At 44.3% G+C, this 72,089-nt stretch overlaps 2 protein-coding genes across 2 annotated transcripts in view; both read left to right on the top strand.

The window, feature by feature from the left end:
• The window catches only part of CCL25 (C-C motif chemokine ligand 25), a 16,256-nt gene extending 14,626 nt beyond the window's left edge, over positions 1–1,630 (top strand). Inside the window, exon 4 of the mRNA XM_030219939.1 lies at positions 1,513–1,630. Within this exon, the coding sequence (XP_030075799.1) occupies positions 1,513–1,630 (118 nt within the window). The remainder of the gene's footprint in view (positions 1–1,512) is intronic.
• Positions 1,631–14,729: 13,099 nt separating this feature from the next.
• Positions 14,730–71,852, top strand: LOC115480887. The gene is made up of 9 exons (XM_030219857.1): positions 14,730–15,215; positions 28,104–28,188; positions 30,188–30,229; positions 44,765–44,860; positions 54,914–55,056; positions 62,185–62,452; positions 63,231–63,409; positions 63,796–63,854; positions 71,478–71,852. The coding sequence occupies exons 1-9, from the start codon at positions 14,970–14,972 to the stop codon at positions 71,626–71,628; spliced, it is 1,269 nt and encodes a 422-aa protein (XP_030075717.1). The 5' UTR covers positions 14,730–14,969; the 3' UTR covers positions 71,629–71,852.
• The last annotated feature ends 237 nt before the right edge of the window (positions 71,853–72,089 follow it).

The following is a 72,089-nucleotide window of genomic DNA, read 5'->3' as shown; positions in this document are numbered from 1 at the left end:
AGAATGCCCATCATCTTCTGTAGTTAAACTGATAAATATCGGCCATGTACAGACTTGTACAGACATCATTTATCCATTCACCTCACAGAAACAATTTTTTTAAAAACATTTATGTGGTTCGCACATGATGCTGTCAGCTGTCCACATAAGTGCTTTTGAATCTCAGCCTGATACATTTTTTGCAAATCTCAAAAACAGCAAGAATTGCATTCAATGTACCAAAGTGCAAAGTGCCTTCACAAAAGCACAGTTCACAGGAAAAATAGCATATATGCCGGAAGATGTTCAAAAAAGCCCGATTTCAGGCATTTTGTACTATTTTAGCTACGAAGCTTACTTTTTCAAAAGGAGACATCACCATAAGGAGATGGGACTTAGGAAGATTGGGGGTGGTTTGAAGATTTTAGCCTTGTGTCAGGTCTGGGGGGGTTTAGGCAGGGCCACTAGAGCACCAGGTTCTTAAGGTTCCCTTAAAGGAACAGGGTTCAGCAGGATTTTTTTAAACATTTATACTATCCAAAATGGGGTTATGGGGGAATGTTGGGGGGGAGCCATTCGTCCACAAGGGATCAGAGGACTCCTGGGGAGGAGTGCAAAGGGCCTCCAATTCGGGCCATATGAGCTCTTTAAATCCTGCCATTGCCATATGAAGGGGTCAACACTTTTTTTTAAAAATATGGACAAATGTTGCCACAACCAGACACCTGCAAAGTACCCAACCATGGCAGTGCATGAAACCATTTTTGCAAAATTTAGCTGCAAATGAACCTGGAGCTCGTTTCCATCCTAAAATTTCACTAAGGGGGAAAGTTATCGACCTGCATTAGGGCAATAACCTGGGTTATTTGCCCTTTAATATGACTTCAAGGGCACTAACGCAGGTTGTCTTGCCATAATGCATTGCTATTTTAAGTCAACACTTAATACATAGAAATGAGATACAAAACATGCAAATGCACATAAAGCAGCTCATTACTATTTAAAAACTATACTATCGGAAGGCACGGTACAGCCAGTAAAATAACCCCAGCTTAAAGCTCCTGGTCCACATTTTAAAGGGGCCTATACCCTTTAGTCAAAGTAATGGGCACCTCCACACACACACACACTCCATAGCAAAAGCCCTTTTGAGACAACCATACCCCTCTCCAATCCAAAGGACACTCCCCCACACCCAGAACTTCCCTTCCTCTGAAGTGGGACCTCCAACCCCCACCCCCACCCTCCCAAAGAATGCCCTGATCCTCAGTCACTCCTGCCGTGCCAGTGCCTTCACCCAAAATCCTGCCTGCCTGCAACCCCTAACATTAGTCTAGGGTTCATGTTTCCATATAAGGGCATCAAATCCCAGATTAACAGCTTTAAGTCTAGCAGAAATGGAATATATTCTATCCCTGTTGTCCATAATCTCTGTCATTAGCCATATCCTTGTGGCATATAATCTTAATCAATTTTACCCCAAGAACTATGCTGCCATTGAGTGAAAGATGTATTACTTTTTTTTTCCCTCAGATTTTATTTACCAAAACGAAATCGTGTGATTTGTGGAGACCCTCAGGAAAGCTGGGTAAAATCTCTGAAGCATAAGATCGATAGAATGAGGTATCAGAGCCCCAAAAACAAAATATGATAGGAATTTCCAGTCCCCTTTCTTCGGGGCACAAGGTAGGTTATGGAGTAGATGTGATAAGCAATTGTTTCTCTTTCATACATGATATTTCATGATAATTCCTGCATTAGTCACTGGTTCTGCAAGCCCAGGGTCATACACACTATCTAAACCAGGGGTGAGCAACTTGTGGCCCACAGGTTAAAAGTGTCCCGCCGTTGAATTTATGCAGCCCACAAGACTATGGGAACTATACACATAAAATATCATTAACGAGAGTGTTGGCAATTCTAAATTCTGTATTTCACAAATATTTTAAGACTAGCCACTCTAGCAGTTTGTTTCCATTGTTTTTAGTTAAATTTTTACTTTATTTATCACAGAAGGTCTGTGGAGCCTTGTGCATTTCCGGTCCCAACATTATGTAATGTTGTCACTCATCAGGGATAGTACTAACATTCATGTGGCCCTCTGTGTATAAAGGTTGCCCACCCAGATCAACAAGTCCAGTCTTCAGGGTCTCAGGAACACTCAAATTAATATTATACCACAGAGCTCATTTTAGAAGGGTTAGGTACCATTTGCACATGTGAAAAGCTGATTTCTACATGTAAATGGCTATATAGGAGCAATTCAATAAAATAGGCACTGGCTTTTATCTGTACATCATGTATGTAAAGGTTTAGAACAAGGCTCGACAAATCCCAGGCACCATGTTGCCATGGCACCTAGAAATTGTACACTGGTGATCAAAATCTCTTCCCCACCCCCTCACCCCAAAAAATTTCTATTTACTTATTTTTGTTCTGCCGGAGAAAACATTTCATACTTGCCTGCAGTGGTTCAGCTCACTGTTGTAAGCTTGAGCCACACAGTGCAGGAACCTTGGGCACTCTCATGGTTTCAAGCCTCCTTGAACTGCTAGGCAAATAGGAACGTAGAAAGCTGAACAATGGTAAGATGAGAGAGAGAGAGAGAGAGAGAGAGAGATTGTAAGAAGTCTAGGGGGAAGATATGAAAAAGAGACTGCATGAAGGCTATGGGGGCTTTGAGAAAGAGACTGCATGAAGGCTGGAGGGTTATATGAGAGAAAGTTTGTATGAAGGCTGGGGGGTTTTATGAGAGAGGCTACATAAAGACTGGGGGGGGGGGGGGTTATGTGAGAGAGAGACTGCATAAAGGCTGGGGGGTTGTATGAGAGAGAAAGAGACATACTGAATGAAGATGGGGGTTATATGAGAGAACGTCTGCATGAAGGCTGAGGATATATGAGACAGAGAAAGACTGCATGAAGGCTGGGGGGGGGGGGTTATATGAGATAGAGAAAGAGTGCATGAAGGTGGGGGGTTATATGAGAGAGAGACTGGATGAAGCCGAGTGGAGGAGTGGCCTAGTGGTTAGGGTGGTGGACTTTGGTCTTGGGGAACTGAGGAACTGAGTTCGATTCCCGGCACAAGCAGCTCCTTGTGACTCTGGGCAAGTCACTTAACCCTCCATTGCCTGCCGCATTGAGCCTGCCATGAGTGGGAAAGCGCGGGGTACATATGTAACAAAAACAACAACAAAAAATATGACAGAGAGAGACTGCGTGAAGGCTGGGGGGCTTATATGAGAGACTGAATGAAGCCTGAGGGGGTTATGAGAGAGAAAAAGAGAGAGACTGCATGAAGACTGGGGATGAGGTTATATAACAGATTGACTGCATGAAGGCTGGGGGTTTATAAAGGAGAAAGAGAGACTGCAAGAAGGCTGGGGAGGGTTATATGAGAGAGAGACTGCATGAAGGCTGTGGGGTTATATGAAATAAAGAAAGACTACATGAAGGCTGGGAGGTTGTATGAGAGAGAAACCAGAGGAATGCTGGGGGGGAGGGGTTCGACAAGGCGGACAAGATTCCCGGGGCCCGGTCTCCAGAGGGGGCCCAGTGCCGGGGTCTGTCTCTCTCCTGCTCCTATGTGTCAGGACTCGGGTGAATGTGGTAACGCGATAACCCTGATTCCGGCACACAGGAGCAGAAGAGTGACAGACCGATGGAGGAGCAGACACAGGAAGGTAAGGGGGAGCAGGGGGCGGTCGCTGTCCAAGTGGCAGGGGAAGTGGTCATGGCTGCTCTGGAAGCCCTGCCCCGGGCCCAGTGGCGTACCAAGGGGGGGTGGTCCGCCCCAGGTGCATGCCGCTGGGGAGGGTGCGGCGCGCCTGTCGGCTCTTTGTTTTCATGCTCCCTTTGCCCTGGAACAGGTTACTTCCTGTTCCGGGGCAAAGGGAGCATGAAAACGAAGAGCTGGCAGGCGCACGGCACCCCCCCCCAGCGGCGTGCACCCGGGGGGGAGGTTCTTTCGCTGGGGGGGGGGGGGGGTGTCACGCTTTTTCGGGGGGCGCTGCACCCGGGGGGCGGGGCGCATCGGCGATCCGCCCCGGGTGTCAGCCCCCCTAGGAACGCCACTGCCCAGGCCCGGCTCTGTCTCATGGAGGCCCTGAGCTCCTGCCTCCTACTGCATACCTTCTGGGTGTCTAATTGTAGGCACCCTGGGGCTAATATTCAGACCATAGGAGGTAGCCCGGCTGCCTGCCGCAGTCAGTACTAAGCCCAGATATTTAATGCTGGGCCATTTCTAGTGACCAGCATTGAATATCCGGGTGTTTTTTGGCCAGTTCAACTTAAACAGCCAAGCCGATATTCAGACGCTGGCCAGTTTTCAACCGACCAAAGATAGGTCTGCTATTTCGACAGCCTAATTGGCCACCAAATTCAGCTGGCAATGCGCTGAAAATCGGTGGACTAGCTGGTTATGTCAAGCAATATAACCGGTTATCTGCTAAGCACTAACCGGCAATATTCAGCAGGAGATAACTGGCAATCTCCAGTTGAATATTGCCAGATAGCCAGCTAAGTACCATTTAACCGGTTAAATGGTTTTAAATATCAGCAGGCCTCTAACAGATTTGCCCTTTACATATGAAAGTAGTGATTTTAGAAAATTCACTACTTACACATGTATACCCACAACATGCACCGATATATCTTCTAGGTGGACCTGAAAAGTAGACGTCAATTTCTTATTTTGCAATAGAAATACACATTTACTTCAAAAAATGTAAACAGTTCCTCCCAGGCACCTAGAAGTGTGAGCTAGCTCCTCGTTTGGACCTGGGGTTTGTGCTAACCTCTCAACCACTTCTCCAACACCACTTCAAAAATCCAGTACTTATTATTTAAAAAAAAAAAAAAATCCAGTACTTTGAGATTTGCAGCTTGGCCCCTTAATTGTTCCTCCTTAAGGGGCCCCTTTACAAAGGCATGCTGAAAAATGGCCTGCGGTAGCGTAGACACGTGTTATGGGCGCGCGCAGAATCATTTTTCAGGGCACCTGTAAAAAATGCCTTTTTAAAAATGTTTTACAAAAATGGACCTGCAGCAAAATGAAAATTGCCGCGCGTCCATTTTGGGTCTGAGACCTTATCGCCAGCCATTGATCTAGTGGTAAAGTCTCATGCTGTAACCAGGCAGTAATGACCTACGCATGCCAAATGCCCCTTGGCGCACGCCCAATATGCATCGTCTGAACATTTTTGGCTGCGCATATCAGCCGCACAGCCAACAATGAAATTACCACAAGAGCCACACGGTAGCTGGGCAGTAACTCTATTTTGGCGCGCGTTGGGCACGTGTAGATGCTTACGCAGCTTAGTAAAAGGGCCCCTAAATGTTCAGTTGTGCAAAATCCAGCACATACTCATGCAGTTTTCAATATCCGGATATATGCAAAAGCAAATCCCACAGTCCTTGGTAAAAAATAACAATATGTACTATATGAAACCAAGATTTTATCTGCTATATGTAGTCCACGGCTAACAGCAATAAGGATTGAAAAAACTTTTTTGTATATATCTATGCTTAAACCCTATTGTATTGATCTCTTAAGTCCATATTCAAAGAGTGCCCTCAGAAACATCCACTCATTTTAAGGCAATGTCATTTCTTTTGCCAAGTGGCATAGCACCTCTTTCATCGGGGCCACTCTTGTGCATAAGTGTATGTGCTATTACCTCAATCAATAGTGCTATAAATAACATAGTGCTAAATCAAAAAACGTGTACTTTTCTTAAAGCGTTATTTTTTCAAAAATCTCAATTGCTCAACTTGCTCTTGTTTTGTGCTTCCCAGTCGCTCATTCTGACTGAATAAATGGCTTCCCCTGGAAACGCCCGACTCTGCGGGTTTCAGGAAACTTTCCTCAGGGACTTGGGTTAAAGCAGTCAAATGCTTCAATTACAGCCATTCTCTCAAGGCTGCACCATGTGTGCGGCTTTCACTGGATGCACTAACGCAGTTTATAAAGGCGCCCTTTATGTGGCTCACACCGGAAGTTTTTTCATCAGTATTGCTGTTAGCCGTGGTCTACGTATAGCAGATAAAGTCTTGGTTTCATATAGTACATGTTTTTCAATATCCAGCAGTTTCCGAGGTAAGTCTCAGCATTTATATATGCAAAGCCTCGAGTAAAGCCACTCTTTTTTTTTTTAATGAGTTTGTTTGTAAAATGATTATTCCCACTGTGCATGCCATCACATACACATATCTTTACCTCAGTGAGTCATTTGTAACATATTTGCAAATTGTAAATGACCCTGCTTGAACATGCCTTTTTCAACCTAGGCTTATGCAGAAACTGGACTTCAAATGATGCAGATATATCACATGGTGCACATCTAGAAAACCAGACCTGTTGGGTCTTCTCCAGGACTGGATTTTGAAAGCATCAACCTGGACTTTTAAATATTAAAACTGTGAACCAAACATGGCGTAGCCAGAAGTCAATTTTTGGGTGGGCCAACAGGTGGATGGGTGGGCACTAGACATGGTGTGCTGGTAAATGTTTATCAACAGGCTGCTCTCCCTCCCCGGTCCACCTCTGCGCCCCCCCCCCCCCACCCCCCCCCGTCCACCTCCCCTCAAAATGCAGAGCTGGATATAGCTGGGGAGAGAGCCTGGGGGGTGGGGGAGGCAATGCATTACTCTCCTCCAGGAAATAAAACATTAATGATCCCAGGTTCCAATCTAATTCTGTTTAATGTGGGATAAAATGCATAAATAAGTAAATAAATATATAACTTGTAATGTTGAGCACCTGACTCTCAAAGTGGACGTGTTCCAATCATTATAATGAAAATAAAATGGATTTTTTTTCTACCTTGCTGTCTGGTGACTTTGGTTTTTCTGATCATACTGCCCAGTATCTGATTTCTGCTGCTAATCTGTCCTCTTTACTCCGTTTCCAGGGCTTCCTTTCATTTATTTCTTTACTTTCCGCCTTTCTTCATTTCTTGCTCTGGGTCCTCCGTAGACTTACTGTCCAGTGGATCCAGCTTCTGCCTATTTTCTTCAATCCATGTGCAATTTTCTCCTCTCTTCCTTTTCCCTCATCTCATCTCCTCCTCACTCTTCCTTCCCCTCCATCCATGTCCAGCATTTCTTCTCTCTCTCTTCTCTCTCCTCCATCCATATCCAGCAGCCTCCTCTCTCCTGCCCTTCCCTCCCTCCATCATGTCCACAACCCTCCTCTGCCCCCTGCCCTCCCCTCCAGCCACCTGTCCAGCAACCTTCCTCTCTCCTCTTCCCTCCCCTCCATCCACCCATGTCCAGCAACTCTCCTCTCCCCTCCATCCATCCATACCCAGCAATTCTCTTCTCTCCCCTGCCCTATCCATCCATCCCAGCAATTCTGTTCTTGCCCCTGTCCCTCATCCATCCCAGCAATTCTCCTCTCTCCCCTGCCCCCACCTCCATCCATCCTCCCCAGCAATTTTCCTGTCTCCCCTGCCACCTCCATCCATCCATCATCCCAGCAATTCTCCTCTCTTCCTGAACCCCACCTCCATCCATCCATCCATCCCCACAATTTCCTCCCTCTCCCCTGCCCCCCACCTCCATCCATCCCAGCAATTCTCCTCTCCCTGCACCTCCATCCATCCATCATCCCAGCAATCCTCCTCTCTCCCCCTGAACCCCCACCTCCATCCATCCATCAGCCCCAGTAATTCTCCTCTCTCCCTGACCCCCACCTCCATCCATCCTACTCCCCAGCAATCTCCTCTCTCCCCTGCCCCCACCTTCATCCATCCATCATCCCCAGCAATTCTCCTCTCTCCCCTGACCCCCACCTCCCATCCATCCATCCCGTGACTCTCCTCTCTCCCCTCCAATCCATGTGTCCAGCGATTCTCTTCACCCCATGCATCCTTCCCTCCCATTGCACCTTCCCGCCCTCTCTCTGATGGCAGCGCTTCCAGAAGCTGCTACCCGCCGCCACGATCTACCTCCTCCCTCTGTCACTCTCAACAGCAGCGGTAGCGTCGCGATTCAACACGCTGCCTCCTGCTTCTAACCCGGAAGCGTCTCCTCTGCAGGAGGGACGCTTCCGGGTTAGAAGCAGGAGGTAGCGTGTTGAATCGCTACGCTGCTGTTGAGAGTGAGACAGAGGGAGGAGGTAGATCGTGGCGGCGGTAGGCAGCGTCTGGGAAGCGCTGCCGTCAGAGAGGAGGCAGATGCAGGATCAGCGCTGCCTGCTCCCTCCGCTGCGGGTGGGCCTGAAATTGGCACTAGGACCATCTAGGCCCACCCATGACTACACACCCTGGAACCAAATAAGCTAATAATTTTGCCATAAAAATATAATGGAAGAACGCCTTAGTACATTTCAGTCCATGAAGGAGTGTTCTGTTTAAGAAGCAAGCCAGAGATGTATTATGTCAGTTTTGCAGTTGAATAAATTGTGTTCAATCTATTTAGTTTCCATCTGCATACTTAGTCCATTAGGAGCCATTTTCAATCTGTCCTACAAAAGGCCAGAGACCACACCCCTTTTTTACATGGGTTCTTTGCACCAATATTCAAAGCAAAAGTGCCAGTGTACTTTTACTTTGAAATCTGCTATGGGTGAAGAAAGACATATTTTACTTTGCCTCCTTTTTCTCAGGTACAAAAACTTAGATTGTGAGCCCACTAGGGACAGAGAAAGTACCTGCATAAAATAAATATAAACTGGTTTGGTTGTGTCACAAGAAAGGTGGTATATCAAATCCATGATCCTTAGTCTTTAGCCTTACCCTCTCTATGGGGTACTTTTGCGAAGCGGTGATAAAAGGGGGCCTGCGCTGGCATCAGCACGTTTTTGATGCGCGCTGATGCCCCTTTACTGTAGCGGTAAAAGACAGCTCTTTGTTTTTTTCAAGAAATGGCCATGCGGCAAGTGAAGCACTTGCCGCATGGCCATTTTGGGGGAGAGCACTTACTTGAGGTGGCATTAAGGACTTCCTTGCTAACCTGCCTGGTAATCGGGCAGCATGCGGCACTGCCTGATTACTGCCTGGTACACACTGGTGCTACAAAAATTGAAATGTTTTTGCAACGCTGGAAATGGCGCTCGCTGGTGGGACGGAACTACCGCTGGGTTGCTGCGGTAGCCCAGTGGTACATCCCATTTAGCAGGCGGTAAGCCGTATTGGGCTTACCGCCACTTCGTAAAAGGGGCCCGAAATGTGCCACAGTGGCTCATCTCTAGTTATGCTTATGTCCCATATCACCAGGGTCATTATTGTGTGGTAGGTGCAAATTACAAGGCAACCTCTGAGGGAATTCCCAGCATTTACTGATAGAGGTCTATGTTAAATTTGCAGATAGTGCACAGTACTGTACTTGGAAGTAGCATAGAAGCACTATATATAGAATTATATATATATATATATATATATATATATATATATAGCACCCAGATTGGGGCACCGATATTTGGACACCATCCAAGATGTGCATCCAACTATACTGCTACCGAGCAAATTAGTGCTAATAATTGGGTGCTAATTGGCACCAATTTGGCTTTGGGTGCACATCTTGCTATGTGCTTTTCTAGAACAAAGTGCACCCAAATCCCATAGTGTGCAAACCCATGAGGGGGTGAGACCATGAAAGGTGCATGGGTGGGTCAGGGGAGTTCTTAAAATTTGCAGTGTTCTAGAATGCCGGGGATATGCATCTAAATTGGGTGCCAAGAATTACACCTGGCTTCAGCAGGCATAAGTCCTGACACCCAAATTGGGCGGCTGAAATTGGCCACTCAATGCCATTCTATAAATGAGTGCTCATCCTTGTGTGTCCATTATAGAATTAGCATTGAGCGCCAATTTGTTTTGGCGCCCATTTTTAAACATCATTTACTGAATCTAGCCCTAAGCATCTCCTATTTAGGAGATGGTAGTGGTCCCATGCTAACTGCAAAATTGCTGATTAGCATGTTTTATTTGAAGCACGCTAATCACAAAACAGCTTCCATATCCACTCTCTACCCATGACACAGTCCCTAACACTTAATACCCGTTAACTGTAAAAATACTGCAAAGCACCCTAATGCGATTCTGCACAACCATGCATTAAGGGCTAGATTCTATATATGGCGCCTGAAAAATCCACGTGGTAAAAAATACACCTAGGCGTATTCTCTAAAGTATGCCTAAATTTTATAGAATAGGCTTAAATTTCTGCGTGGTATATAGAATACACTGAGCGCCTCTCCATGCAACCAAATTTGGTCACATCCATTTAGGCCATGCTTTACTTGGTGTAAATCCCGGCACCAAAATTAGGCACAGAGTGGATGTATTCTATAATCGCATAGGTTTTACAAATGCCTATATCTCAGCCATAGCCACATCCCCTTTTCAACTGTGCAACATAGAATTTAGGTGCAGCATGTTATAGGATACACTTTGCGAGTTGTGCATGTAAATCTCAATTACTGCCAATTAGTGCTTATAATTGCTTGTTAACAATAGTGTTAATTAGCTAGTTAACCAATTAAAGTTATGCACATTGTTATAGAAAACACCTGGATTTTCAGGTGCCAACCCCCGGATTCTATAAAGCGTGCCTAGCATTCTACGCTGAAATCCAAGCAGACTCTATAACAGCGTGTGCAACTTAAAAACAAGCTAATCAGCGTTGAAAATAGCACTTAACAAGCAATAATGAGCACTAGTTGGCAATAATTAGAATTTACATGCACAACTCGCTAAGGATATTCTGTAATGCACTGCATCTAACTTCTGAAGCGCACAGGCAAAAAGGGGCATGGTATAGTCGTGGAAATGGGCTTTTCTTGAGCATTCTGAAATTCACATGTGTTATAGACTATGGCCCACTGCGCCTAAATCTACATGCCAGGATTTACGCCATGTTTTCATTGGCATAAATGGATGCACGTAGTTTTAAGTGCTGGGATATCAACTAAGTGTATTATATATACCGCACCTAAATCTTATAGCATAAGCTTAGGCAGAAATGTTTTCCGCGCAGAATTTTTAGGCACCCTATATAGAATCCCTCCCTCAAGTGCTTTAATATGGTTTGATAAAAGGATCCCTTTATTACAGCCATTCCCAAACTAGTCCTCGGAGCATATCTACTCCCATCTGGTTTTCAGGATATCAACGAGTATGCATGAGATAGACTTGCCTGCACTGCCTCAATTGCATGCAAACCTAACTCATGAATACTTATTGTGGATATCCTGAAAACCTGATGGGACTAGGTGTGCCCTGAGGACTGGGTTGGAAATGGCTGCTTTATTATTAAATAAAATCTCCCAGGTTTTGTAGCAGTTTTTAACTGATTTTCCCCTCAGACTCACCAAGCAGCAGGACTAACAAAGCATTTTTGTAAAGTTCAGCTAGGATTAAGAATAAATAAGATTGTTTGAATTCCCCCAACCACAGCTCACCCTTCATCATTATCATTTTGATTTAATTCTTCAGGCAATATTAGGTGCCCTTTTACTAAGCTGCGGTAGGGCTAACGCGGGGGTAGCATGTGCCAAATTGTCACTACCACCGGGGTAGCACGGGCGCCCGGCGGTAAATTTGAAGTTGGCACAAGCTGTTTCCCATGGTATAAAATATTTTTCTATTTTCTATCGTGGGGGCGTTCCGGTGGTAATCGGCAGCATGGCTACATTGGCGTGTGCTGTATGATTAACATGTGAGCGCGTGAGCCCTTACTGCTAGGTCAAAGGGGTGGTGGTAAGAGCTCAGGCAGTAAATAGCCGTGTGCTACTTTTAATTTCAGCTCACGGCCATTTACTTCCCTACTAAAAAGAAGCCCTTTTTCTGAGCCATGGTAAAAAATGGCCCAGCGCATGCCAATTTCATATGTCCAGACTACCACAGGCCACTTTTGACCGCAGCTTTGTAAAATGGCCACTTAGTGTTTTAAAGCATTTGTTTATTTTATTTATTCAGATGTATATACCACCACCATTAATACTGTAATGATTTTAATTATATTTTTGAAACTGATGTCTTCTCTTGTGAGCCATCCAGAGCTACTGATTCTGATGATATATAACTATATATAACTATATATGTATATATATTATATATATATATATATATATTATATATATTATATATATATATATATATATATATATATATTATATATATATCTCACTGCCTACCCCTTCCATAATTGAATTGGGCTGCTTGGCATGAATTTGTGATCATGTACATAATGAAAGGGGGGACTGATGATATTAAGGATGTATTATGAAAATAATAGGATCCCCCAGCTCAGAGGGAAATATCAAGAGATAAGCATTAAAAGAGCAGGACAGATGCGTTTAACTTAGTTACAGTTTGCTGACATTGCTGAGCTGACAATTTAAGCTTGCTTAAGTTATGAATCTCCTGTTCAGATGCTGGGAAGTGCCGCTAAGAACACGCATGTTTTATAAGAACAGGGAAACCAAAAATAATTTACCCTTGTAGCTTACATATTTGAACACACAGATGTATGCTGGATATATATATGCCTATTGCTTAAGAGTTCCTTGTTTCTAATGTGGTAATGATCTTTACTGAAATAGTATAGCAGCTGTCTGACCTTTGCCCTTGAATCCTTTCTAGAATGCTGATAGAAGCTGAATATAATCTAACCAATAAGTAGCTATTGTTTGTATCTTGTGATTTATGATGTAAACCTATAGCCATGTAACCATGACCTAATAATTTTTGACAATAAAACGGATCAAAAGACCTAGTGGTGTGTGTGGATTTCTTCACTTTGGCCTCCTAGAGATGGGAGTAAAGATCCAGGTAAGTAACCTGCTCTAGTGGGGTCATGGGTAATCAAAATTATTAAAATTACTATAGTGCAATAGTTGCTAGCATGGCAGTTTACATAAATCATAGAGAGGCTCATTTTCAAAGCACTTAGCCTCCCAAAGTTCCATAGAAACCTATGGAACTTAGCCTCCCAAAGTGCTTTGAAAATATGCCTCAGAATGTACTAACTGACCCATTAAAAATGCCCAATAAATGAAAAGCCATGAAACAAGAAGGGATGAATTGAGAACAACAAATATCAACCTGGACAATATGCAATAAACAGAGAAACTTAATGAAACATGCCCAAACACCTGCCTTCTAGTTAATCTAATTAATCAAGCTAATTAGTCAAGCTTTCCCACTGAACATCAATTGTGAGAGAATTCCACAAGGTTGGCATCAGAAAACTGACTGTATAGGCTATAGTCCAGTCTAAAGCAGTGGTTTTCAACTCAGTCCTCAGGACCACCTATCCAGTTGGATTTTCATGATATCCACAATGAATATGCATGAGATTGATTTGCATGCACTGCCTTCTTGGTATGCAAATTTCTTTCATGCCTATTCACTGCGAATCTCATAAAAACCCAACTAGTCAGGTGGTCCCTAAGGACGGGTTTGAAAATCAGTAGTCAAACTGAGGTGAAGGAGTGACTCTGGCAGTGGTTCCCAAATTTGGTCCTGGATGCACCCCAGCCAGTCAGGATTCAGTGCATGCAATCTCTCTCATGAATATTCATTGTCAATATCCTGAAAACCTGACTGGCTGGGGTGCCTTGGGTTGGGAACCACTGGACTAAGGTAACATTCTTTCAGTCGCTGATTGCAACATTTTGGGCTACTTTCCGGGGGGTTTTTGTGTGTGGCCCGCACCAATTGGTTCAATCTCTGCCTCTGTTTGCCTCCTTTTGGTCAAATTTGGAGCCTGGAATGAGTCTCAAATGTAACGGGGGTGAGGTGGAGGTGGGTGTCTCTGTCTGGGTGATGAGGTCATTATTAATTTATTCTACATGGGCCAATGGGCCCAGCCGAGCGGAGCATGTGCCGTTTGAGGAGGAGGAGCGCAGCACAGTCCAGCCCCACCCCACGTGTATTGCTATTTTTGGGCTACTTTAGAGAGTTGGGCTTGAAAGTTTCACCATCTGGCAACTCTACTACCAGTGTTGCCAGGTGGGCGGTTTTACCGCCCAATTGGGCGGTTTTCCGCGACCCGCCGCGGGAAATTTTTGCCCGCGGCGGGTTGCGGTTTTTTGGGCTCCTTTTTGGCTTCGGGGCGGTTTTTTCGCCGGCTTTTGCGGTTTTTTCGCCGGCTTTTTTCGGCCGCGGTGGGCGGGGTTAATGACGTTTCTGGGCGGGGTTAGTGACGTGGGAGGCGGGGGTAGTGACGGGGGGGGCGGGGTTAGTGACGGGGAGGCGGGGCGGATGACGGGGGAGGCGGGGCCGATGACGGCGGGGGCGGGGTTGATGACGGCGGGGGCGGGGGTGATGACGCGGGGGCGGGGGTGTCAGGGGCGGGGTTTGAGTTTGGGCGGGTTTTGGGCTGGATTTTGGGCTCCTTTAGGCTGGAAAAAAATTTTCCACCTGGCAACCCTGTCTACTACTACTTATCATTTCTATAGCGCTACAAGGCATACGCAGCCCTGTACACCATACACAAAAAGACAGTCCCTGCTCAAAGAGCTTACAATCCAGATAAGACAGGTAAACCAGACAGAACAATAAGGGTAGAACTAACTCCTGTCCCATCTGCCTTTCTTTTCATACAGTAAAGCAACAAGACTCTATGAAAGAGCCACAATTGCAAATACTTTCTCGCCCAAACACTTCTCCCTCTATTCAGGTCACACTGTACAGAGCCGCACAGTTCTGCTAATCTTCCCAAATCCCAACAATTCTGTAATTGTAGCCAGGCCCGGGAAGGCGAGACAATGGGGGAGTGGGACGCGATGATGAACACGTGACGTGTCTGTAGCCGAGGCACTGGCAGACATCTTTGAGTAGGGCGGAAAAGTGCGGTTAAACTCCAAGAGCTCGATATGATGATTATTGGGTGTAAGCAAAATCACAGTTGATGACTATTGGGTGTAAGCAAAATCACTAAGCGGCCCTGTGCTTGTCTCCTTCCCCACCTCAATGGTGGGACGAGAACGAGCAAATTTGCCCGGATCCAAGATGGCTGCCGAATTCGTTCTTTCCAGCATGGATGATGGTGGTACCCGCTAGTTCCACTCTGGGTATGGCGGCAGCGGGAGGTGAGCCGCAGCAGGACGCAGTATGTACTGAGCCAGAGGAGGACGCAGAAACCGGAGCAGGGCTGCAACCGCCCCCTCCACCTCCTCAACACCGCTTGGCGCGGCTGCCCCTCAGCCGCATAAAGGCGTTGATGAAAGCTGATCCCGACCTGACACTCACTGGCCTGGAGGCTGTGTTTGTCATAGCTAAAGCCACGGTAAGGGAGATTCGGGCTGGCGCAAGGGGGACTAGGCATATAGGCGAATCTTCATGGTAAAAGTACATATTGCTGATTTTTGGGTTCAGGTAGTGTTAGGAGTACCATTATTTACTTTGACATCGGTTGTTATATTCTCAACACTAGACGACTGCCTAGTCTGCTATGCATCAGCAATCTCTATAGCACTGGTCCTGACATATAGTAACATAACATAGTAATTGACGGCAGATAAAGACCTGTACGGTCCATACGTCTGGCCAACAAGATAAAACTCATTTACATGGTATGTGATACTTTATATGCATACCCGAGTTTGATTTGTCCTTGCCTTTTCTCAGGGCACAGACCTTAGAAGTCTGCCAAGTTAAGTACTGTGCTTGTACTAGTTCTGAAGCTAAATTTACACTCCAGCCCATCCTGGGCATAGACTGGGGGGGGGGGGGACGATTGCCCCCCAAACGACGACGGGGCACCGCAGCGCCAGTAGTTTAAAAAAAAAACAAGCAGGCACGCGCTCCTCTCCGTCCGCTTGACTTCCCTGCCCTCTCTGCGTCCCGCCCGAAAGGAAATGACGTCAGAGGAAGGACGGGACGCAGAGAGGGCAGGGAAAGTCAAGCTGGACGGAGAGGAGCGCGTGCCTGCTTGTTTTTTTTTTAAACTACTGGCGCTGCAGTGCCCCGTCGTCGTTTGGGGGGGCATTGCCCCCACTCGCCCCCCCCCCGCCGGAGGAGGGAGGAAGAGAGGGGGGTAGACTGACACTGTTCCTCTCCGTCCGCTGTGCTTCCCTGCTCTCTCTGTCTGCGTCCCGCCCGAAAGGAAATGACGTCAGAGGAAGGCGGGACGCAGACAGAGAGAGCAGGGAAGCCAAGCGGACGGAGAGGAACGTGTCAGTCTACCCCCCTCTCTTCCTCCCTCCCTCCGGCGGGGGGGGGGGCGAGTGGGGGCAATGCCCCCCCAAACGACGACGAGGCGCCACAGCGCCAGTAGTTTAAAAAAAAAAAAACCAAGCAGGCACGCGCTCCTCTCCGTCCGCTTGACTTCCCTGCCCTCTCTGTCTGCGTCCCGCCTTCCTCTGACGTCATTTTCTTTCGGGCGGGACGCAGACAGAGAGGGCAGGGAAGCCAAGCGGACGGAGAGGAGCGTGTCCATCTACCCCCCTCTCTTCCTCCCTCCGGCGCAGGCAGCAGTCTTTTTCAGCGTTCCTGGCAGCGGTAGCGACGTACACGCTGCCTTCGGCTCTGCCCCGAAGCCTTCTCTTCAAGTTCCTGTTCCCGCATAGGTGGGAACAGGAACTTGAAGAGAAGGCTTCCGGGGCAGACCGAAGGCAGCGTGTACATCGCTACCGCTGCCAGGAACACAGAAAAGCTGATGAAGACTGTTGCCTGCGCCAGAGGGAGGAAGAGAGGGGGGTAGACGGAGTCACGATCTTGGACCTCGCGGGGGGGGGGGGCAGCAGAAGGAAGATGGATGGGACGGGGGGGGGGGGGGAGCAGAGGGAAGGACCAGGAGATGGATGGGACTGGGAGGGGTGGGGAGCAGAGGGAAGGACCAGGAGATGGATGGGACTGGGAAGGAGCAAGAGATGGATGGGACTGGGAGCGTTGGGAGCAGAGGTAAGGACCAGGAGATGGATGGACTGGGAGCAGAGGAGGAGCGAGATGGATGGACTGGGAGAGGTGGGGAGCAGAGGGAAGGAGCAAGAGATGGATGGGACTGGGAGGGGTGGGGAGCAGAGGGTAGGAGCAAGAGATGGGTGGGACTGGGGGGGGTGGGGAGCAGAGGGAAGATGGATGGGACTGGGAGGGGTGGGGAGCAGAGGGATGGACCAGGAGATGGATGGGATTGGGAGAGGTCAGGCACAGCAGAGGGAAGGAGCAGAAGATGGATGGGATGGTGAGCAGAGGGAAGGAACAGAAGATGGATGGGACTGGGAGGGGTGGGGAGCAGAGGAAGGAAGCAAGAGATGGATGGGACTGGGAGGGTGGGGAGCAAGAGGGAAGCCTACTGGAAAGAAGACACATGCATAAAACAGAAGACACTGGGACCAAAACGAATAGAAAAACTAAATGATCAGACAACAAAGGTAGATAAAAGTATTTTATTCAGAATTTATTAATTGAAATATGTCAGCTTTTTGAAATGTGCATCTGTGATATTTTGCCTGTAAATTTCAATTCCTTCCTCCATATTAGCATATTCATTTGCATATGTATACATGCAAATGAATATGCTATATTTGCTTCCGCCCATCCTTTGCCCCCCCCCCCCAAATGAAACAGTCAAACTACGCCTATGAGCCCATCCCTATCTATTCAGTCACGATCAGGGCGTAGACCGTAGAAGTCTGCCCAGCTCCCGTTTTGTTTCCAATTACCGGCGTCGCCACCCAATCTCCGCTAAGATTCCACGGAACCATTCCTTCTAAATAGGATTCCTTTGTGTTTATCCCACGCATGTTTGAATTCCATTACCGTTTCATCTCCACCACCTCCCGCAGGAGGGCATTCCCCATATCCAGTCCACCACCCTTTCTGTGAAAAAAATACTTCCTGACATTAGTCCTGAGTCTGCCCCCCTTCAACCTTTATTCTTGTCCTCTAGTTGTACTGCCTTCCCGTCTCCGGAAAAGGTTCTTTTGCGGATTAATATCTTTCAAATATTTGAACGTCTGTATCATATCACCCCTGTTTCTCCTTTCCTCTAAGGTATACATATTCAGGTGAGCAAGTCTCTCGTACGGTTTGCAACGCAAATCCCATACCATTTTCGTAGCTTTTCTTTGCACCGCTTCCAGCCTTTTTACATCTTTAGCAAGATACGGCCTCCAAAACTCCAAGTGGGGCCTCACCAACGACTTGTAGAGAGGCATCAACACCTCCTTTCTTCTGCTGGTTATGCCCCTCTCTACACAGCCTAGCATCCTTCTGGCCACGGCGTCGCCTTGTCGCATTGTTTCTTCACCTTCAGATCCTCCGACACCAACACCCAAAGGTCTCTGTCCTGAGTCGGGTTTACTAATCTCTCCCCTTCTATCGGGTATCTGTCTTTGGGTTTCCGCACCCCAAGTGCATCATTCTACACTTCTTGGCATTAAATGTTAACGGTGAAAGGTATGGGTGGTCCCGCTTGGACATCTGTTTCATAGTCCTGAAGGATTTGGGAATTGCTCCTCCTGATGAAGGGCAATAAGAAATGCGGTCCCGCATAAAAGAGGAGCGCAAGCAGTGGCGTTCCTAGGGGGGCTGATACCCGGGGCGAATTGCCGATGCGCCCCGCTCCCGGCAGCAGCGCCCCCCCCCCCCCCCCCGGCTGCACGCCGCTGGGGGGGGGGGGGTGCCGCACGCCTGTCCGTTTCGTCCGTTTCCATGCTCCCTCTGCCCCGGAACAGGAAGTAACTTTTCCGGGGCAGAGGGAGCACAGAACGAACGTAGCGGACAGGCGTGCGGCACCCCCCCAGCGGCGTGCACCCAGGGCGGATCGCACCCACCGCCCCCCCCCCCTTGGTACGCCACTGAGCTCAAGCGAAATTAACTATTTGGCTTATGTGGAGTCTAACAGAAGCCTTCTTCAAGCCGCGCTGCAGCAGTTTAGTGATCCTTCGGTGACATTGATTAAATAAGGTATTTCCTCCAGTACAAGCTGTTTTTTGTCATGTTGCCTCGGGTCCTGTAACTCGTCGGCTTCTAGAAACTTAAACTATCCTTTCTTTCAGCAGCGACTCCAATTATTTTACCTTGCCACCCGACGTGAGACTGACCGGTCTGGAGTTTCCCACTTCTTCCCTGTCTCCACTTTTGTGAAGAGGGACCAGATCTTGCGGGAACCTCTCCCGTCTCTAAAGATCTATTAAATAACTCTTTAAGAGGTGCCCCGCCAGGACCTCTCTGAGCTCCTTCAGCATCCTGAGATGTATCCCATCCGGCCCCATAGCTTTGTTCACCTTCAGATTCTCTCAGCTGTTTATAACTGACCGCAGGTCAGGACTGGTTGTATATCTCTGCACATTAATTTACTTAGAACTTTGTCCTGTCTTTACATAAGGCCCAGTGGAATAACTACATAAAATATAAAACCACATACAGGGGGGGAAAATAAGTATTTGATCCATTGCTGATTTGGAAGTTTGCCCACTGACAAAGACATGAGCAGCCCTAATTGAAGGGTAGGTTATTGGTAACAGTGAGAGTCTAGCACATCACAAATAAATCCGGAAAATCAACATTGTGGAAAGTATATGAATTTATTTGCATTCTGCAGAGGGAAATCAGTATTTGATCCCCCACCAACCAGGTAAGAGATCTGGCCCCTACAGACCAGGTAGTATGCTCAAATCAACTCGTTACCTGCATGACAGACAGCTGTCGGCAATGGTCACCTGTATGAAAGACACCTGTCCAACAGACTCAGTGAATCAGTCAGACTCTACCTTACAAAATGGCCAAGAGCAAGGAGCTGTCTAAGGATGTCAGGGACAAGATCATACACCTGCACAAGGCTGGAAGGGCTACAAACCATCAGTAAGACGCTGGGCGAGAAGGAGACAACTGTTGGTGCCATAGTAAGAAATGGAAGAAGTACAAAATGACTGTCAATCGACAAAGATCGGGGCTCCACGCAAAATCTCACCTCGTGGGTTATCCTGATCATGAGGAAGGTTAGAAATCAGCCTACAACTACAAGGGGGAACTTGTCAATGATCTCAAGGCAGCTGGGACCACTGTCACACGAAAAACCATTGGTAACACATACGAATAACGGATTGCAATCCTGCAGTGCCACGCAGGTCCCCCTGCTCGGAAGGCACTGTGACCGGCCCGTCGAAGTTTGCCAGTGAACACTGGATGATGCCGAGAGTGATTGGGAGAAGGTGCTGTGGTCAGATGAGACAAAAATTGAGCTCTTTGGCATGAACTCAATCGCCGTGTTTGGAGAAGAGAAATGCTGCTATGACCCAAAGAACACCGTCCCCACTGTCAAGCATGGAGGTGGAAATGTTATGTTTTGGGGGTGTTTCTCTGCTAAGGGCACAGGACTACTTCACCGCATCAATGGGGGAATGGATGGGCCATGTACCGTACAATTCTGAGTGACAGCCTCCTTCCCTCCGCCAGGCCTTAAAAATGGGTCGTGGCTGGTCTTCCAGCACGACAATGACCCAAACATACAGCCAAGGCAACAAAGGAGTGGCTCAGGAAGAAGCACATTAGGGTCATGGAGTGGCCTAGCCAGTCACCAGACCTTAATCCCATTGAAAACTTATGGAGGGAGCTGAAGCTGCGAGTTGCCAAGCGACAGCTCAGAACTCTTAATGATTTAGAGATGATCTGCAAAGAGGAGTGGACCAAAATTCCTCCTGACATGTGTGCAAACCTCATCATCAACTACAGAAGACGTCTGACCGCTGTGCTTGCCAACAAGGGTTTTGCCACCAAGTATTAGGTCTTGTTTGCCAGAGGGATCAAATACTTATTTCCCTCTGCAGAATGCAAATAAATTCATATACTTTCCACAATGTGATTTTCCGGATTTAATTTGATGTGCTATCTCTCACTGTTACCAATAACCTACCCTTCAATTATGGCTGCTCATGTCTTTGTCAGTGGGCAAACTTACAAAATCAGCAAGGGATCAAATACTTATTTCCCCCACTGTATACAAGACCCCTCACCCGACTAAGACAGCCCTCAAATACAGCATAATTTGTCAAGTCCTAAACAAACTGTGATCCCAAACCAAACTGGTTACCTAGATATACTTTTATCTAGTGGCAGTTAAGTATATCTTCAGCTGTTTCCTAAAAGTGAAGAGTTTAGTGATCTGATGTGGAACAAGCATCCATTTAGGCTAGAATGCAGGTGCCCCAACAGAAAACATAGGTTCTTATGCAATCATTGACTGAGGTATACCAAGCCAGGAACCACCAACTGATACTCACAAAACAAAGATTCCACTGGCTTAGTTTAGCCAAAAGATATATTAGACCCAACCAATTCAAAAATCTTAAGGGTCAGTATTTAGCTGGCATTAACACTGGCATGGAATATCCAGGTTTATGCAGCTGGCTATTATCTTATGCAGTTAAGTGGCAATATTCAGCACATAACTACATAAACGACACCACATAAAGATAGGACGACTGACTTATGCAGTCTGATTTAACTGTTAACTTTGTCAGTTAAGTGCAGAATCCATACATGGACCACCCACAAAATAGGTTTTGAGTTCAGCAGTGTATGACAGTATTCAGCGGCACTAACCAGTTAAGTGTTGCTGAATATCAGTGGCTTGCCCCAAACAAGCGATTTATCCATCCAGAAGCATTTCTGGCTGGTTGAATAGCTTGAATATCAGCCTCTAATGTTAATGTCAACATGCTAAAGGAAAGTCTCTTGTATACAGGGAGTCAGTGCATCTCTGCCAACACTGGCAAGCTATACTCTGAAACTCCTAGCCACCAGAGCACTGATGCTGCTGCATTCTGAACCAGTTGCAAATGATAGAAACGTAGAAAATTACAACAAAAAAAGACCACATGACACATCACGTCTACCTATTCATATCGTTCGCTATCCTTTTCTCTCCCTTAGAGATCCTGCTTGCTTGTCCCATGCTTTCTTGAATTCAGATACAGTCTTGGTCTCCACCAGGAGGCTATTCCACATATCCACCACCTTTTCCTTTCACTTTCTCGAGTTTCCTTTCAGTTGAAAGAGACTTGCCTCCTAGGCATTTATGCCACAGAGGTTTTTAAGTGTCTTATCATATCTCCCCTCTTCCGCTTCTTTTCCATATTGCGATCTTTAAGTCATATGCTGTATGATGAAGACCACTGAATATTTCAGTAGCTGCCCCCTGCACCAACTCAATCCTGTTTATATCTTTTTGAAGGTATGGTCTCCAGCATTGTACCCAGTGTTCTAAATGAGGTCTCACCAGAGTCGTACAGGGACATCATCGCCTCTCTTTTCCTGCTAGTCATTCTTCTTATATACCCAAGCATCCTTCTGGTTTTTGCTGTCGCTTTTTATACCTGTTTGGCCACCTTTAGATCATCAGGTATGATCACACCAAAGTCCCACTCTTGTTTTGTGCACAGTACTTCACTCATTAAAACTTAGCTGCCAAATTCTGGACCATTCTTCAAGCTTCACTAGATTCTTCTTCATGTTATCCACACCATCATGAGTATCTATCCTATTGAAGATTTTGGTATCATCCACAAAGAGGCAAATCTTACCAGACAGCCCTTCTGCAATATCACTCACAAAAATGTTAAAAAGAGTCCAGCCAAGGCCCAATCCCTGTGGCACACCACTGGTGACCTCCCTTTCCTCAGAGTTAACTTCATTTACTACTACCATTTGTCTCTTTTCACTCGACCGGGTCCTAACCCAGTGAGTCACTTTTGCGTCAATCCTGAGAGCACTTAGTTTATTTATAAGTCACATATGTGGAACAGTGTCAGAGGCTTTGCTAAAATCTAAATATACCACATCTAGCACTCTCCCTTGATCCAGCTCTGACTGACCAACCTGTAGTTCCCAACCCCCTCCTGTTTTTGTAGAGAGGGAGCACATTTGCCCTTCTCCAGTCCTCCAGAACTTATACATACATTTGGATAGATGAGGATTCATCAGCGAGAAAAAGGCATAAAAATCAAGTAGAGTGAAAAGGCAAACAAGGAGAGGGGGTGAGGGAGTATTAAGGGAAGTGTTTATTTTTCTGGTGGTTATCCAGTAAACACCTATTTTATTTATGTATTTATTTGTATGGGGTGGATGGTTATCAGTCTTTATTGGTTAAAACCCAACATCAGTAAATATATATATATATATATATATATATATATATATAAAATATTCTCAGAGCACAGTACTGTATAATAGCATTCACATGGACTGAGCTGAGGTATATATACCTGTAGCACTATTTATATTACTAAAGCCCGAGATCTTTCTGCAACACTGCATTCACACAACCTGAGGCACACTTCCATATACATCCCACTAGCTGTTGTGGCGATGTATAGCTACCAGCATTTTACATTTTATAGCAGGTATATACATTAGAACATGTTTATTAAATAGTGAAAAGTGATTGCACATATAAAAATATTTTCTATTAATTAGATTTTGGATACCTGCTTAATAATTATAGATAATCAAGCAGATTAATTTATATTGTCTTTAAATAACACTTATATGACCAATGGTGAAATATTATTTAACATCGTATTGAAATACTAATCTTAAACCAAAGAATACCTGAACACTCATTCAGCGTCATACACACACATTTAAGTGATGCTTCAGCTTCAATCACGTTTTGCTTCCAATCACTTATAAGAGCAGTAATCTTCTCAGTCTTGTATCCTTCCTGGAATACAAAAGGAGTTTTGCACCTCATTACCATGCTCATGATTGGGCTGCCTGTTGAGTTTGTCTGAGACAGTTTCTGAAAATGTTAATTTAGTTAATGAAGATACAAACTTTCTGATTTTAAACAGTTTTCAGTAATTTCTGTGCGCTCAATATTGTGCACCAATCCTCAAATTTTCTCATGCCACCTACCTCTTTCTCTTTTCACATAAAAGTTAACAAGATTAGAAAGGCATACATTATGAAACACACAGATTTCCAAACACATTCTTTATATTATTCGTATACACAAACACAATCTCTCCATGTCTTACGCTCAAGTATGAGACAGGTATTTTTATGTGTTTGAGTGAGAGAGGTAGGCTGACTTCATGTTGATTAGATTTTGGCTTTAATTACTCACCATTTGTATAGAGTGTCTAGATCAGAAAAAAAGATGTGCTATGTAATTTACAAAAGGCAGCCTAAACATGAGACCTTTAGTTAATCACCCTTTTTTTCTGCAATCCTCTATATATTTAGCAGCACTTACAGCCAGAACAGCCATTTTACAGAAAAACAAACTTGGGGCTTTTAGTGCAAGTAGTAGCTTTTCCTAACTACATGTGGAAGCACTGCTGCTTATATGTGAAAGCAGCAGATTTTACAAAACTGTACATTCAAGGAAAACCAAGATCTAGAACTCACTTTTTGCTTTTGAGGTGGTTTTGAACACCAGAGGGGTATGCACAATTCCCAGTGGTGGCCTCTTTAGAGCCTGAGGCAGCCTTCCTGGCAGATGTATTTTGACCTTTTCTGTGTTTTCTTCATGGGTGATGGTGCCTGTGGTGGTGGTCCACAGGCGGCTGTGGCTTTGCCATTGGGGGCTGATCCAGTCTCCAAAGCACACATGAGTAAGCTGCCAATATGGGTCCACTTACTGTTTGGTTGTTAATTTTCTGAAGTTCCAGATGGTGACTTTCTCTCGTTTTCAGTTGTTGTACACATCGTCATGCCATTTTTACAGGGAATGAAGCACATTGGCCCCTTCTTCAGGATGTTTTGCCACCATGGGTCTTCTGTTTGATATCCAATACCCTGGCCTGATCACTTTTTGAGCCCTTAAAGCAAGCTGCTCTGAAGAATCTTACGATAAAGACAGTGGGCTGATGTTCAGAAGGGTTTAACCAGGCAGGAGAGGATCCCTGTGCTGATGACTCCCAAATCTACCTTTCTACCCCTGATATCTCACCTTGCATCCAAACCAAAGTTTCAGCGTGCTTGTCTACATTGCTGCCTGGATGTCTCAACGCCACCTGAAATTAATATGACCAAAACCGAGCTTCTCATTTTCCCCCCCAAACCCACTCCCCGCTCCCCCCGTTTCTATTTCTGTTGATGGCTCTCTCATTCTCCCTGTCTCCTCAGCTCGAAACCTTGGGGTCATCTTTGACTCTTCTCTCTCCTTCTCTGCTCATATCCAGCAGACCGCCAAGACCTGTCGTTTCTTTCTTTACAACATCCGTAAAATCCGCCCCTTTCTTTCCGAGCACTCTACCAAAACCCTCATCACACCCTTGTCACCTCTCGTTTAGACTACTGCAATCTGCTTCTTGCTGGCCTCCCACTTAGTCACCTCTCCCCTCTCCAGTCAGTTCAAAACTCTGCTGCCCGTCTCATCTCCGCCAGGGTCGCTTTACTCATACTACCCCTCCTCAAGACCCTTCACTGGCTCCCTATCCGTTTTCGCATCCTGTTCAAACTTCTTCTACTAACCTATAAATGTACTCACTCTGCTGCTCCCCAGTATCTCCACACTCGTCCTTCCCTACACCCCTCCCGTGCACTCCGCTCCATGGATAAATCCTTCTTATCTGTTCCCTTCTCCACTACTGCCAACTCCAGACTTCGCGCCTTCTGTCTCGCTGCACCCTACGCCTGGAATAAACTTCCTGAGCCCCTACGTCTTGCCCCATCCTTGGCCACATTTAAATCTAGACTGAAAACCCACCTCTTTAACATTGCTTTTGACTCGTAACCTTGTAACCACGCTCCACTCTCCCTCCCTCCCCCCCCCCCCCCCCCCCCCCCCCTCCCCCCCCCCCCCCCCCCCCCACCCCCCCTCCACCCTCCTCCTTCTTCCCGTTCTCATTAATTGATTTGATTACTTTATTTATTTTTTGTCTATTAGATTGTAAGCTCTTTGAGCAGGGACTGTCTTTCTTCTATGTTTGTACAGCGCTGCGTATGCCTTGTAGCGCTATAGAAATGCTAAATAGTAGTAGTAGTAGGAGTGGAGGAGCGGTCTGGTCTGTGGGCAGAGTCAGGGAGGAGCCAGCACTTATGCAGGCACGGGTCACATTCAGTGCTGGTGTGCACATAACTAAGCAGCCAAATATGGCTGTCCTGTCTTTGGCTACCTAGCTTTTTGCCCCCCACCCAGCCCTAGCCACCCTTATTTGGAAGGCTGACTCCTACTGGTAGTATTGCAAAACTACCGCTAGGGGTTGATGTTGCCATTTTGAACCCAGAGCCAGATGGGGCAGGAGAGGAAGCGAATTGCTCTTGTCCATCCCACTAGACTACAAGGGATCACTTCCAGGTAAGTCCTGGTTGGGGGGAGTGCTCGGGGGACTGACAGTGGATTGGGGGGAGTTGTAGAACTAAGGGGGGAATCAGGACTGGAAGGGGGGGGGGGACAGAAATCAGAACTGAGGGAATTAGAGAATAGAATTGGGGACCAGAAAGTTGGGGGAGGGCATTATGGGGACCTGGCAGATCCCCTTATGCAGGTCCCAGCTGATATTCAGCCAGAGCCTGCATAAGCATCTTATGTGGTCCTGGCTGAATATCAGCCAGGACCCACATAAGTACCAGTGGATACGACATGTCTGAATAGGCCTGTATAGTCAAATGCCAGTGCTCATACATAACTCAACATTGAATATCTGGGTCTAATTTAGCCAGTAGCAGTTAATGCTTAAAAAAAAAAAAGAACTATGAATCAAGTGGTGCCTCTCTTGGCGTTTATGACAGGGGGGATCAGTGAATTCTTCCCGGAAGCTTCATAAGTTGTAACATCCAAGTGCTTTTACAATACCTGGAAGTGACAAATTACTTGTAAGGTCAGGCTTTTCATTTTGTTTCAGGGACCATAAAGGGGATGTGGCTTCCAAGTTATCCATAGCATAGTAGATTAAGACGGCTATTGAAGCAGCTTATATTCTGTGCCCACTCCACATGACTACAGTCAATCTCCTGGGCTGAAGCTTCGGTGGTTGATCCAGAAGACATTTGTAGGGTGGCATCTTGGTTCTCTTTATTCCTTTGTAAAGCATTACAAGATTGATTTTTCTAACCAGTGATAAGATGTCATTTGGCAGAACTGTGATGTAGATGGCCATGTCTTCCCCTGCTCTATGACATACTGCTTTTGTGCATCCTGATTGCCTGGACCAATCTAGCAGGATGAAAAAGGTGGTGAAATGTATTCATGCCTGTTAATTTCCTTTCCTTGAGTCCTGCTAGACTAGTCCAGAACCCACTCTGCAAGACTACAGTGTTGGGAAACATTTCTGGGCTTTGTTTGTTCTCTCCCTTTGAGCCTTATATTGTAAATACTTTCATTGGTAAGGGGTTGTTAATGTATTTTTGCTATGGTTCCCTAAGTGCTTTAAATTTGTTGGTCTTTCCATCACATTATGCCACTTTGGCATTGGCATAGTGAAGGCTGCACCAGCCCTTATACTGGTAGGGGGACCCAACTTGTTTATCTGGTCTGGTCTAGCAGAGTTCAAGAAAAGGAAATTAACAGGTTTTTATAAATTTGGCATTATGCTTATCTGTAAAAATATGTAATGTAATTTATTTTAAAGAATTAGAAAAATCAAATGAGGTACTAAAATAACAATGCAGAATTGCTTTTATTAAAAACAGTTAAATACACTTTTAAATCCTTATATTATTGCATTATACTTGCTGAGATACACTTTGGCTCATAGCACACAATTTGACAACTTATAAAAACTGCATAAAGAACATTTTTGCATATGCAGCCTGTCCAAAAATTAGAGAAAACATTTATAGATAACCCTGCCTAATACTAATACTCCTTCTGTTAGCTGCCTACATATGAAAGACATATATAAATAAATAAAAAGTATGCTTTATTGCTTTTATCAGGGGAAAGAATCCCCATGAACAACAAGTCATAGTATGAAGCTGTAAAATATTATACCCAGGAACAACAGGAAATCATTCTTCATGGAAAGGTCTCTAAACAGAGGTGGTGGAGACAACTTGGCAATTCAAGAAAGTGAGGAAAAGCAGAAAGGATTCCTGTTTGTGAAACTGTAAGGGGGAAAAACACAAGCCAGCTGCAACGGGAATGAATAAAATTGGGTGGACTAGATGGACCTCAAAAGTTATATTCTCCTAATCGTTCTCTCTGGTTCTTGTTTCTGCTTAATACGTTCACATTTTTTGTGTACATCACTGGTGATGCATTAAAACTCTTCTTTCCCTACAGGAGTTATTCATTGAAACTATTGCCAGAGATGCTTTCATTCATGCACAGCAGGGAAAGAGGAAGACCATCCAGCGGAAGGACCTGGGTATGAAGGAGTCCTTTTCTTGTAATGAGTAGCAGCATTGTCATAGTAAAGAGGTCACATTTGGGCGTTTTTAGAAGACTTGCCTACAGCTCTTGTTTGTTTTTATGGCAACTTAATGGTTTGTAATTCAACAGTACATTTTTTTGTTAACATCCATGAGACACTGAATATGAAATTGGGAACCAAGACAGTTTTGACATTTGGAAGTTTTTTCTTAAAGGACCCAAGTATTCTGTAGTAGATGGAAATCAAGATGAGACACATTCTCTTTAACTCCTGTCTGTGTAAACCCCACACAAGTGAGATCTTCAATAACAGTTTGCATCTCTGGATCCTATGTATTTCCATAGGACATGATTAGAGGGCTTTTTTTAAATCACCATAGTATGGGGGAGCAAATGTGTTGTCCAAACCCTTGCAGGATCTATCTTTTAGTCAGCTGCTTTGGGGTACAGCTTTAAAGGATTCCTATTGCTTGTAGTACCATAGCCACCACTAATACAAAAAACTGTAAAGACAAAACCAGGGACTTGCCCTGGTTTTGCAGTATAGATTTTTAACACCGATAGTGGTATTCTGTGGGAAGTACCTTTTCTTTAAAAAGAGTATTTTCTGTACTGCTGATAATGGTGTGGTTTCTGCATTTTCTGTCTTGTATACAGGTCACTGGTTTGAATGGTGGCCTAACAGTACAGTGCTAGCAGCTGCCTTAGATGTGGAGCTTTTGGTTGTTCAGGTTGTGAAAGCTGAAGATATGGGGGCATGCAAATTAAAGGAACCTGAATTAAAAAGGCAGCCCGGTTGCAGAAGTGCAGAAGATTTAAATGTGCCCCTTACAGACAGACAGAAACAGCTCAGGTGTCCATGAGAAAGCACTGCAAGTTTAGGACCAGAGAAGCAAACTAATCAATCTATATAAATGACAAGTGACCGACTCACCCGCAAATGCGCAGTAGAGCCCGAACGTTCAGACAGCAACAGTCGAGAGGCGGGGCAAGCAGGGCCGGTCTTAGGGCGAGGCTACCGCATAGGGCCTCGCGCTCAAGGGAGCCCCGCGTGGCGCGTCTGAACTCTGACCTGACCGACCGTCCAGTTCTAGTCCCCCGACCGGCCGTCCAGTTCCAGTCCCCCTCCCTCTGAATTTTAAAAGTCATCTAAGTTACGTCATCGGGGTTATGGTGGCAGGCGGCAGCAGTGAAAAGCGAGCGAGCTGCTCAGCACTTCAGGAGCCTTCCCTTCCCTGTCTCAGCTTTGGTCCCGCCCTTGTGGAAACAGGAAATGAGGGCGGGACCACAGCTGAGACAGAGAAAGGAAGGTTCCTGAAGCACACAGCTCGCAAGCTTTTCACTGCTGCTGCCTGCTGCTGTAATCCGATGAGGTATGATGACTTTTAAAATTCAGAGGGCGGGGGACGAGCTCGGAGGAAGGCCTCGGAAGGAGGGGGGCCTTGGAGCAGGGAGGGAGGGAGGGAATTAGACATGAAAATAGAACAGACCAATACTTGCCCGTTTTAACGGGCTTAATGGCTAGTTGTCCATAAAGGCTTGATTTTATAACAGGACGCCTGTGTGCAAAGTCTCAAAAGGTGCCCATGTGCCCTTATAAAATAGACGCCCAGAACTAGCCCCAGTAGCACACAAATGCCAATACACAAATTTATATGTGCTGTGAAAAAAAAAGTGTAAATGTGTGCATATAAACTGAGTGTACATACAATGTATATTTTATAAAATGTATGCATACAACTCTACCTCTACTCCATCTAAGCTATACTCCCAAGAATACTTGCATGCAGATCACATAACAATAGATCATGCACTACTTTTGGTGCATTGTTATGAAAGCCCTTTTCTACATGTAAGACAGGCTTTATACACAGAAAAATCCTTATACTATTACCCCTATTGTGTGTTGTTGAGTTTCTGTACATCAAATAGCTTTTGTACTATTGTTCATGTACTGAAGATCGCCCTAACACAATTTATTTCTGTTGTAACAGATAATGCAATAGAGGCTATTGACGAGTTTGCTTTTTTGGAAGGTAAGTTTTCTGTACAACAGACTGACTTCTACTGTGTTGTACTTTCTGAGCAATCAGGTGTGGATACAGCCTGAGAATAAGTGAAAGAACACTGTGCCGAGCAGGGGTCCTCGATTCCAGTCCTTGAGATGCACAACCCAGCCTCGTTTTCAGGATTTTCACAATGAATCTGTTCGAGATCTGCCGGCATTCACTGCTTCCATTGCATGCACATAGATCTCATATATATTCGTTGTGGACCTCGAGGACTGGATTTGAGGACCCCTGGTGTAGAGAATGGCGCACAAAGTTATGCCTGCCTGCCGAGAATTGGTCCTTAGCTGTTTAGATAGACCCCTTTTTCCTTGCACAGGTTAATACATAGCACATGCTTTTAAATGCCTCACTGTTCTTTCAGTTCTTCCTTCTCTCCATTTTGCTTGAGGAATTGTTTTACCATCTCTTTAGTGAATTTCACGTGTATTATAACACTCGTAAAAGGGGTATAAAATGTTGTCATGTTCAAGGAAGAAAAAAAAAATTGACACTGTGTTTATAAACCAGGAGCACAGCCAGACCTGCCATTTTGGGTGGGCTGTGAATTAACCTGGGTGGGCCCTTCCTTCCCCTACCCCTGTACATACATACGTTTTTTTGTTTTTTTTTTTTAAATCTTTCCCTCTGTCCCTTACTTGCATATCGTCATCTTTCTGCCTTCAGCCCGGCATCTGTTCCCCCCCCCCCCCCCCCCCCCCCCGGTCTACCTCTAAGCCGTCGCCAGCAGCGATTTCTGTAGGCAACCTATGCCAGCCCTGCAGGCTTCCCTCTACTGCATCCCCGCCAGTGAATAAACGGGATGGGAAGTGACATCATGGAGGGTGGAAACGCAGTAGAGGGAAGCCTGCAGGCCCAGCGCAGGTTACCTACAGGAATTGCTGTATGCGATGGCTTAAAGGTAGACTGGGGAGGAGACGGGGTTCAGAGAGAGATGGGCAGGTGCCGTACCATCAGCAAAGAAGAGAGAGAGAGGAGTGAGGTACTGCCAATGAGGTGTTTTGGGGGCCACTAGATTGGATGAGCCTATGCCAGTTTTGCAAAACCTTTGCCCACTAATGCCCACCCATAGCTATGCACTGCTGCAAACCTTTGCCCAAGCTTTTTCTTCTTCTACGGCAGCAAGGATAAGGCTTTGTCTTCTGTGTGTTCATATATTTTGACTTCATATGAATATTGTATATAGAATTTGAACAAGAGTTCCCTTTTCCACTTGTTCACCCACTCTAGACATATGTCAGCATGTTGTATCCTGTTGATTCATTTTAACTAATGCACTGTATAGATGAAACATTTCCTTTATCCACAACCATGAGTTGGTTTTGCACCATTCCCTAGAAGAAACATATAAGCAACTATCATTCATATAAACTTTGTATTGAGACCACCACTCTTCCCAGACCCCAGTATTGTGGAATATCTTAGTAACTCAGTCACCCATAATGTTAATAGGGCAAATTTCAGTATCTTGTGTACCTCCAACTTGTAAACTCTCCAAATGCTCTCTCTCCTTATGTTATCTTTAAAGATCCATATATACTTTTTTTTTTTTTTTTTACAACTCCTGAAATGCAGAATGGTACTCATCAGTACCAGGTAATGCATTTTTAAGTCCTCTCCTCAGATCCTCAAACAAAACTGTGGTTGTTAGTAAAGTGAATGTTTTACATTTAAAGTCAAGAGTTGTGTTGACTTAGAATTAATACAAAATGCTGTGCTATGTATTTGCTCCATTTGCCAGGAATTCTCTCAAGCATTTAAAAAGTTTCCCAAACTGGGTTGTGACCCCCCCCCCCCCCCCCCGCAAACAACAAAAGGGGTTCACAGTTTCCACAAATAATACAACAACACAGAAAAAAAGTGGAAAAGGAACTTCAAGAGATCAATCCAAACACCAGGGTAAGATGCTCCCAAAACAAACTTTATTTGGACCCTACACGGTCCCAATCTATTAACATTATTATCAAATAGTCATATTATATTTTTATTCATTTATTAAAATATTTTTATTAAGTGAACTACAAAGTTTTTATACATGTTCTTATATATATTTCGTCTGTTTTGATTTTATATCTTATGAATTAAATGTAATTATTATATATATATATATATATATATATATATATATATATATATATATATATATTGTTTTGTAGACCCCTGATGAAGGCTTTCTAAAGCCGAAACACGGACCGTGTAAGGTCCAAATAAAGTTTGTTTTGGGAGCATCTTACCCTGGTATTTGGATTGATCTCTTGAAGTTCCTTTTCCACTTTTTTTCTGTGTTGTGACCCTTCCCCCCCCCCCCCCCCCCCCCCCAACAAACACACAATGGGATCCCAAAACCCTGAGCATGTGCACCATAGGATGTCATTACTCCGTGCAACCCAAGGGTCATACATTTTCTGTGGCAGTACAAATTAGGGTCATAGCCACAAAGACATCGATAAAGCGCTGATTTAAACTTTGCAGATAAAGGAGTTGGTCTTCGTTATTTTGACAGTTAAATTTGCATGTATGGTAGTTCTTCTCAATCCATAGCAAAAATTCACCTAATAGTCACTGCACACATGGTGAGATACAGTGAGTCCTTCTGATGGCTGTCCTATGTCATGTAGGTGTTTCCTTATCCTTTGCATATAAAATTCCAGACTTCTCTAATCTTCCTCATTAAGATTTTTTACTTTTAGATCAATGCATCTGTTTCTTATCATATATATAACACAAACATACACCCACAGATGATTTCTGTTAGCTGATGCATTCTGATAAATTCAGCTACATATTTTATATGGAAGCTGTAGGTAGTTGACAAAAATATAACTTAACATATATGTTGTTATAGGCATATGTCAATAAAATTTACATGTAGATGTGAATTACCATGGTGCATTCTCATGCATAAAAACAATTGCATTGCACAAACAATCGCTGGATGATTTTTCACATTGCAGAGGACTATGGGGTTACATTTTTTTTATACAGTAAACTTACAATCAGATTTCAGCCTCCAATAACTCTACCTCTGGACCGCGAGCTGTCACATTTTACATGCAGGAGATGAACCAACCTGCAGCAATTTTCCTTAAGTGTCTCAGTCACAGATTTTCTGTAGTTTGGTTGTAATTAAGAATATTACTTAAAACCAAATCCATATATAGACCCTTGTTTGTGAGTTTATTTATTTATTTGCATTTGTATCCCACATTTTCCCACCTATTTGCGGGCTCAGTGTGGCTTACAATACATTGTGAATGATGGAATTACAATTTGTTGCAGTACGATTATGGGTTACATTGTGAAGAGTTAATGGGAAGACAGAGTAAAGTCAGGATATCATTTAGGAATAGAACATCATTAGGGAATAGAACAATGGAGTATAACAGTGGGGAAATGAGAGGGCGATAAAACAGTATCAGGGAACATAAAGGTCTACAATTTTGTCTGTGGGTAGAGTTTTAAGAGTGGTGAAGATATGGGGGAAGAGAATTCAGAAGAGTGTATTGATGCGTATCAATATGCGTTACAATAGTTCAAATAAAAAATAAACATGTAGACTCTTTGCGATGTGTACAACACACAAAACTCTGTATCTCCGCTATATGTGTTCCTCTAAATATATAAATTGTTAATCTATAGACACAAAATCTGATTACATAAGTCACACTGTGTAAATGAAGTGGCTCGTTCTTGGGAGGTCTGCAATGATTTATGTTTCCCTTGCTTTGTAGAATTACCATTATGTTCTTTTTATATTTTAGGAACTTTGGATTGATCTGCTTAAGTGACGTCAATGAAAACATTTTCTGAAAAATAAAATGCCAGAAATTTAAATATATATATATATATATATATATATATATCATGGAAACTTTGAAATGTATATTTTCATAAATCCATTTGTATGTATACTAGATCTGTATAGTATGTACTTGGAATTAGTCTGGAGAATACAAAACACATTGTAATGTGACAAAGCAAGTTAGTATGACAAGTAGGATTCATGGTAAGAAATGAGTGTGACTATACATTTTGATATCTGTGTCTAGTTATTGTGCATAAAAAAACACGTCTGTTACTTTTTAGAATTTATTGTCCTGTCAAAACCTTATTATTACCCTTTGTACAGAGATGAGATGGCTGGATCAATCATATGTACATTTGTATTTTATACCTGAAATTTTAATGTCAATGACATGGAATAAAATACAGTTTAGCAGATAACTAACATAAAGTCTATAGCTCAATTTATTACATTTTTGCTATTCTCTGACCTTCAGTAAGCCTGCCATTTAATGAACTGACTTAACCACTCTTTGAGTTGAACCATCAAGGGAGTTTATAGAATAAGTGGAAACACAGATTTAAAAAACACAAGGAAAAATAAAAATCTAACATCTACAAATTGATCATACTTTCCTTCTTCAACACATGATCTCTTTGGGGAACTGTTCTTAAATGGTTTACTTCTTTCTGAGAATGTTTTTCTCACAGTTGTTCAATCTACATGTACTTCAACTTCTCACACACTTTCTTGTGGAGTTCCCCAGGTCTTGTTCTTTTGCCTTCTCTTTTCATTCTCTTTGTTAGTCTATTGGCACTACTTATTCAGACCTTCAGCATTAACGCCTATTCATATGCTGGCGATTTCATTTTAATTCATTATACTGATTCATTGTCTATCAATCTGTGTCCCCTTCAAGATTGTTTGCTGGAAGTTGCAATATGGCTGGGTAAGCATCATCTAGCTCTCAGTCCTGATAAAACAGTAGCCAGCTAGATCACTGGTTCTTCTGTAATGCCCATGCTTTTTGATAGGTTACTGCTGTCACGTCTTCAGATAACTTAGAAATCATGATTGAACAAAACATACATAAAACAAATAAAATAGCCTGTGCATAACTTAAAATAACATAGAATCAAACAAACTTCATGCTAAAAATGCATGCACATAATAATGAGCCTTCAAAACTTCCTAAACTGGAGAACATTAGCACAAAGCCTCAAAATACCAGGAAGTTTGTTCCACATTATTGGTCCTGCAATAGAAAAAGCAAGAACACGAGTCTCCAAATAATGATAGTCCATTGCTGATGGCACAACTAATTGTTTCGTATTCTCAGATCTAAATGGTCTGAATGGCTGGTAAAATTTCAGAGCCCGCAAAAAATATGTTGGTATCAAACATATAAATGGCAAGTGACCGACTCATCTGCAAATGCGCAGTAGAGACCCCTCTCTGTCCAGCCCTCGCGTCAAGATGTGATGACATCAGAGGGTGGAACAGAGAGGGAAACGGAGTCGGACTTTCGGACGCTGCCGCTGTCGCCTGAAAATGAACATCGCGCGTACCAACCTCCACCCTCCCCCCATCCCCGCCACCGTTCCCGCCCCCCTCCGTTTCGGGCCCCCTGCACTGACCTGACAGCGCCTCTTATCTCCGTGTGGAAGCGCTGCAGGCAGCAGAGCGATCTGCTGCTGCCTGCAGCGCTTTAACACGGAGGTGAGAGGCGCTGTCAGGTCAGTGCAGGGGGCCCGGCACAGAGGGGGGAGGGAGCGGCGGCGAGGAGGGTAGCTGGAAATCTCGCCCGTTTTAACAGGCTTAACGGCTAGTACTAACATAAACCTCATGATGAGTCAACTGCAAAAGTTTAAATTGCACCATATACACAACTGTTTGCCATTGAAGAGATGTCAGAGTTTGCATGATATGGGCAGATTAAGGGGCCCCTGTAATCAATTGTGCCATGGCATTTTGAATAATCTGCTGTGCCCGAAGCCTGGTTAATGTTATTCCCCCAATAAAGGGAATTATAATCATTTTTGTTAACAGCAGGTTCTGCACTACCATCTGAAAATCAGACGCAGGCAACACAGATCTTATTTACTCAAACGTCAACACTGAAAAAAAGATGTTGACACAACTTGATGTACCTGATTTTGCATCAATAAATTAGTCCATGAACATGCCTAAATTCCTAATATGACATTTTACCATCACATTTTGATATTTTATAAAAGGGCAATACAGGATCCAAGTGTCTTCCTACATACATAACCTCTGTCTTCGACAAGTTTAATGTCAGTTTATGCCTTTGACATCCATTCACTAATCCTATTTAAAAAAATAACCTCTCAATTAGAGACTAGGATCCTCCTTACCTTTCTCCAATGGAAAGAAAATTTGCAAATTATCAGCATACTTTCTATATGAGACACTCAATTCCTGGACAACATCACCCACAGAAGCTAAATTATGATTAAAAGGCAGATCCAATAACATAGAGCCTTGTGGGATACCCCACCCAATTTGAAACGTATCTGAAGTCAAGCCATTCACCTGGACTTGAAAGGTTTGTCCATCCAGATAATAAGCAAACCAAATTCAACACATGGCCACAAAAACCCATACCATACAATTTCCTCTGGAGGATTTCAACATCAATCATATGAAAAACCAAGTCTATATCTACAGTCATCACACAATGAATAATTTCGATCTATCCCAACTCTCATCCACCATTGATACCACTAAAAATTCTACACTTATGATCCTGTGTTTCATTATTTAAATTATTCTGGCTTGGATACTGTGGGTTTAGCAGAGGAATGCAGACAGCAAGCTCTGACAATCCCCAGCAGCCCTCAATGGTCCACATTCGCACAACCAAACTTGAGTTTTCGGTTTCAGCTTCAGCCAAAACCAGGTGATTAGTGTCTGCTGCAGTTTTGCTTTCAATCAATCATAAGAAAGCAGTTCGCCCGGGAACCCGCCAGCAAGGTGATTGGTTGGGAGGGTAGGCTTCATCGTTACCCAAATTGGGAAGCGGCAGCGATCTTAAGAGGGGATTCAGGGATGGGTTTGTGGTTCCGTTCCAAGGTCAGTTAGTCAATAATAGGGTGCGCAACTCGGTGTCTACTACTCAGCTGCAAGGGGTGGTGATGAGGAAACTGTCAGAGGAGATTGCTTCAGGCAGGATTGCTGGCCCATTTGCTTGCCAACCTTTTCCGGTTCTGATGCTTTCTCCTTTGGCAGTCATCCCGAAAAAGATGTCCAGAAAATATAGACTGATTCACAATCTATCTCACCCGATGAGTCACTCTGTGAATGTGGGCATTCCCAAAGAACTTTGCATGGTGCAGTCCTCTTCCTTTGATTGTGCAGTGTTTTTGGTCCGGCAATGTGGTGTGGGGGCGAAGCTTGCAAAAGTAGATATTGAGTCTGCATTTCGGCTACTGTCTGTCCACACTTCCTCTTTTCTGTTGCTGGGGTTCCAAGTGGAGGGGTCTTTTTATTTTGATAGAACAGCCCATTGGCATACACCTATCTCTTGCGCCTATTTCAAACATTTCAGCTCTTTTGTGCATTGGGTGACTACTGCCCAGCGGACGGGCTTGGTCAGTTTGGTGCACTATTTGAATGACTTTCTATTCATTGGAGCTTCGGACGGTGTTGATTGTGGCCGTTTGTTGAGCAGGTTTCTGTCTTTTGCCAAAGTGTTTGACATCCCTTTGGCCTCAGATAAGACAGAGGGCCCAGTTTCCATCTTAATTTTCTTGGGTATTGAGATCAATGCTCTTTGGATGGTCACCCGCTTGCCCCAGGAGAAAATTGTGCAGTTGGAAGCCCAAATCCTGTCAATGCTGAGGGCCCACAAAGTTCCCTTACGTTTAGTCTAGTCACTTATGGGGAGCCTCAAGTTTGCTTGTAGGGTCATTCCGATGGGCCATGCTTTTTCAAGGCATTTGGCTTTTGCGACGTCCAGGGTGCGAGAATCACATCATTACGTTCGTCAATCAGTTGGAGTTCGTCAGGATCTCCAGATGTGGTTGGAGTTTTTGTCATCCTTCAACGGGACCTTGGTATTTCAAAGTGAGGAGGTGTCCAATGCAGACTTTGAGCTGTTTACGGATGTGGCGGGGGGTTTGGAGTGTATTGTGCAGGATCTTGGTGTGTGGCAGCCCCTTGGCCAGACTGATGGAAGGTATCTGGTTTAATGAAGAATTTCACCTTTTTGGAGCTCTTCCCATTGGTGGTCGCTTGTGAGTTGTGACCGATTGTCTCCAGAAAAAGAATATTTTGGTGTGGTGTGACAACCGTGGTGTGGTAGAGGTGGTTAACAAGCAGATGGCTAGAAGTTTGTGGGTGAACTCATTGATCAGAGAATTGGTCCTCCAGTCTCTCAGGCTGAATATGCATCTGCAGGCCCAGTACATCCCTGGGGTTAACAATAGGCTCACTGATGCCCTTTTTCGCTGTCAATTTCAGGCTTTTTGTGCCCTCGCTCCGGAAGCAGACGGTGAAGGCCTGCCAGTGCCAGTTCATCTTTGGCAACTAGGTGACCTGAAGTGTGTGAGATGTTAAGAGCTTCTGTGATGCCATCTAAGTGGTCTGCTTATCTCTATAGTTATGACAGGGTGGCGAGTTAGGAGCAAAGGCTGAAATTCTGAAATGGAGTCTGATGAGCTGCTGGCTGCTTATATTGCCCATGCAAAAGCGCTTGGATGTCCTTGGAGCGCTGTGCCTCATCATCTGGAAGGCTTTCTCTTTTCAGCAATGCTTTTTGCTAGGTCAGCCATTGTCCGTTGTTTTGGTTCGTAGCTCTTTGAAGGGTTGGGGTCTGTCCTTCCCCTCTATGCCCAATATACGTTGGCTGATCACTCATAAGCTACTGATGTGCCTCTTGCATGCTGCCCCACAAGTAGCCTATTCAGAATATGAGACAAAACTTTTCAGGATAGCGTTTGCGCTGGCCTTTTTTGGGGGCTTTTCTTGTGGGACAGTTTGTGGGCAGTGATGGGTCAGTTGCTGTTCTGGGCGAACTTTTGATGGAGAATGTAAACATTCAGGATGATGTCTTTCTCATTAGATTATTGCGCTCTAAGACTGATCAGAGGGGTGCGACATTGTGTTAAAGCACATACCTGGTATTATCTCCTGTCCAGTGTCCTTGCTGGGTGAGTTTCTAGCATTGCGCCCTTTTGGACCTTGCTCCCTACTACTGCATGAGGACAGATTGGTCTTGACGAAATACCAATTTGCGGCTGTCTTGCACAAAAGTCTGGTTTGCATGGGAGAAGATCTGGGTCTATTTGGCACCCACTTATTCCTACCAGGCGGGTTTAGGGGCTGCTGCCATCCAGAGTATTGGCAGATGGTCGTCTATGGCCTACCAGGATTATATTTGGCCCTCTTAATTGAGCATTGAATTAGATTGTAAGCTCTGTCGAGCAGGGACTGTCTCTTCATGTTGAAGTGTACAGCGCTGCGTACGTGTAGTAGCGCTTTAGAAATGATTAGTAGTAGTGTCAAGCTTTCTTTGGGTCCTGATTGCCCTGGGAATTTTTTTTTCTTTTTTCAGTGCCTTTGGCCTTCCTTCTTTCCTCTATGCTGTTAGATATCCGTGGTGGAGGTTGTTATTTTCTGCCCACGCTCTCCCACTTGTTGGTCATTTTTCTAGATGCTGTTTGCCCGCATCAGTCTGTTTGGATTATTGGCCACTCTTTGTTCATTGGGCCGGATGCAGAGCTACGCGTCGTCCTGGAGGAATTCATTTGGGCCTAGCGCGGAGTGGGATTCACATCTCGTGGTTGGGAACTCGAGGAATGAGCTGGTGTCAGCTTCTGCCTCTGCTGTATCGACTGCGTACCAAACCTCGGCATCCACATGCATTGCTCATCCATTTAGGACAGAATGAGGTGGACAGTTGGACAGGCAAGATACTGATCGATACTATCAAGGATGGCTTGCACCTTGCTGTAGCCTGGTTTCCTTTTACTAAATTGGCATGGTCTGATATAATCCCCAGGCCTGCTTGATTGCCTGCGAGCAAGTGGAGACGGGGTTTGCACAAAATTAATCGCCAGATTGGGGTCTGGTTGATGGCGAGAGGGGGCTATCAGATTAAACATGACTGGGTCAACACACAGTGTGTGGGCCTTTTTGCTTAGGCCAGGGTTCATCTGTCTGATGTGGGCTTAGACCTGTTCTTTAATAATATTCAGGAACTCCTTGTCCAGTGTTGTTTGGGGGGCTTTGGTAGGCTGCAGCTTTCCTTTTGGGAGGGGAAGGTTTTGACAGGTGTCAAAGGCCCTTGTGATTGAAAACCCGATCTACAGGAGCGATGGCTCATGGGGGATGAGCCAGGTCTTTGAAAGGCGAGTCAGGTGACCCTGATTAAAGGTGTGGAAGCCACACCAGCTAGGGCTCTTGCTGCTAGGACAGAGCCAGAAGAGGGAGATCAGCAATCACAGAAAGCGGATTGGCTGCTTTGCTTGCATGGTGCAGTGGCGTAGCTAGGTGGGGCCATGGGGGCCTTGGCCCCCCCAAATTTTGTCTGGGCCCCTGGTTTTGCTGGCAGGGGTTCCCAACCCCCGCCAGCTGAAGCCTTGTCCATCGCCGATCTCTGGCACCGCCACGTTCCCTGCCCAGCTCTCTCTTCCTCCTCACTTCCTGCACGCTTCTTTCAGTGAAATTGAGCATTCTCAGTTTTACTTTAAGGAGCGTGTGGGACGTGAGGAGGAAGAGAGAAGGGCAGAGAACGCGGCAGCGCCAGAGACCGGCGCTGGAAAAGGCTTCAGCTGACAGAGTTGGGGACCCCTGCCAGCCAAGGTATTTGCTGCTGTGGGGTGCGGTAGGGTGGTGGTGGGGGGTGGCAGAGTAAAATGTGCCCCCCCCCCCCCACATTGGGCTCTGGCCCCCCTCCCACCGCAAGGTGGTTACGCCCCTGGCATGGTGAGCAGTGGTTGGGTTTTATTTTGGATGTTGTTACCTTTAGACACCTCTAGCTCGGCGTGTATGTTATTTTCTAATAAGTTATGTTTAAAGTGGTTAATATATTAAACTGCGGCCTACTGTTATTCCAAGTTGGTTTGTAAGTGAGCTTTACTGAGTTATGAGGCTGCTCTTAAAAAAGGGAAATATGAGTGAAAAATGTGGGGAGGGCTGTGCCCCGAAGAACAAGTCCCAGATACTAGTGCTAAGCTTTCGCACATTTTTGATAGCGCCTCAGATCTTGGATGTCTCTTTTGTTGGGAGAGAATTGTTCTTAAGAACTTTAGGATCGCCTAGTATATTGCCTAATAAATAAATCCTAATAAATAAATAAATAATAGATCAGCAAGAATGCATCTGTTTGCTAGTTTTGCACTCCAGACCACAATAAAGAAACAGAACTTTAACCTTCCTTTAGATAATGAGAGAAAAAGACAATGCCCAGCGAGGGGACCTAACATCAAAGCAGCTTATGTGAACAGACTTTTCCCTTGAAGACAGACTTCAGAGAATAATGAGGACAATGGTATAAGGGAAGAGCCTGAGGCAAGTATTTAAAGCTCTGTGTACATCCTTGCAGAAGAACTCAAGAGCAGACACACTCAAATGCAGAAGCAGCGGTCAAAGGGAAGTTGATTAGAAATATAGAATCATTCTCTTTACCCATTTGCAGCAGGAATTAGCATTCTGGCATCCTATTCAGCAGGTAGGGCATTGGGAGACGCAACTGTTTATTGGGCAGCAGTTGTACCTCTGTGGGTGACATTTTTGCTAGGTAGGATCACTGGATGATGTGGGGGAGGTAGATTCCCTCTGGCTCCTAGTTATCAAAGAGCCACAAGTCTGGGTGTGAAAGAAAACTTTTCTGTATAGATAAAAGACAATGAGTGAAATGAAGGGGCTAAAGAGCCCCTTCTTTTCAAATGAGGAGCCTTGAAGGCGATTCAGTTACTTACAGCTTAATTAGACTGGGACCTGTGGCTGGAACAAACACCCCCTACAGAGCAAATCAATCAGAAAGCCAGAGATGTCCCCCAAGCCCTGGGGGAGGACACCTTCCCATTTATATAGCAGGCTTTGAAGTGTTCCTGGAGCCTCTTCCCTACAGACATATTAGTGTGGGAAATTCAATTAGTTTTCCCTCTGACACCCACCTTTGTGTGTGCATTTTTTAAAGATTTCACAAACCTCTTTGGTGAACATTTGCCACATAAGGGAACCTGACAGATAAATGTGGGTCCTGTGAATTCTGGAGCTGGTAGAAAGCACAAAACACAGACATGAAGCATCTCCCTGGGACTCTGGTGCACCTCAGTGTCCTGCTCTGTGGCCTCACTGCTGTCAGTAAGTAATGGGCAACTTTCTCCACCTTTTATTGAGATCCTCTAAATTTAACTACTCAGCAGTATTTCCTTGTGACCTTTTGATGTGAGGTTGTGTGTTCCTTTACCTAGAAATGTAAGGAAGGGGTGGAGAATGCATGCAACAGTTTCCTGAGAGAGGATGAGAAAGATAAAAATCGGTATTAGAATTCAAGAAAGCCTTGAGACAAGTAGTGAGGAAATGGAGATCAAATGGTTTGTAGTATTATAGTAGGAATGGAGATTGGATAGATGAGATGGGACTTTAGGATCACGATCTATGTAACTCTCTTAGCACTTCCTCCGCCCCAGGCACACTATCTGCAGTATCTTTCATGGTTGACAGGTGGGCATGTCCTTCACTATTTCTTTCACAGTAATTTAAAAGTGTTTTGCTCCAGAATGTGATCATATGTGTTATTGTTTCTTAAACTTTTTTTTGTATATGTGATAGATTCATATCCCTGGAGGGGAAACTGGTTACTGTTAGCTTCTATATAGTACTGGAATATCTAGTCTATTTACTGCTGTTTGGGATACAGTACTAGAATGTGTTTGTCCTTTCCTCTTTTTATGAATTTCTGGGTGTTGAGGGTTAGCTGAGCAGGACCTTGTGATCTTTTTTATTTTGTTTGTTTGCTTGTTTTTATTTGGCAGAATACTATAAAGATCTTTTGTCTTTTGCAGGGCCAGTCTTAGCAATTGCAGAGCCCTGTGCAGACCAGTTCAATGGGCCCCACTCGTGCCTGACCCCCCCCCCCCCCCACACCCACCTGCGCCCGCCACCATAGGCTATAATTTATCAGTTTAATAGGAGGTTTAGGGCTCTCAGAACTCCACCTCACCCTATACCTTGATATGCATCCACCACGTTTCAGTAGAGAGTGGCAGATAGCGGCGCTGCGGCAGCAATTTTCATATCCCGTCAGCTGCCGAGCCCAGAGCTTCCTCACTGCTCCATCCCACCCTTGCGGAAGCAGGAAATAACATCAAAAGGGGGTGGGACATAGCAGCAAGGAGGATCTGAGCTCAGCAGCTGACAGGATATGAAAATCGTAGCCATTGCCTGATGCTCTCTACTGAAATGTGGATGCACATTAAGGTACGGCACAGGGAGGTGTTCCGAGACAGGAGGACAGATGTGCCAGAGATGCATGGCCCCTAGGAGCGCGAGGCCCTTTGCGACTGCCCTTGCCTAAGACCGGCCCTGGCCTTTTGCAACCCACAGCACCCAGTCCTCATTATTTTATTTATTTGGATTTTGCTCACACCTTTTCAGTAGTAGCTCAAGGTGAGTTACATTCAGGTACTCTGGGTACATTCGGGTACTTACTGCTTCTTGTGACTTTGGGCAAGTTACTTAACCCTCCATTGTTACAAACTTAGGGGTCCTTTTACTAAGCTGTGGTAAAAATAGGGCCACTTTTACTGCAGCTATAAAACCCCAGATTTTCTATTTTTTTTCATTAATATTCATGCACTAATATTGCTGTTAGCATGTGGCCAATTTTAAAAATTACCACAGGAGCAGTTACTGACACCTGTTTTGTAGGTGGTAATGGCTTCTGCGTTATCCCTGTGCTAACCAGTTGGCATTCAGTAATGTAGATGTGCTAAATGTTGAACATAGGAATACCCACTCTCTGCCCTGACACACCCCCTCAAAAAATATAAAAAGTGTGTCCCATGGTAGTCCATGTTTTGCTGCATTAGGCATGCATTAGCGCCTAACGTAGCTTCATAAAAGGACCCCTTAGATTGTAAGCCCTCTGGGGACAGGGAAATACCTTCTGTGCCTGACTGTAGCTCACCTTGAACTTTCACTGAAAGGGTGTGAGCTAAATTATAAAAATGTATTAACTAGGCCTGATTCCTTCTATCTCGCTGCTCCCTATGCCTGGAATAGACTCCCTGAGCCAGTATGTCAGGCTCAGTCTCTGGCTGTCTTCAAGTCTAGGCTTAAAGCCCACCTCTTTGCTACTGCTTTCGACTCCTAACCATGACTCTCTTACTCAACACCCTCACTTATCACCCCTACCACTGCAATTTCCCCACCCCTAGCTATCTGTTCGTCTGTCCAATTTAGATTGTAAGCTCTGTTGAGCAGGGATTGTCTTTTCATGTTAATTTGTACAGCGCTGCGTAAGTCTAGTAGCGCTATAGAAATGTTTAATAGTAGTAGTAGTAGATTCTGCTTGACTTCTGTGATTTGAACAAATTTAGATTCTCGCACACTAGTGTGTGTAGCTGGGGGCTGAGTTGTGAAACCTGGTTAATTGTTAGTAGAACATATCGATATTGTTATAAGTGTAATAATCGGCATGATAATCACTTTGTTCTGATTTTTTGTGTTTTCTGCCTCTTCAGGTGCTGCAGTGATCAACAGACAGGGTGAGCGAAGGAATTTGTTTGCAGAAAGGGGGTGCTGCAAGAGACAAAGTCATTTTATTTATATTGGACAAGGTAAGTACAAGCCTGGCATTTACATGCACATTTAATAACTACATGGTTCCTAAGCCCATCTCTTAACCTATTTTCAGTTTGAGTACTTTCACAGGAAAGTGGTATTGCCATCTGAGCTGTGTTTGACAAAGGCACAGAGCAAACAGAAATGCCCTCTTTGTACTGATTGACAGTTGTGCTCTGAACTCATGATTGTAATTCTTTCAGATTGCTCACCTCTAATTCATTTGAACCTTCTGAGAACAGCCATTTTCAGAAAAGAATCACATGCATCCTCCATGCAGAAAAAAAAGAATATTTTGTAGGGCACTGATACCTTATCATAAAATATATCCAGAGATGACGAGGTATGCAAGCTTTTGAGTCCACATATATGGTCCTTTCTTCACGTGTCACCTCTGTAGCTAGAATGGCTTTCAGAGCTCTACAGGAAGTTTCATCTGTGATGTATTGGGTGGATTTGAAGATTCTAAAAAATACTGGAAACCCCCAACCAAAGTAGAATATAAGTGTCGTCATGGTATGTATGGGAGGTGCATAGAAGGACTCAGTTCAATAATCTGGTCAAATTTCATTTTTAGGCCCTACTGAGTTCCAGGTAAAACAAACCAAATTTTCTTAGGACATCTCTTCTGGAAGGTAAAAGAAAAAACACTCTAAAACAGATGCGTCAACTTATTGCCTATTGAAACATTGTGTCATCTTAAAAAAGCCTTTTCCACCGTATTGGACTTCAGAGTTTCCATTCCTTCTCTGGGTCGTCACCGCTTACTATTTCAAAATTATGCCAGCAGCAAACTATCTTGCATATCTTGGGGCCTAATTTTTATCTGTTCCCTAAATCTGGTTCCTAAGCTGCTCCTGCAGGGAGCAGCACTTTTGTATAACTCCTGATATGTGATACCCTTCACTTATTCAGCAAACATGTCATGAAAAACCAGTGTTGTATATGAATTTCCTAGATCACTTTGTTCCTGCTCCATTAAATGTCCCATATGGTCTTGCAGTGTCTTTGGACATTTCTTATATTGTGGTGGACACCAGTGTTGTGATAGATACAGAGGGCAGTGGTATAAGCAGGGTTGAGAGGATAAGTAAAGAGTGTGGGGGAGGGAAGAGAGCTTGGCTCTTGGTTTCGGGATGGGAATTTGTAGGTCCAGAATATAAAGGACCAAACAGGGAAGATAAAACGATAAAGAATGTTATCCTGCAGGGGAAAGAGTGAGTTTGCCATAGACCAGTGGTTCCCAAACCTGGTCCTGGAGGCACCCCAGCTAGTCAGGTTTTCAGGATATCCACACTGAATATTCATGAGAGATATTTGCATGCAGTGGAGGCGGTGCATGGAAATCTCTCTCATAAATATTCATTGTAGGTATCCTTAAAACCTGACTGGCTAGGTGTGTCCCAAGGACTGAGTTGAGAACCCCTGCCATAGACTGAAAAGCAGGGGGTGGGAGGGGGCCCTGAAGTGCCATGGCAGCACCAATTTGAAGCACCACCAACACACAACCTTAAAGCTAAAAGGAACAGGCTCCTTCTTCACCCTGGTATATGGCATCTTCAATATCTGGACCCTAGCCAATTGTTTGTGCTGTCGATATCCATCCCTGGGGATCCTGTGCTACCTTTTGGGATCCTGCTAGGTGCTTATGACCTGGATTAGCCACTGTTAGAAACAGGATATCGGGATATCTGGACCTTTAGTCTTACCCAGTATATTAGGTCTTATGTTCTTAAATTCGGACCTATAACTGACAGCCAGGAGGTATCCTAAACTAAAACTATATAGACAAGAAAACAAGGCAGAATGAGGGGGCTAATTGTCATCTCCTGTGGGTATCACTGGGTATCACAACCTGCAAAGAATCTTCTTTGCTTCTGTTTGTTTTGGGGCAGATTTCTGAGCATGCGATTACACAAGGCACCACTTACTCTAGGACAATGTTTCCCAAATCCAGTCCTGGAGTACCCCTTGCCAGTCAGGTTTTCAGGATATCATAAGAGAATAAGAACAGCCATACTGTGTCAGACCAATGGTCCATCCAGCCCAGTATCCTGCTTCCAGCAGTGGCCCATGCAGGACACAAGTATCTGTCGGAAACAGTTAGTAGCACCATTCCACGCTACAAATACTAAGGCAAACAGTGGCTTCATCCATGTCCATCTCAATAATAGGCTATGGATTTTTTTCCAGGAGCTTGTCCAAACCTTTTTAAACCTAGATGCACTAACTGCCATTACCACATCCTCCTGCAATGAGTTCCAGAGCTTAACTATTCTTTGAGTGAAAGAATATTTCCTCCTATTTGTTTTTAAAGTATTTCCATGCAATTTCATTGAGTGTACTTTTTGAATGAGAGAAAAACCGATTCACCTCCACCCGTTCCACTCCACTCAGGATTCTGTAGATCTCAATCATATCCCCCCTCAGCTGTCTCTTTTCCAAGCTGAAGAGCCCTAACCTCTTTAGCCTTTCCTCATACAGGAGCAATTCCATCCCCTCTATCATTTTGGTTGCTCTTCTTTGAAGCTTTTCTAATTCCACTGTATCTTTTTTGAGATATGGCAACCAGAACTGAACACAGTACTCGAGGTGAGGTCACACCATGGAGCGATACAGAGGTATTATAATATTTTTGGTCTTATTTTGCATCCTTCTCCTAATTATTCCTAGCATCCTGTATGCCTTTTTGGCTGCTGCTGCGCACTGAGCAGAAGATTTCTTGAGTGCTGACTTCTAAAGTGGACCCTAGCATCAGATAACTATGATTCAGATTATTCTTCCCATTATTCATCACTTTGCATTTGTCTACATTCATCTGCCATTTCGATGCCCAGTCTTCCAGTTTCCTAAGGTCTTCCTGCAATTCTTCACAATCCACATGTGTTTTAACAACTTGAATAGTTTTGTGTCATCCGCAAAGTTAATCACTACACTTGTTCTGATTTTCAGATCATTTATAAACATGTTAAATAGCACCGGTACCAGTACATATCCCTGTGGCACTCCACTTCACCCTCCTCCATTAAGAAAAATGGCCATTTAAACCTACTCTCTATTTTCTGTCCAATAACCAATTCCTAATCCACAACATTGCCTCCTATCCCATGACTCTTTAATTATCTCAGGAGTCTCTCATGAGGAACTTTGTCAAAAGCTTTCTGAAAATCTAGGTACACTACATCAACAGACTCACTTTTATCCACATGTTTATTCATGCCTTCAAAGAAATGAAGCAAATTGGTGATTCAAAACCTCCTATGGCTGAATCCATGCTGAGTCTGTTTCAGGCACAGGGGATCCCATGAGTTCTGGCAGGGTAAAGCTAAGAAGTTGGACCTAACCTTGACCAAAAGTCCTCAATCACTCACAAGAATCTCGTTAAACTAAAGCCATGACTAGTATAGGGAAATCAGCTTTTGAGATGCACTTGTTCCAATTAGCATCCTCCATTGTGTTCTTTGGTATCTTTGGGGTTAGCAAGTTGGTTACAGCCTCAAAGAAAGGAGGCCAGATGACAGGTCAGTGACCTGCTAGACCTCAGTGTAGAACTAAACAAAGAAAAGTTGATACACAAGTCTAAGGTAGCTCAGAGGGAAAGGGGAGAACAGTTACAACCTAACCCTACTTAATTACATGCTCTGTTCAAAACACCAAAACCTATTAGGAATGTGCATTTAATTATTTATTTATTGGGCTTTATTAACTGCCTTTATGAAGAGATTCACCCAAGGCGGTTGTTTGAAATGACATGAAAATCTGAATGGCATTTTCCATATTGTTTCATGTCATTTGTAATCCAAAATAATAGGGGGAAAAAAACTGAAATTTTGGAATGTTTCTATGTCATGAATAATGCACATTATTTTGCAGTAGTAAGGGTGCAGTCTTTCAAACTAGTGTTCACTATTGCAAAACAGTGTGTACCTTTGCAAAATAGTGCTCATTAGTGTGAAATAGCACACAGAATTGCAATATTGTAAGCTCTTTGAGCAGGGTCTGTCTTTCTTCTATGTTTGTGCAGCGCTGCGTACGCTTTGTAGCGCTATAGAAATGCTAAATAGTAGTAGTAGTAATATAGTACACACTATTGCAAGACAGTGGCTCTATTGAATTTATTATTATTATTTATTACATTTGTACCCTGCGCTTTTCCCCACAATGCAGCTTACATAGTAGCAGTATAAAGAATTACAAATTTACATGAGAGGCCAAATATAGAGGCATTTGGTCAATTAAATACTGTGGTCAATAGCTGCCCAGTCTTTTCAGGTCCCAGTCCTAGAACCCTTATCCCAGAACCATGCTCTGAAATGGAAAAACAAACAAATGAACAAAACAAAAATGTCCCATAAACAATACAGGAAACAAAAAAAAAACCCCAAAAGCTTTGCCCTGTACACATCTAGAGCCTATACTGCGGTTCATACATCAGATTGGAACTCTTTTAGTGCACAGGGATGGGATACATTTCCAAGAGATACATGAGTATGGCAAGTTATGCCCAAACCCGTTCTAGGACCCATTGATCTAGAATTTGAACTGCAACAAGTACCACAACTAGGGGACTATGCTCAACACTATCCCAAAAATTGGCAGGTGGCAATCCTCAGCCTATAGGGTTTACAGTAAGCCAGATGACAGTCAAAAGTCCTATCCCACACCTAACCTAATAATTATTTCTCTTTAGGCCCTTCATAATAAGGAGGGGTGGTATGGATTGTCAAATAGTCTGCCAAGATAACTGAAGAAAACTGTAGGGCACCCATCTAGGCCTGGTATCCAAGAGCATCCACATTTGTTGGATAGTTCAAGAGGACATGATATGGTCATACCTGGACCCTTTCCTGAATGCAAGGAAGGATGAGCTAGAGCACTCTTGTACAACAGTTATTCAGCCTAGAAACCTTGTCCTGAATACAGCAGATATGGGAGCCAAGCAGGATCTATCCGTCACTTTTAAAGACTCTATTATTTTACAGTCCAGTATCATCTTTTGCTATCACTACATGCATTCAGAAGATATGAAAAAGTGATAAAAAGAAGGTGAATAGACAGTTTGGGGTGTGAATGTACTATTTGGGTGGCCAGCAGGTCATATACTCCTGAGCAGACACCAACTGTGCCAGCATATATTGGAAGGATGGAGTGCACTTGTCATAAGTACATAAGTATTGCCACACTGGGACAGACCAAAGGTTCATCAAGCCCAGCATCCTGTTTCCAGTAGTGGCCAATCCAGGTCACAAATGCCTGGCAAGGTCCCAAAAAAGCTCAATACATTTTATGCTGCTTATCCCAAGCAGTGGATTTTCCCCAAGTCCATTTTAATAATGGTCTATGGACTTTTCCTTTAGGAAGCCATCCAAAACCTTTTTTAAACTCTACTAAGCTAACCGCCTTCTGCTCCTGACAGGGCCCGGGTGATCGTGTCCCGACAGGAGCAGGAGAGAGAAAACTCCAGTGCCGGGCCCCCCTTGCATTGCCTGCCTAGCAGCTGCTGGGCCCTCAGGCCGTGCATGCAGTGTTTTGACACTGAGCATGTGTGACCTGAGGAAAGCAGCCGCAGGCAATGCTCGGCGGAGGAAGGAGCCGTGCTGCCTGCAGCTGGCAGGGCCAGCCAAGGTACTTCGGATGGGCGGCGATGATTTTTGGGGGGTGGGTGGCGGCAGCAGCGATGACGATTCTGCCCTGGACCCGCCGGCGGCAGCCCTGTCCCAGGCACAGCTCAGTCTGACGGCAGCCCTTATGCTAGTACACTCTCACATGCTCAGCACTGACCCGAATACACCTCTGGCTTTCAGAGGTCCCAGAAGGAATAAGGATCTAATGCCTGTAAAGAGTATTCTCCTTACAGGAATTTGAAAAGAAAGATGGTTCTTTAAAACAGCATCATCTAGTTTTCAGGGGTCTGTTAATTAGTCAAAAAGGAGGCAATTCTATAACCAGGCACCTAGAAGTTCGTGCCACTTGATCATGTCATTGGCAACCATAGGAGCCAACTTTTCAAAATGATTGGGGGTGCTAAACCCAAAGGAAGTAATCCCATCCTTGAACACAGTCAAGGCATTTGCTCAATATTGGGGGTGCTCAACAGGGCTAGCTTCTATGTTGACAGCAATAATCAACTGTGACATGCATAAATGCACTAGGTGCTATTCTATAAAGTTGTGCCTAAGTGCTATAGTGTGTATCTGTGAGGGGCAAACGTAGGCAGAGCATGAGCATGTCACCAAACAACACGCACAACATACAGAATACTATTAATTGTGCGCGTTGATTGGCTCACCTAGATACACCCACTTACACCAGTCATTGACCTAGCATAAGCGATTGTGCTTAACTTTTGGCTTGCCAAAGCGAGTTTGTAGTAGTATTCTATAACGACTTAGATGCGCCCAAGTGCCATTATACCACCAGATATTTAGTACTATTTAACCAGCTATCCGTGAATATTAAGCGGGAGATAGCTGGTTATCTCCTGCTGAATATTCGCAGTCGATGCTTAGCGGATAACCAGCTATATTGCGAATATTCAGCACATCGCCGGCTAAGTTTGGCGGCCAAATGGGCTGCTGAAATAGCAGACCTATCTTTGGCCAGTTTCAACTTAACAGGCCAGCTAAATTGAAACTGGCCAAAAATAAACCAGATATTCAATGCCGATCAACGGAAACAGCCTGGCACTGGATATCTGGGCTCAGCGCCAACCATGGGAGTTAGCCCGGCTAACTCCCACGGTCTGAATATTGGCCCCATAGACTTGACGTCCAGTGTGCCCCATTTTGGCATCTAATTTGAGGCATCAAGTTACAGAATTGCCCCCAAAGTATGTAGATATATCCTGGAAAACCTTACTGGCAGTGGGGTCCCCAGGGCAGACTTGGGAAGTCTTGATTTAGTGACATGTGAGTGGTGTAGAACGAATAGAAGTAAATCAATTTTTTACTCGTTCCAAAAGTACATAGACTAGGGGACACTCGAGGGAGTTATTTTTTTAATTTATTTTATTTGTTACATTTATATCCCACATTTTCCCACCTATTTGTAGGCTCAATGTGGCTTACATGGTACCGGAGAGTCGTTAACAGACTCTGGTGCGAACAAATACAATTAATGCTGTGGTAGGATAAGGTTCATGTGGTAGAGCCACATCCTATATAATAATTCTCACCTCCAACGTTCTGACTTGCTGCCTGGGACCGTGGCTCATTCCGAGTTGGTCAGGACGGCTCTGTAGATCAGGCTGACATCACCGTAGCCACTATGATGTCAACTTCAGAACTCGGGGGAAAAATAAAAACTTGCCTCACAGCTGATCCATGTCCAGAGGAGGGTCACTGGACATGGGTGGCTGGAGGGGGGGCAGGGGAGAGAGGAGGGTCATTGGATATGGATGGCTGGAGGGGGGGCAGGGGAGAAAGGAGGGTCGCTGGACATGGGTGGCTAGAGGGGGAGCAGGGGAGAGAGGAGGGTCTCTGGACATGGGTGGCTGGAGGGGGGCAGGGGAGAGAGGAGGATCGCTGGACATGGGTGGCTGCAGGGGGGGCAGGGGAAAGAGGAGGGTCGCTGGACATGGGTGGCTGCAGGGGGGGCAGAGGGAGAGGAGGGTTGCTGGACACGGGTAGCTGCAGGGGAGCCAAGGAAAACTTTGCTAGCGCCCGTTTCATTTGTGTCAGAAACGGGCCTTTTTTACTAGTTAGGAATAGTAGAGCAGAAGAGTTGTGTTATATTCATTACGTGCTTTAGTTTTCTTGTGTAACCAAGATCAGGCATTTAAGTTGGGTCGGTAGGGTATGCCTTTTTAAACAGGGTGGTTTTCATTACATGGAAATACTTTTAAAACAGATAAAAGGAAATATTTTTTCACTCAATGAATAGTTAAGCTCTGGAACTCTTTTCCGGAGGATATGTATCTGAGTTTAAAAAAGATTTGGACAAATTCCTAGAGGAAAAGTCCATAGTCTGCTATTGAGACAGACATGGGAAGCAACTGCTTGCCCTGGGATTTGTATTATTATTATTATTTATTGCATTTGTACCCCACATTATCCCACCTTTTTGTAGGCTCAATGTGGCTTACAGAGTGTTGTTATGATGCAGTCATTACATTATCTTACATACATTCAATAATCGGTTGAAGGTGTATGGTTTAGATGTAAGGTGCTAGGTAAGGTGTTGTGAAAGGTGTTTTGATGCACCTGAGTAGTTTGAGAATGGTTTATTAGGATGTATTTAGTAGGCTTTGTTGAAGAGATGTGTCTTTAAAGCTTTGCGAAAGCTGGTTAGATTGTCCATAGTTTTCAAGGCCATGGGTAGTGCGTTCCAGATCTGTGTGTTTTTATACGCAAAAGTAGTAGTGTATGCCTGTTTGTATTTAATTCCTTTGCAGCTGGGGAAGTTCAGATTGAGGAATTTGCGGGCCGATTTTTTGGCGTTTCTAGGCGGTAGGTCCACTAGGTTTAACATATAGAGTGGGGCATCTGCGTGGATGATTTTGTGGACGGTTGTACAGATCTTGAACTCAATTCGTTCCTTGAGTGGTAGCCAGTGTAGTTTCTCTCTTAGAGGTTTCGTTCTTTCGTATTTAGTTTTTCCAAAGATGAGTCTGGCAGTGGTGTTCTGGGCTGTTTGGAGTTTTTTAATGGTCTGTTCTTTACAGCCTGCGTATAAAGAGTTACAATAGTCCAGGTGACATCACTAATGACTGTACTAGGGTGCGGAAGATGTTTCTTGGGAAAAAAGGTTTTATTCTCTTAAGTTTCCACATCGAGTGGAACATTTTTTTCGTTATATTCTTCACGTGGGTCTCGAGTGTGAGGTTTCGGTCAATAGTGACTCCAAGAATTTTCAGATTTTCTGAGATAGGAAGTGTGCCTTATGGTGTGGTTATGGTAGTGTAGTTGTTTGTGTTGTATTGGGAAGTGAGAACTAGACATTGAGTTTTTTCTGGGTTCAGTTTTAGCTGGAATGAATCCGCCCAAGAATGCATGATTTGGAGGCTCTGGTTGATCTCGTTGGTTATTTCGTTTAGGTTACTTTTGAACGGGATGTAGATCGTGACATCATCTGCATATATATAGGGGTTGAGGTTGTGATTGGCTAGAAGTTTGGCTAGTGGTATCATCATAAGGTTGAAAATAGTTGGCGAAAGGGGGGATCCCTGGGGAACTCCACATTCCGGTGTCCAAGGTCATTGTTCGTTGTTACTTGGTAGGATCTGGTGGTGAGGAATCCTTTGAACCATTTGAGAACTGGGCCTCCGATTCCGAAGTATTCTAACAGGTGTAGTAATATTTCATGATCTACCATGTCGAAGGCACTAGACATGTCGAATTGTAGTACGAGTATGTTCTTGCCGGTTGCAATAGTTTTTTTTGAATGAATTCATTGCAGACACTAGTACAGTTTCAGTACTATGATTTGAGCGAAATCCTGATTGAGAATCATGTAGAATTGAGTGTTTGGTTAGGTATTCCGTGAGTTGTTTCGTCACTATGCCTTCCATCAATTTTGTTATGAGCGGGATAGAAGCAACTAGTCGGTAATTGGTTAGATCCATTGTGCTTTTCTTAGCATCTTTTGGCAGTGGAGTGAGGAGGATATTTCCTTTGTCTGTGGGGAAGAGACCATATAGGAGTCTGTAATTTACTTGGTTCGTGAGGTCTTTTTTGAATTGTTTGGGGGCGGCTTTTACTAGGCTAGTAGGGCAGGTGTCAAGTATGGAGTGTTGCCATGATTTGGGTTTCTGCCAGGTACTTGTGACCTGGCTTGGCCACTGTGTGGAAAACAGGATACTGGACTAGACCGGCCATTGGTCTGACCCAATATGGCTACTGTTATGTTCTTATGTATTTTCTTAAGAAACTGAAGATGCAATGGGAGTAAAACCAGGACTGGCTCAGCCTGCCTGCTTTAACATGGAGCATTTACTCATTCTACCTTTAGACTTTCTTTTGCCATTGTTAATCCCTATAGAGTTTTCACAGTCAGTCAACACACAGTCAACAAGTGTGCTCAAGAGTCTTCCTCATGTCCATGTTTTACAGATATCTCAGGCAGTCCAGTCAGCATAGATGTCGGACTGTGCAGACCCCACTGTGGTTCTACCCAAAGAGTAAACACTTATAATTCTGCATTTCCTGGATTTCCAAAACACTCCTCCATGCTGGACTTCTTAAAAACTAAAAAGGTAAGACAGGTGTTTCCGAAGAGTGAGTACCACAAGTCACTGAACTCATTCATATGCAGCGCTCAAAGAAAACAGCAGTTATACAAGTGCACATCAACATGTTTGCCTTGCTATGCTTGTGTATGTCATGAAGAACTTCTGCTTTTCCATAATTTAGACTTTCTTTATAGGCAACATTTCAATTTTTCTATAAGTAATAGGTCGATATTCAGAGCAACTTAACCAGCTAGGAAAGGCCTCCACCTAGTCAAATTGTTTTGTCCAGGATGGGAGTAGATATTTGGCAGCACTTAACCAGAAAGTGTCAATGAATATCTGCTATAACCACTGTGGCACTCTCTCTGGATAATGCCAGAACAGTCCAGAGGCAGAGTCAGGAAAGACTCAGAATTATCTGGTGCCTGGCTAACCAAAGAGGTTTTATGACTGGAGACAGCGTGAGCCTATCTCGCCCATTCTGTGGGCTGAAGCCAGTGAGCAGAACTTGCTGCCATATTGTGTAACCCCAAACATTCGCAGATGCTATTGAAAACAATAGCAAACTTGTGAGGTTTATGACTGCCTGTGTGTGTGTTTTTGTATTTTTTTTATTTGAAAGCTTCCCATACATAACTGGATAGTGGATAGTTTTGTTTTTTTTTGTTTAATCCCTGGAGGGTCCTGGGGCGTGAGCTGCTGCAATCTGTGGGTACAGGCACTCCAGAGTGTCAGACTTGTTTTTGTAGCCCTGAGAGTCTCAATTTTTGTAGGGAGTAGCTTTAAGAAAGGCCTCTGTTCTACCTGAGCCTCAGGGGACCCCCCCCCCCCCCCCCCCAAGAGGTTTAAATAAAAACCTCAGGTTACATATGGGAAGCTTTCAAATTAAAAAAAACCACATAAGCAGTCATAAACCTCACAAGTTTGCTATTGTTTTCAATAGCATCTGTGAATGTTTGGGGCCACACAACATGGAGGCTGCACGAGGGACACAACTTCAACTTTTTGACATCATGCCGTCTCCTGTCATAAAACCTCCTTGTGGCTAGCTATCTAGGCAAGTAGGACCCCGCAGATAGCAGTTCTAACTTGCCCATACCTGGATAACTTCTGATACCTGGATATCCAGAACCAGTACCCACATTAGGCCCAGCACTGAATATCTGGGCCCAAGTCATCCTGTAGCAGACATCCGTGTCCATAACGCTGCCTGTCATGGCCTGAATATTGGGGGTGGGGGTGGGGAAGACAATAGGGGGCTTTTTTGTCACTTTCTCAAATATGCCCTTCTATGGACTATAGTATCAGAGCCCACTCCCATTCCTTGACTCTGTAGGTGTCCTGTAATAAGATCCTGCTTCTATTTTATGAACACACAGAATATGGTCTAACAATCTTTTCCCACACTGTGGTCCATATTCTATATAGGTCGCCAAAATTTGCACGTCCAAATTTAGGTGCGAATCCCAGATCCGCATGCAAACTAATTAGTTAATGAGCCATTAACAATCAATATTTTGTGTTAATTGGCACCTATTTGGGTTTACGCATGGATCTGCCCTGCACCCTATTCTATAAAAGATGCTAAATTTTATAGCATGCAACTCCAAAGTGGGTATGGCCATAGGAGGGGCATGAACAGTCGGAGAGCATTCCTAGAAATTAGGCACGATATTATAGAATATGGTCATTTATGTGACCAACTGCCATAAGTGCGGCGGCCAAAGTTAGATGTAAGATCTGCACTAAACTAATATTCTATAAAGAGCGCTCCACACAGAATTCTAATTAGCGTGGATCTTCCCAGCGCCTAACTTTGGGTGCCATTTATAGAATGGTATATTGAGAGTCTGCTCCATTGAGTATGTGTGTAAGGATGGTATAATAGGACCGTGCCCCCATTCCATGAGTAGCTCATGGTATAATAGACTGAAATCATTCAATGGGTTTGTAGGGCATAATTTATTTATTATTAGGATTTATTTACCGCCTTTTTGAAGGAATTCACTTAAGGCGGTGTACAGTAAGAAAAAATCAAACATGATCAAGAGACAAATACAGCAGTAAAAATATTTGAAAAAACAATACAAAGTATGGCATAATACACTACTTACAATGTCAACACAATACGTAATAGAACATTTTAATTGACAGTGAAGGGTATAAGCAAAGATGGAACATATAGATAGGTAAGAGAGTAAGAGGAGATAGAAAATAAAGTGACTAATTTAAAGAAATGTGCACATGAAGTCAGAAAGATGGTTAAATATTATGTCAGCTAGGGTAGGAGTGGATAAAGATGTCCTGCTTCAGTACGTACAGCCCGTGTCACTCCTTTTGTGTGTGAGTGAACTTAATAAGTTAGTTACTTCTTCCATTAAAGGCCTGGTTGAAGACCCAAGCTTTCACCTGCAAGGCAGTCACTAAACTGTGCTTGTGCAGGGCAGTCAATCATTAAGTACAACAGCTCTGTGCATGCTCGCTCAGCGTGTGCTGCGGCTTTTATAATATAGTAAAAGCCTGTGCCTCTTCCATGGATCTGTAGGGCATTTTATTTTATTTGTAGCATTTGTATCCCATATTTTCCCACCAATTTGCCGCCTGGTATAATAAGAGTCAAATTCCGTTTAATGAATCTGTAAGACATAGTATAATAACCCAAAGTCATTCCATGGGTGTGTAGGGCATGGTATAAGAGGCTTATTCCATCCCATGAGTCTGTAGAGCATGGTATCAATAGCCCAAACTCATTCCATTTGTGTGTAGGGAATGATATGAGAGCCTGATTCCATCCTATGAGTCTGTAGAGCATGGTATAACAGCCCAAACTCATTCTATGGATATCCGGGCACTCGCCCAAGCCATCAACAACAGCCTGGAGTTTGTCAAACCTGGTCAGCAGCGCCATCATTTTCTCGGCAGGCGTGCTAGGCAACCTGCTGGCCGTAGTGCTACTGGAGCATTGCTGGCGCTGGCCTGGGATCTGAATTGCAAAAAGCATTTCTTCAACAGGCTTTTGGAGACTCGGGCATGTGGAGAACAGCGGGCCGGCTTCTCCAAACATGGCTTTAATACACGAAGCTTGTATGCATGTTTAAAAGCCGTGAGTAGCACACGCAGAAAGAGCATGCACAGAGCTGCTGTACTTAGCGATTGACTGCCCGCACAAGTGCAGCTTAGAAGACTGCCTTGCCTTCTACCGAGCTACTCTTGCGAGCAGCTCATTTGCATCCATTTTTTTGTTAGCATCGCCCACTATTTCCATCTCTAATTTTTACTGAGGTGGAAATAGCATGCAATGCTTTACGGGGACTTCTGTGCATTGACCAGTGAGTCCGTTCTTTGGGTCTGTAGGACAAGCTCATTCCATGGTTGTGTAGGACATGATGTAGTAAAAGCCTGTCCGGTCAATATTCAGCGCTATTTAACTGGCCAGAAATGGTTGCTGACTGGTTAAATAGCATTTCGGTGCCTAACCTCTAATTTTCAGTGTGAGATAACCAGTTATCTCTGCTGAATATTGCCGATTAGCTCCAAAAAGATAACCAGTTATATTGCACGATAACCGGCAATATTTAGTGCTGGCTGGCTAAGTTTAGTGGCCAAATCAGACCGCCTAAATAGCAGTCCTATCTTTGGCCACTATAAACTTAACTGGCCAGCGCTGAATATTGACATAGCTGGTTAAGTTTGAGCTGGCCAAAAAAAACCCCAGATATTCAATGCCGGTCACCGGAAACAGCCTGGCATTGAATATCCGTGGTCAGAACCAATTGTGGTACTTAGGCGGGCTGCCTCCCACGGGCTGTATATTGGCTTCGTGTTCTTTTCATCAGTCTGTAGAGCATGGCATATTTATAAGGTTACCAATTGGATCCAGATTTGTCTGACAGGATTGATCCAGTCCTGGGATTACCCAATTGCATGCAGGGACTTGTAGCCATACTTTTCTTAGAGAATGCAATGGGGAAATCAGAAATACAAGTCCCTGCATGCAGTGGGTAAACCCAGGACCGGATCAACTCTGTCAGGTGAATCTGGATCCAGTTTTCAATCCTGACATAATAAGATCCTACTTCCATTATATGAGAATTACCACAAACTATTCTTCAACATCATAATTGCATTACTTGCAATCGTACTACAAAAAAAAAAAGAATACAAAGAGTAGCCCCCTCCCCTCTCCCCCCCAGGACAACCTTACAATCCCTAGTGGTCTACTGATGTAGTCAGGGTAGGAGCGATGCCCCAGTCGTGGCAGCCATTTTGAGAGAAGAGCTGGAATGGGCAGGAATAATTGGGGATCATTCTTGCCCTAACTGCACCCCTAGACTACCAGGGATTGTAAAATAGGCCAAGAGGGGCCTATAGTTGGGGGGGGGGGCAACTAGTTTGGGGGGAGAGGATCAAATGGGACAAAGTACAAGTTTTTGACTTCCACCGAAAACATATGGTCATTTCAGGCAAAACCATGGCTGAAAATGTATTTAACCTTTCGGCCAAAACCAAAACAGCACAAAAAAAGGATTTTGAGACAGTTTTGGTGTCAAAACCAAAAACAAAATTTGTTTGGCCTCTAATATGTAATGTGTAAAATGTTTTAAAGAAAATGAAAATAAATACATTGTATATATTAGAAACTTGCTCCCATGAACCTGTAGAGGGCATGATATAATAATAGTCTACTCGTGTTTGTATGACTCTAGGGGATGGTATGAATATAATGCATTCCCATTCCATTGAACTATACAATATATCTAATAATTTAACCCTGCTTCCGACCTGTGCCTGTAGGAACCATGCTCATAAGCGCACAGAAAAATCCCAGGAGGCAGCCCACATCCCTCAACGCCCCCTTTACGGACCTGCCTGCCTTTCTTCCTGCTAAGACTATTCCAGTAGTTTTGATTGAGCACTGGCCATATGAGTCAGTTTAATTGGTGTTAGAAAGTAGTTTGCATGGCCCAACGCATATTTTGATTCTTTCCAAGTACTACTACGTTATGGTGTGTGGGACAGTTCCATTCCAGGTGCGAGTGTGTTGGGGTGGGGGATTGTTATTTTATAAATATTTTATATTTTATAAATATAGCATGTTGTAATTAACTTTAATATCCTACACTACTACTTCCGCCTTTCAAAACAGGAAGTGGATGGATGTCCTGGGGGAGAGTCTTACTATTTGTTGAGAGAGAGCTGAATGATTTTTGTGTCTGTCTTTTGTTTGTAATCTTTGAAGGGGGGAATTAATTTACTCTTTGTAAGACAGTGTTGCCTTCTTGCAGGATTTTGGGTTTTGTAGAGGTGTGTTCCTTGGAATTTTCTCTTTAGAAGTGTACTTTCTAGAGGCAATCACTTTATGATGTTTTTATGTTTAAAGTGGGGTGTGTGCAAAGATTGTTGGGGAGGAGGTTAAAATATTCTGGCTGGGGAAGAGGTTGAAATACTCTGGCACAGTGTGTGAGTGTATATGAAATGAATAATGGCGGCTACGGAATTTTATATTTCTGTGTATTTGTGCAATGGTAAGGGGATATATGTAAGTTTGTGTGTAATGGTATCTTAGTTGTTTACCACTATATATCTCTTTGAGATACAATATGGCTTTTTGTGTGTGTGTCTAATGAATATGTGGATAATATATGTGTCTGAATGGACAGGGTGTGGGACATTATCAGACTTATTTTCGAAAGAGAAGGGCACCCATCTTTCGACACAAATCGGGAGATGGGCGTCCTTCTCCCAGGGTCACCCAAATCGGCATAATTGAAAGCTGATTTTGGGCGTCCTCAACTGCTTTCCATCGCGGGGACGACCAAAGTTCACGGGGGCATGTCGGAAGCATAGCGAAGGCGGGACTGGGGCATGATTAACACATGGGCGTCCTCGGCCAATAATGGAAAAAATAAGGGCATCCCTGACCTACACTTGGCCAACTTTACTTGGTCCTTTTTTTTTACGACCAAGCCACAAAAATATGCCCTAAATGACCAGATGACCACCGGAAAAAATCGGGGATGATCTCCCCTTACTCCGCCAGTGGTCACTAACCTTCTCCTCCCACCCTAAAAAAAAAAAAATTAAATATTTTTTTCCAGCCTCAAATATCATACCCAGCTCCATGACAGCAGTATGCAGGTCCCAGGAGCCATTTTAGTGGGTACTTCAGGCAGGAGGACCCAGGCCCATCCCCCCTACCTGTTATACTGCTACTACTACTACTAATCATTTCTTTAGCGCTACCAGTCGTACGCAGTGCTTCACAATTACCCACCACAAACCCACTGTACCCACATCTAGATGCCCCCCTTCATCCCTAAGGGCTATGGTAGTGGTGTACAGCTGAGGGGAGTGGCTCAGCACACAAGGTAAGGGAGCTATGCACCTGGGAGCTTTTTCTGAAGTCCACTGCAGTGCCCCCTAGGGTGCCCAGTTGGTGTCCTGACATGTCAGGGGGACCAGTGCACTACGAATGCTGGCTCCTCCCACGACCAAATGGCTTGGATTTGGTCGTTTCTGAGATGGCTGTCCTCGGTTTCCATTATCGCCGAAAATCGGGGACGACCATCTCTAAGATCAACCTAAATGTTGAGATTTGGGCGTCCCCGACCGTATTATCGAAACGAAAGATGGCCGCCCATCTTGTTTCAATAATATGTGTTTCCCCGCCCTTTCGTGGGGACATCCTGCAAGGACGTCCTCAGGAAAACTTGGGCGCCCCGTTCGATTATGCCCCTCCATGTATATGTGTCTTTGTGTAAAGGTTTTATACAATATTGTGTAGTGAGGCCATGGGATAATGTGTGTTTGTGAAATGGCATGGAGCAAAGGATGTATGTGTATTTGTAATAGTGTATGTGGGACCTTGTGTTTGTGAGTGGGCTCCAGTGTTTCTGGGGCAGTGTATGTGGTAAGTCTGTATGAGTAACTGAGCCTGTGAAACTGTGTAGTGTCTGTGGGGCTGTGTGCGTAGGTGTCTTTGGTTAGTGAAGGTATCTGTGGTACTTTGTGTGTGTCTTGAATATTGTGTGTGGGTAGTGGCAACTATGGGACATCATGTGTGCACGGGGGGGAGGGGGTTGTATGTGTGTGTGTGTATGTACTAACATAAATACCAGGTTCTCACAAGCTTGTCTGGTTTGTCTCATGCAGCTGCAAGAACGGGTCCCAGAGAGTTCCCTCACACCAGGGTCAGAGCCATCCTGCCCACTGCATACCAGTTGTGAGCCCACCAAGGTCAGACTGGAACGGGTACTGCTCTTCCAAGGCATGCAGGAGGTGGAAGTGATCGAGGATTGTGAATGCCATACCGCCCCAGAGGAATGCATCAGAACACCAGCCCTGAAGACCTTCTTCCCTGACACCCCTTTTGAAACCACTGTGGATGTTGGCAAGTGCTCCAATCCCTCAGACCCTGCAGGTAGGAAAGGCCAAGAGAAAATCTGTAAGTGAGAAACACAGAGCTTCCAAGGTACCAGGTGAAGAAGGGAGATTTTAGACTAGGCCTGGATTTCTGACAGCCTTCTCCTGAAGCATTATGGCACCTGCCAATCAAATCCCACACTGCTTTGGGAAGGAAGTTTAAAACCAGGATTGACCAAAAAATCTCCTTTCTGAAACTGGGTAATTTAGCAGCATGGAAATACTGCAGAAATCAAAGAAAGCTAGGACTCTTGCTCAGAAAGCATTTACAAAACAAACCACAGGGGTCAGACAGCAGATTTCTATTTCATCACAGTGCATGTTCCAAGATCTCGCTGCTAGAGTAGCCTCCCAAGGGAAATGATGGAAATTTTGAAAAACAGTCATGGGATTGAAGACAGCCTAGGATAAGCACAGGGGATCCCTGTTTGCAAGGAAATGAGACAAGATCCAGAAATCAATAGCACTGCACCAGGAATGAAATTTGACAGGCCAGATAGGCCTTTAAAATCTTATCTGCCATCATATTTCGTATGTCTTTTCGACCACTGAATATGGTTTGGGATGGACGTGCTGAGACCTCATTGCTCAGTGAGTGAATGTGTTATTCTGTCTGTAAGTGCAAGATGGGATGCACATTCTAACCCTCACTGGTCTGACAGAATGTTCTTTCAGCCTTTTGCTTCTTAGGTCAGGCTTCCCAGTACTGCACTAGCAGCCCTGAGCAGTAATTTCTAACAGGTTGGCATTAAATCTACCCTCACTCTCTTCTCCAGGACTCTTCTGTTCATCCACAAAGTTTGACACAGTTGTGGTAAAAAGTCCAAATGGAGCAGAACTGGTCCAAACAACAGAGAGGTGTGAAATGAAGGAAACCTGCTATCGGGTCCCCTACTTGGAATATTATTATGAAGTTCTGTTCAACTCAAATGGAAACAAGGAAGAGACACTGAAGGTGCATGAAGTTTCATGATTTCATTGAATGCTATATAACTCATTTCATGAATTAAATGTCTGCAATCAGATTGCAAGTAGTTATGTGGTTTATTTGCACATTTCTAAGTGTGAACTACCACCCTGGTTGTCCTGGAATTTATTTAACTTTTAGATTGCTTGGCAGGGTGGTCCCATTACCCCAGGAAGCCATGGGGGCCAACCCTGATGTAATTGATTAAAATGCAAATGAAACAGCCTAGTTTTTGACATGTTGATTCCCCTTTCCCAAGTGAAAGAGAGAATTAGGGAGGAGGCCAAAGTGTTTCATATGCAAACAGCCCCTCATCCCTTTTATCTTCACATTTTCTGAGATCTTTGTTTGGTTTTGTTTTACAAATGTTGCAGGAAATTGATGTTGGCAGATGTTTGGGAGTCTGTTCCTCTGGAAATCACTGTCTGCTCAGGTAAGCACAGCTGCACCTTCCCCTCCTGGCCTTTACTTTAATATGGTAATTCAAAGGAGCTGTACTGGGGGGGGGGGGGGGGGGCGGACAGTCCATATAAGCAGGGTATTTGAAGCCCTTCTTAATTAGCATTTTTCAAGTCATGTAAAAAAAATATATATATATAATAACTCGATTTGAGCTGCTGCAGTCTGTTTTTCTGTCTGCTCACTTGTGCTGCTGTGAAAATTCACAGATGGTCCAGATTTGGGGGTAAGTGAGGGTGGAACATAGGTCTGGCACCCACCCTACCATCATCTTCCTCATAGATTCAGATCCCCTGCACTTAAAAGAAAAGGATATTTACCCCAACTATAAATATGTGTTTAGTTGTGCTAATAATTTAAGAGGTGTTTAGGGGGTTGAAAAGTTATATACAGTTGAATAGATTGTGTTCATCCTTTCTCTGACCATCTGTATTGTGTCTCATCACCATATCCACTAATACCCTGCATGCTTCTGAAAGTTTACAGTTTCTTTTCAGAAAGCCCAATGATCTCACTAGGAGGAGAATGCTCCAACCTTACCACTTTTCCCCTAAAGATCCTTTCCTGATTCTTTTGGATTTCCAGCTCAGTTGGAACCAGGGCTGGGATCAGGTGCTGCGAGACTTCTGTTGCAGCTACCAGAGATGTTTTTTTAATATATCTTCTCTCACAGTGGCGCTCTACCATTAGGACAACTGAAGTGGAGGCTTCAGGCAGCACTCTCCATGGAGCAATATCCCTCCTCTTCCCTCCTCAACCCTCTTCCCTGTGTTTACCTTCTTTTTTTTCTTTTCCAAAAGGCGGCAACAGCAGCGATTCCCATAGGCTGCCCTGCTTCAAACACCGGCTTCTTCTTCCTACTGCGGCCCACCTCTTGACATAACTTCCTGTTTCCTCAGAGCAAAGAGACTGGTGCCGGTGGCAGGGCAACTTATGGGAATCAGTGCCACTGCCACTGCCACCTTTTGGAAAAGGAAAACAGAAGGTAAACTCAGGGAAGAGTGTTGAGGAGGGAAAGGGGGAGATGCCAGACCATGGCTGGGTGGGGGCAGGTACAAGGATAGCATTTCATCCCTGCCTCAAGCGGCAGATTGCCTTCGACTGCCCTTGTTCTCCCAGCTGACTTTGGTCCATTAGCTGTAGGGATGGTTGTCAGTCAGGGTCCATTCGCTAAGCCTCCATTTGAAACCCTTCAGTGGTGGGCCCAGTTTGGGCCACTAGGCATTTGCATTGCACAGTGAGTTATCATTTATTTATTTAGAACAATCCTCATAAATGGAAAGTACTGACAATACCTGAGAACCAGCTGGGAGATTTCAATAACCTGTCGGTGACATACTTGTTTTAGTATTTTTTGGTTGAATATTGTAAAGCCAATGAAGCTCCCTACATTTAGAATGAGAAGATGGTGATCTTGATTTTTTTTCACAGTTGTTCAGCGTGACACAACTGGCATTTTGGTAAGCAAAGGGAAGGAGAGTACCAGGGTTTGTTTTTTGAGGAAGGATGGGGTTGGAAGATTCTAGGGGCTATCCTGTCAGGACCTGCCTCCAAGATTTTATGCCACGTGGTAGTTTGTTCATTAAGCGGTTGAGTAGACATGTCTGATGGGAAAGAGAAGGTGGAGGAGAAAAGGCAATCAATATGTATTCTTCCTATGAAGAGATCTTGACCAGTATCCTGCGGGAGTAGGACAAGGTGTTTCCTGAGCTGATACTGTAAATTTGAAATAGACAAGGGAATGGTCTGACCAGGAGAGAGAAACAGAATGGGCGGATCACAGAATCACATGATGTGAGGATAAGGTCCAGAGTGTGACCTGCACTATGAGTTGAGAAATCCACCCACTGGTATAAAGATAAATCTGACAAAATCTCAAGAAAGCATTTAGCCCTATTATTAACTGGATTATCAGCATGAATGTTGAAATCACCGAGTATTAAAAGATTCTGATAATGTACAGTCGCCTCTGCGAGCGTCTGCGTGAAAGAGTCCCACATGTTGGCTGAAAGGGAGGGAGGACAGTAAAACAGAAGGATATAGAGAGGGTCATGAGTATTTGTTTTAGTGATCAAAAATTCAGGATAGGAAAATGGTGATACTATTTCGGTAAGCTGTAAGTCTGATTTAAAAATAATACCAAGGCCCCCACTGAATTTTGTGGAGCATGAACAGAAGAAAGCATCATAACCAGGGAGAAGACAAGAAGAGAGAAGAGAGTCTTCACCTGTTTTTAGCCATGTCCATCCAGTAAGACACAGCAGAGAGAAATTTTGAATCTCTGTCAGGTCATGAATAAGGGTAAATTTTGAGCATATAGATTGGCAGTTGAGGAGGTCAGTTGGGGCAGAAGTGATCCCCAGTTGCTCCTGCCCATGTCATCTGTGTTTAAATGTCTGCTGTGAACTTCAGCGGTAGTCTCATGATACTGCCGCTCAAGGTCATGTTAGCAATTTTGAAATTGGAGCTGGCACAGACAGAAGTGACTGGGGATCGCTGCTGCCCCAACTAGTCATCAGACCACCAGAGACTATAAGGTAGGCCCAAGGAAGGCCTATCATGGGGTCATGGGGGAAATAGGGAGTCAAGCCCACTACTGTTCGGGTGGAGGGGAAGGGAGAAAAGGAAGGAACGAGTTGAGCCCACTCTTGTGCAGGGGGGGAGAGAGAGGGAGGGAGGGAAGGAAGGCACCGAGCCCACTCCTGTTCAGGGGGGGAGGGGAGCATGTGCTATGGGTACAGAGTATCTTTTTCAGCTGAAAACGTACCAGCATTTTCGACCAAAGCCAAAACAAGACTGAATACAGATTTCGAGCTAGTTTCAGGGCCAAAACTGAAATTAATTTAGCTTTTAATTTCTGTGGAATCAAGTGGATTAAACAGCAGCTGTGCTATTTGACATACAAGTCATTAACCTAGATCTGCCTTAAAATTAATTTCTCTTAGTAAATTGTGCAAAAATTGTAAGACAGTTTTACAAATAGTTGAAATCATGTCCAAGGAATAAATGTATATATCTCTCATCTTAAGGGCACAAGTGAAGGCTTAAATATCACAAAAACATCTAAAACACTCCAACCATATAATAATTACAAAACAAAAGCTTACATAAGTACATAAGTAATGCCATACTGAGAAACGACCAAAGGTCCATTGGGCTCCAGCATCCTGTCCCCAACAGCAGCCAATCCAGGTCAAGGGCACCTGGCAAGCTACCCAAACGTACAAACATTTTATACATATTATTCCCGAAATTGTGGATTTTTCCCAAGTCCATTTAGTAGCGGTCTATGGAATTGTCCTTTAGGAAACCGTCCAACCCCTTTTTAAACTCTGCCAAGCTAACCGCCTTTACTACGTTCTCCGGCAACAAATTCCAGAGTTTAATTACGCGTTGGGTGAAGAAACACTTTCTCCTATTTGTTTTAAATTTACTACACTGTAGTTTCATCGCATGCCCCCTAGTCCTAGTATTTTTGGAAAGTGTGAACAGACACTTCACATCCAGAGGCGTAGCCAGGTTTTGATTTCAGGGGGAGCAGACTTTTATAAAATAGGCGCCGGTTGTTATCAGCTAGACAGCAGTGTCTGTGTTGTTGCTCAGGGGCTGTAGCAGGCACAGATTAATACAGACTGTCTCCGTTGCGTCCTGCCTACAAGGAAACAGTAAGTTACTTCAGGAGGCAGGATGCAGAAGAGGTCCCTGGACTGGCCAGTGCAGGCAACCTGTCTTCTTAACTACAAAGTAACGTGGAGGGACATAATCGAATGTCGCCAGCCAAATAGGTCGCCGGCGATCTATTGTGGCAGCGGTGCTACAGTTGGCCGGAACCGTATTATCGGAAAAGATGGCCGGCCATTTTTTTTTCGATAATACGGTGTACAATGCCCTCTTTCAGCCACATTCAAGGTAAGAACTAAGTTCTCTAACGTGGCTAACACATGAAAGGGATCTAAAACTGGCTTACAAACATGGCCACTACCTCATGGACTAACGTAAGTAAAACAGGGCACACTCTGACCCAGTTAGCAGGGGGAAGAGCACCATGGGAGTACAGCCCAGTACCCTACACCCACCACAATGCATTGCTGATGTGACTCTGCAGTGCACCTAACAGAAAAGGTGTCACACTCACCCGAGAGCCACATCACAACCAGGGAAAGGCTGTCGGAGGATAGAACACATTCTGCCGTCATGGAGGTGGGTACAGCATTTGAGGCTGGCATACAGGCTGGCAAAAAAAGTTTTTAATTTTATTTTTTTAGTGTGGGAGGGGGTTGGTGACCACTGGGGGAGTATGGGGAGGTCATCCCCCATTCCCTCCGGTGGTCATCTGGTCAGTTGGGGCACCTTTTTGAGGCTTGGTCGTGAAAATAAAAGGACCAAGTAAACCCGGCGAAATACTGCTTATCGACGTTTTTTTTTTCCATTATCGGCGAAAGCCGGCCATCTGGTAGCCACGCTCACGCCCGCACATGTCCCGCGTTCGCTTATCCGGCGACACACCCCTTTGAATTTTCGCCGGCGAGGCGACAGGAAAGCGGTGATGCTGTCAAAAACGCAGCTTTAGATTATACCAATTTTGCCGCTTTTCCAAGATCGCCAGCCATCTCCTGATTTGTGTCTGGAAATGGCCGGCGATCACTTTCGATTATAAGCTGGATAGTAACATAGTAAATGACGGCAGATAAAGAAAGACCTGTACGGTCCATCCAGTCTGCCCAACAAGATAAACTCATTTTACATGATATGTGATACTTATATGTATACCCGAGTTTGATTTGTCCTTGCCTTTCTCAGGGCACAGACTGTATAAATCTGCCCAGTACTGTTCTTGTACTAAGTTCTGAAGCTAACATCGAAGCCCCTTAAAATTTACACTCCAGCCCATCCCTATCTATTCAGTCACGATCAGGGCGTAGACCGTAGAAGTCTGCCCAGCTCCCGTTTTGTTTCCAATTAACGGCGTTGCCACTCAATCTCCGCTAAGATTCCACAGAACCATTCCTTCTAAACATGATTCCTTTGTGTTTATCCCACACATGTTTGAATTCCATTACCATTTTCAACTCCACCACCTCCCGCGGGAGGGCATTCCACATATCCACCACCTTCTCCGTGAAAAAATACTTCCTGACATTAGTCCTGAGTCTGCTCCCCTTCAACCTCAATTCATGTCCTCTAGTTCTACGGAAAAGGTTCGTTTGCAGATTAATACCTTTCAAATATTTGAACGTCTGAATTATATCACCCCTGTTTCTCCTTTCCTCCAAGGTATACATGTTCAGGTCAGCAAGTCTCTCCTCGTATGGTCTGCAACAAAAATCCCATACCATTTTCATAGCTTTTCTTTGCACCGCTTCCAGTCTTTTTACATCTTTAGCAAGATACGGCCTCCAAAACTGAACACAATACTCCAAGTAGGGCCCCACCAACGACTTGTAGAGTGGCATCAACACCTCCTTTCTTCTGCTGGTTATGTCCCTCTCTACGCAGCCTAGCATCCTTCTGGCCACAGCCGTCACCTTGTCGCATTGTTTCTTATTTCCTCTTTCTTCAGATATATTCATTGTAGAAGCACATAAAAACACACATGTATTTCAATCCATCTGTAATATTATAACTGGATCAAAAGTATTTAATAAAAACTGAATGACCTCTGTGTGTTTTTACAATTTGATCAACAGCTATATGCTCCAATAATCTCAAACTGGAACAACAGCATGACAAGGTGGTAAGCTAGAGCCAAAAGGATGTTGGGGTGCACAGAAAGAAGCACAACAAACAGCTCATGTGTTCAGTCTTGAGGCTGCATCTCAGACACACAGGCTAGAAGCAATCCAGAGAAAGGAAGTCAAAATAGGAGAAATCTGCTTGAGTCTTCAGGACATAAACATGTATACAGGAAAGGAGAGCAGAAGAGAGACATGGGAGCTATAATAAAGTTATTTAGATACTGCTCCTGGGGGGATTCTGTACAATTGTGCAATGCAAGATATGTGCAAAATTCCCCATCTATGATCATTTCTACGTGGTCTATGGAGTGGGGGAGCAGCATAGTTTCCCTCTAGCATCTCCCTGTACTTGCACCATAAATGTTTCCCTCCATTTTGTACAAGGCTCCCTGCCCCCAGTGCTGTAAAACCACCCCATAATATAATGCTGACACCACAAAGTCCTACTGTAAGGACAGTATAAGCAGTATGATGTTTGCTTTACGCTATACATAGAGCTGAGCATCAAAACCAAAAAGTTCAACTTTGGTCTCATTGGACTACAAAACCTTAACCCTACACATGTACAGTATCCACTAACCTGTTCTTCACAAATGTTATGTGGCACATGATATCACTTTTTTTCAGCAGTGGCTTCCATCTTGCTTCCCTCCCATACAGGCTGTGTTTATACAATAGATCTGAAATTGCTGAAGTCATAATTTTTTCCCAGTTTCAGCCCAAGACTATAGTATTAGGCTTCACAGTGGACTTCCTCAACAGTTTCCTTAACCCGGGGCTACCGACTCGTTTTTAAAGCCCTGAGACGTTCTCCCTCCGACACCTGCGATTCACATCGCCAGCTTTCTGCCAACGTTGGGGCTTCTCCTCAGGCGCGTCCTGCCTCCTCAATGCAACTTCCTGTCTTCCGCAGAGGTGGGACGGGTCTGAGGAGAAAGGAGAAGCCCCGACGTTGGCAGAAGGCTGGCGATGTGAATCGCCAGTGTCGGAGGGAGAACGTCTCAGGGCTTTAAAAACGAGCAATGATGCAGATGGTATTTTAAAGTAGTAGTAGTAGTAGGATGGGCGAGAGCGGGCGCGGAACAGACAGGACTCGTAAGTGTAAGACTCGCGCTGTAGGGGGGGGGAAGGAGGCAGAGAACGCCATTGGCACTGCAGGCATTTGGCGCTTAGGCGCCATCTGTTCTAAAAATCTGTTTGGGGGAGCCCCCCCTGCGCCCCACCTAGCTACGCCACTGTTCACATCCACCTGTTCTACTCCACTCATTATTTTATATACCTCTATCATGTTTCCCCTCAGCCATCTCTTCTTCAAAATAGATTCATAATGATAATAATTCATATGAATATTTTTTCATCTTTTTTTAGTATGATAGGACCATCATATAAAGGGCAGTAAATCATGCCTAACAAACAGAGCAATTACACTTGGCACTGAACACAGCATTCTCATTTACTGTACTGAAATTGCTGCACTTGCTGGGCATGACATATTGCCCACTATACGATGGTCCCACCATACTGAAAAAAAGATGAAAAAAATATTTTGTTGGTTTTTAGTAGTACAAGTTGTTTTTATTTCTTATTTATTTATTTTTATTATTATTATTATTATTATTATTATTATTATTATTATTATTATTATATGGTTGGAGTGTTTTTCAAGGTTTTTGTGTTGTTCAAGAAATAAATGTGGTACAAGGCAGGAAGTTGACCATGCTACTACTACTACTACTTAACATTTCTAAAGCACAACTAGGGTTACGCAGTGCTGCGCCAAATCTCTGCCCAGCATGCAACTCTGGCATCCACATGGTCCAGACACTGATGTTTACTGTGATTTTTTTAAAATTCGCTTTCAGGGATTCCCGGAGCAAGGCTCAGTGCCTGGTTTGGGCAGAAGGTGCTTCCACAGGCTGCGTTCCCCAAGAGTATGAGGCACACACCTTCAGGAGTCGAAATGGACACATCCGCACTATATTTGCCATCAAAATCTGCAAATGCCAGGCATAATGGCTTTTTGACAGACTGAAAACTGTATATAGAATATGTTCAGATAATGCATTCATTTGGTTGGCTACAGAGCTCACATGACCAATGTGATCATCTGACCATCACCTATGAGCTCATCAGACTTGACCAATGACAAAGCAGTTTTGTCAATGATTGATGATATCACAATGGAACACATAACAGGACTTGAACTATTTCCGGAATAGATTTCATTGAATTCTAATACGTGCATTTCATGTAGGTAATAAAATGTATATATTATTGAAATATCTTTGGAGAGCCTTTTGTAACTGAAATTAGACATTCACAGTGATTTATAATTGCATAAGTTTCAGATAAATCAGAGTTTACCTCAAACTTTCCTTAAGAAAAGATCACTTTCCTTAGTTAAAGCAACGTTTATTCCTGAGTCCTTTTTCAAAACTTCAGTTGCATTCTGCTTCAGTTGCATTCAGTTTTTG

This window comes from Microcaecilia unicolor, chromosome 11 (genome assembly GCF_901765095.1).
Source record: "Microcaecilia unicolor chromosome 11, aMicUni1.1, whole genome shotgun sequence".
NCBI classification, from domain to species: Eukaryota; Metazoa; Chordata; class Amphibia; order Gymnophiona; family Siphonopidae; genus Microcaecilia; species Microcaecilia unicolor.
Note: the sequence above shows the minus strand (reverse complement) of the source record. Positions and strands in the feature narration are given on the sequence as shown.

What these genes read in the sequence shown, in the direction of transcription:
- LOC115480887 (XM_030219857.1), top strand. Translation starts at nt 14,970, where the DNA reads ATGATGGTGGTACCCGCTAGTTCCACTCTGGGTATGGCGGCAGCGGGA. An exon ending in CATCCAGCGGAAGGACCTGG is followed by an intron (nt 28,189 to 30,187) that starts GTATGAAGGAGT and finishes CTGTTGTAACAG; the next exon opens with ATAATGCAATAGAGGCTATT. An exon ending in TTTTATTTATATTGGACAAG is followed by an intron (nt 44,861 to 54,913) that starts GTAAGTACAAGC and finishes CATGTTTTACAG; the next exon opens with ATATCTCAGGCAGTCCAGTC.